The following is a 72,089-nucleotide window of genomic DNA, read 5'->3' as shown; positions in this document are numbered from 1 at the left end:
GAAAAAAAAATCCCGTTTGGGGAGAATAACGTGGTTAAAGTCAATTTTCTTGATTTTCAAGCCAATATATTTTCCTTGCTGTTCAAGTCAAGGGACAGAAAGTTTACTATACAGGGGTTTCGGACAAGGCGGTTCTAATGGTGTACTTTTTGTTTTGATCTGACTCCTTTTTTAGGAGTTAGGGGTTTTTATATTTCTTAACATTGGAGGTGATCGTCTCTTACTAGGTTGCTAGCTACTGCTGCAACCCGGATAAGAGACGACCTGGCTACAACCCACGATTATGACATCATTGATCAATATTTTATATTAATTATAATCTTATTTTAGTTATTAGGAGTTGGAAGTTTGTTCTTTACTGTAACATTCAGTTAACAAATAATTTTTTTGTTAAAAACCCCCAAATATTATTTCATTTTATATAATTATAGATAATAATATAAAAAATGTATTGACAAACACTATTTATGATGAACTATGTCGGTCCTTTATGTAAATACACACAGGAAAAAGCCTACGGCTTTTTCTTCTTTTAAATAGTAAGAGACGAGTCTCAAATAATCAAGTAGCTAGCTAATTCCAAAGGTAGGCAATTTTTTGTTATTCCAATGATCGTTTTTTATTGTAACTAGGTTTCAGCCATCTCTACAGCCATGATACTATTGGAAATTACATAATCCCCATTTATGTTTCAGTTAACATGGGCAAGGTGTCGTTCTTTATTGTATTTCTATTAGTAGAAATTTGGATTGTTCTATTTTGATATTGTTTTTGGTTATTCTTTCTTTTTTTCCACTCGCGTGAGACCATATTTTTTCAAGATTTAAAATTATTAAGCACACAAAATCCCGTGTCGAGTATCTAAAACCTAGCATAAAACAAAACTAATTTTAAAATTTTCAGGTATTTATCTTGTTTGAATTACAAAATTAGTATTATTGGTTAGACACCATAAATATTTTTGCAGTTTAAATAATAAGTTTAGTGATTCTGGACTGAAAACTAAAATAATTGCAATTATAAGACAATAATATGGAGATATGTACTTTACGGGTTACAGGATACAATAATAAATTTGAACTGAGATGAAAAAAAAATTTCTTCCAGGAGACAAAAAGCAAAACTAATTTTAGAATTTTCATGTATTTTTGTTGTTTAAATTAAAAAATTACTATTACTGATTAGGCATCATAAATATTTTTGCAGTTTACATAATAATTTTAGCGATTAAGCCAAAAAAGAAAATTTTGGTTCCAGGAGTTTCGGTTACTATTGAGACAAGTAGCTATTATTACTATAGAGTTCATTACATGGACTGTTTTATTGCTTCAAAATTCAAATATCTTTGAAAAGACTGCAGTATGAAAATACATCAAAAATGCAATTTTTTTGACAAAATTGATTCTACTTTAAAAAGTATTTTATTTTTAAATACAAAAGTGACTAGATGTTGCAATTTCCTTTAAAATGAGCTATTATACAGCTCTCTATGATTTTCCAGTGCCCAGCTAGCTGAGCAGAAAGAAAAAGCGGAAAGAAAAAAATATCCCGTTTGTGGAGAATAACGTGGTAAAAGTCAATTTTCTTGATTTTCAAGCCAATATATTTTCTTTGTTATTCAAGCCAAAGGGAGGTAAGTTTCCTTTATAGAGGATTCGGACAAGGCGGTTCTAATGGTGTACTTTTTGTTTTGATCTGACTCTTTTTTAGGAGTTGGGGGGTTTTATATTTCTTGACATTGGAGGTGATCGTCTCTTACTAGGTTGCTAGCTACCGCTGCAACCCGGATTGCTAGCTACCGCTGCAACCCGGATGTTTCGGTAATCTTTATCGTTATCATACCGTTCCTTGCTCTTTTGTTTGGCTGTCTCAATTTTTGCATGTCTATAATCCTCATCATTAACATAACACTCCTTGCTGTTTTGTCTGGCTCTCTCAATTTTCGCATCTCGATACGCCTTGTCGGTTGAACACCTTTGCTTTTCTCTTTTCAAGATGTTGTCTCTGTTTTTTGTATAGTAATGTTTTTTTAAATTACGTATAACTCTATTAGAAGGCATCTTATTAAAAAACAAGAAATAATATTCTTGTCTAATTGAAACTTTTTAAGACTCGTATCATGTACCCATAACCTAACAAAAAATAAAACTAATTTTTAAATTTTCAGGTATTTTGTTAGTTTGAATTAAAAGATTAAAATTATTGCTCATATATCATAAATATTTTTGCAGTTTACATAATAACCTTAGCGATTCTAAACTGAAAAATGAAATATATTAAAAAATTGAATTTTTTGGTCTGAAAATACATAGTAAATTCCACATCGGGTAGTTAGAACCTAACTAAAAATAAAACTAATTTTAACATTTTCAGGTATTTTTCTAGCTTGAATTGAAATATTCAAACTATTGCTCGGATACCATGGATATTTTGCAGTTTACACAAGCTGCAAAGAACGCATAAGGGCAAAATTAAAAATTATATTCAGAAGTCCAAAAAAATTGCAACAATGCTGGCTGATCTTAGTAAATTTAGAAAAATTTTACGAATTTTTTACCGGGATTACGAAAAATATTCAAAATTAAAGATTAAAATTATCTCTGAAAGAATGGATTTTGTTGAAAAGTCAGCTAGAGATGCTTTCGCAAAACTTCATAGTAATATCCAAAAGAAATGTTGCATGTTTAGTGAAAAGCTTCCAAGGTATGAACCGGCAACTGTGGAACAGTTTATAGATGTAATGGGAAATTTTATAGATCACTGTGAATATATGGAGGCATAATTGTTCTTTGCTTAGTTTCAGCTTTAATTCGATGATCCAGACTATATGTACTAACTACATCCAAAGACTATGACGTCATTGATTAATATTGTATATAAAAAATTAAGTTTTTCGTAAAAAAAATTAATTAAAAAAAAAATTAAGTACAAATAGCGCTAGATCTAGAGATTTCCTTTAAAATGAGCCATTGAACAACTCTCTACGATGTTCCAGTGCCAAGCTATCTGTGGAAAAGAAAGCGGAAAGAAAAAAATATCCCGTTTGGGGAGAATAACGTGGTAAAAGTCAATTTTCTTGATTTTCAAGCCAATATATTTTCTTTGTTATTCAAGCCAAAGGGCGGTAAGTTTCCTTTATAGAGGATTCGGACAAGGCGGTTCTAATGGTGTACTTTTTGTTTTGATCTGACTCTTTTTTAGGAGTTGGGGGGTTTTATATTTCTTAACATTGGAGGTGATCGTCTCTTACTAGGTTGCTAGCTACCGCTGCAACCCGGATGTTTCGGTAATCTTTATCGTTATCATACCGTTCCTTGCTCTTTTGTTTGGCTGTCTCAATTTTTGCATGTCTATAATCCTCATCATTAACATAACACTCCTTGCTGTTTTGTCTGGCTCTCTCAATTTTCGCATCTCGATACGCCTTGTCGGTTGAATACCTTTGCTTTTCTCTTTTCAAGATGTTGTCTCTGTTTTTTGTATAGTAATGTTTTTTTAAATTACGTATAACTCTATTAGAAGGCATCTTATTAAAAAACAAGAAATAATATTCTTGTCTAATTGAAACTTTTTAAGACTCGTATCATGTACCCATAACCTAACAAAAAATAAAACTAATTTTTAAATTTTCAGGTATTTTGTTAGTTTGAATTAAAAGATTAAAATTATTGCTCATATATCATAAATATTTTTGCAGTTTACATAATAACTTTAGCGATTCTAAACTGAAAAATGAAATATATTAAAAAATTGAATTTTTTGGTCTGAAAATACATAGTAAATTCCACATCGGGTAGTTAGAACCTAACTAAAAATAAAACTAATTTTAACATTTTCAGGTATTTTTCTAGCTTGAATTGAAATATTCAAACTATTGCTCGGATACCATGGATATTTTGCAGTTTACACAAGCTGCAAAGAACGCATAAGGGCAAAATTAAAAATTATATTCAGAAGTCCAAAAAAATTGCAACAATGCTGGCTGATCTTAGTAAATTTAGAAAAATTTTACGAATTTTTTACCGGGATTACGAAAAATATTCAAAATTAAAGATTAAAATTATCTCTGAAAGAATGGATTTTGTTGAAAAGTCAGCTAGAGATGCTTTCGCAAAACTTCATAGTAATATCCAAAAGAAATGTTGCATGTTTAGTGAAAAGCTTCCAAGGTATGAACCGGCAACTGTGGAACAGTTTATAGATGTAATGGGAAATTTTATAGATCACTGTGAATATATGGAGGCATAATTGTTCTTTGCTTAGTTTAAGCTTTAATTCGATGATCCAGACTTTATGTACTAACTACATCCAAAGACTATGACGTCATTGATTAATATTGTATATAAAAAATTAAGTTTTTCGTAAAACAAATTAATTAAAAAAAAAATTAAGTACAAATAGCGCTAGATCTAGAGATTTCCTTTAAAATGAGCCATTGAACAACTCTCTACGATGTTCCAGTGCTAAGCTATCTGTGGAAAAGAAAGAAAGAAAAAAATATCCCGTTTGGGGAGAATAACGTGGTAAAAGTCAATTTTCTTGATTTTCAAGCCAATATATTTTCTTTGTTATTCAAGCCAAAGGGCGGTAAGTTTCCTTTATAGAGGATTCGGACAAGGCGGTTCTAATGGTGTACTTTTTGTTTTGATCTGATTATTTTTTTAGGAGTTGTGGGGTTTTATATTTCTTAACATTGGAGGTGATCGTCTCTTACTAGGTTGCTAGCTACCGCTGCAACCCGGATGTTTCGGTAATCTTTATCGTTATCATACCGTTCCTTGCTCTTTTGTTTGGCTGTCTCAATTTTTGCATGTCTATAATCCTCATCATTAACATAACACTCCTTGCTGTTTTGTCTGGCTCTCTCAATTTTCGCATCTCGATACGCCTTGTCGGTTGAATACCTTTGCTTTTCTCTTTTCAAGATGTTGTCTCTGTTTTTTGTATAGTAATGTTTTTTTAAATTACGTATAACTCTATTAGAAGGCATCTTATTACAAAACAAGAAATAATATTCTTGTCTAATTGAAACTTTTTAAGACTCGTATCATATACCCATAACCTAACAAAAAATAAAACTAATTTTTAAATTTTCAGGTATTTTGTTAGTTTGAATTAAAAGATTAAAATTATTGCTCATATATCATAAATATTTTTGCAGTTTACATAATAACTTTAGCGATTCTAAACTGAAAAAAGAAATATATTAAAAAATTGAATTTTTTGGTCTGAAAATACATAGTAAATTCCACATCGGGTAGTTAGAACCTAACTAAAAATAAAACTAATTTTAACATTTTCAGGTATTTTTCTAGCTTGAATTGAAATATTCAAACTATTGCTCGGATACCATGGATATTTTGCAGTTTACACAAGCTGCAAAGAACGCATAAGGGCAAAATTAAAAATTATATTCAGAAGTCCAAAAACATGGCAACAATGCTGGCTGATCTTAGTAAATTTAGAAAAATTTTACGAATTTTTTACCGGGATTACGAAAAATATTCAAAATTAAAGATTAAAATTATCTCTGAAAGAATGGATTTTGTTGAAAAGTCAGCTAGAGATGCTTTCGCAAAACTTCATAGTAATATCCAAAAGAAATGTTGCATGTTTAGTGAAAAGCTTCCAAGGTATGAACCGGCAACTGTGGAACAGTTTATAGATGTAATGGGAAATTTTATAGATCACTGTGAATATATGGAGGCATAATTGTTCTTTACTTAGTTTCAGCTTTAATTCGATGATCCAGACTTTATGTACTAACTACATCCAAAGACTATGACGTCATTGATTAATATTGTATATAAAAAATTAAGTTTTTCATAAAAAAAATTAATTAAAAAAAAAATTAAGTACAAATAGCGCTAGATCTAGAGATTTCCTTTAAAATGAGCCATTGAACAACTCTCTACGATGTTCCAGTGCCAAGCTATCTGTGGAAAAGAAAGAAAGAAAAAAATATCCCGTTTGGGGAGAATAACGTGGTAAAAGTTAATTTTCTTGATTTTCAAGCCAATATATTTTCTTTGTTATTCAAGCCAAAGGGCGGTAAGTTTCCTTTATAGAGGTTTCGGACAAGGCAGTTCTAATGGTGTACTTTTAGTTTTGATCTGACTCTTTTTTTAGGAGTTGGGGGGTTTTATATTTCTTAACATTGGAGGTGATCGTCTCTTACTAGGTTGCTAGCTACCGCTGCAACCCGGATTTCCATAATTCTTGGTTGTAGTTTCAATAATTTTGTTTCTTAAGTATTAAATTTTCATCGTATGTTGGTATATTTTATTATGATTAACCTAACTTCACTTCTTGGGTTGGGTTGGGATAATACTTTAGTACCATATTTTCTGCAGAAAAGAATATCAAACACTTTTAAGCACTCATTCCTCCAACGAAATCTATGTAATAATTCGCTGTGTGTTAACCCCACTCTGCCGCAATTGTGACAGAGGGTAACATCACACACCGGATGCCCGAGGCTATCCTCTGCTAAATGAATCTTTGTTTTCTTAGTATTTCGTAGGTAGCCTACTATTAAATCTTGACGAATTGTAGGCTTAGTCTTAGGGAATGGAAAATTTGAATATATTGACCTTAAATATAATTTTACTAGCCTATACTATAGTTCAGTGGCCTATAAAATATAAAAAAACCTACGGCTTTTTCTTCTTTGAAATAGTAAGAGACGAACCTCAAACAATCAAGTAGCTAACTAATTCCAATGCATACAATTGTTCGTTATTCCAAGAATCGTCTTTTAATGTAATAATTAAGTGGCGTATAAAATTTAGCATAGGGAAGAAGTCGTTCTTTATTATAATTTGCCAAATATTCATTAGAACTAAAAGAACTGTTTAAAACACAGTTAGAAATGCTTTTTTCTTGAGTCGGTGTTCCAGGAATTTGTTCTAAATCATTAGTCTTACAAACACATTTACTAATAACCCTAACAGGCTCGTTTTCGCCATAATTGAAAAACATTGCTTTTCCTTCGCTGTTGATAGGTATGCTTGTATATATATTTTTATTGCTGCTACATAAACTGCAATTGCTCCTTCCAAAATTAATATACGAATTTTCTAAGAAGTACGCCTCCGTATATTCACTCTGTTGTCGAACATTTTCCATTGCATCTATAAACTGTTCCGCAGTTGCCAATCCATACCTTGGAAGCTTTTCATTAAACTGACAACATTTCTTTTGGAAATTACTATGAAGCTTTGCCAAAGAATTTCTAGCCGACTTTTCAACAGCATCCGCTCTTTCAAAAAGAATTTTCATCTGTAATTTTGAATACTCTTCGTGATCCCGATAAAACATGCGTAAAATGTTTCTCAATTTACAAAGATCAGCCTGCATTTTTGCCATCTTCTTGTATTTCTGAATTTAATTTTTCCCTTTGTCCTTATGCGTTCTTCGGTAAAACCTCGCAGAGAATTTATTTTTTTCATTATAGCTTTTGTCACCCCAGTATCTACCCATTATTCTGGTAGCAACTTTTTTCTTATGTTTGTTTCGGTAATCTTTATCATTATCATACCGTTCCTTGCTCTTTTGTCTATCCTGCTCAATTGTTGCTTCTCTGTAATCTTCATCATTACCATACCGTTCCTTGATCTTTTGTTTGGCTGTCTCAATTTTCGCATGTCTATAAACTACAACATTGTGATAACACATCTTGCTGTTTTGTTTTGCTCTCTCAATTATTACTTCTCGATACGCCTGGTCGGTTGAATACCTTTGTTTTGCTCTCTCAATTATTACTTCTCGATACGCCTGGTCGGTTGAATACCTTTGTTTTGCTCTCTCAATTTTTACTTCTCGATGCGCCTGGTCGGTTGAATACCTTTGCTTTTCTCTTTTCAACATACTATCTCTGTTGTTAGAAATACTGCTAACAACACGATTACGATTATGTTTGAAATACTGCAGTGTGAAAAGACATCAAAAATGCAGTTTTTGGTGGAAAAATTTATTCTCTTTTAGAAATAATTTATTTTATTTACTATAGATTTTTAAACCAATTAATTTTCTTTAAAATGAGCCATTGAACAACTCTCTACGATGTTCCAGTGCCAAGCTATCTGTGTAAAAGAAAAAAAGAAAAATATCCCGTTTAGGCAGAATGTTGTAGTAGCTGCCACTTTTCTTGATTTTCAAGCCAATATATTTCCCTTGCTGTTCAAGCCAAGGGACTGAAAGTTTCCTATACAGGGGTTTCGGACAAGGCGGTTCTAATGTTGTACTTTTGAATTTGATCTGACTCCTTTCTTAGGAACTATGGGTTTTTATATTTCTTAACATTGGACGTGATCGTCTCTTACTAGGTTGCTAGCTACCGCTGCAACCCGGATAAGTTACAAAAGATTTTTAACCCCATTAATTTCCTTTAAAATGAACCATTGAACAACTTTCTACGACAAACAAAAAACCGCGAAGAAAGGAAGAAAACGAGGACAATTTCTACGATGTTCCAGTGCCAAGCTATTTGTTCAATTACTAACCTATACTATAATTAAGTGGCGTATAAAATTTAGTATAGGCAAAAGGTCGTTCTTTATTATAAAAAACTGTTTAAAACACAGTTAGAAATACTTTTTTCTTGAGTCGGTGTTCCAGGAATTTGTTCTAAATCATTAGTCTTACAAACACATTTACTAATAACCCTAACAGGCTCGTTTTCGCCATAATTGAAAAACATTGCTTTTCCTTCGCGGTTGATAGGTATGCTTGTATATATATTTTTATTGCTGCTACATAAACTGCAATTGCTCCTTCCAAAATTAATATACGAATTTTCTAAGAAGTACGCCTCCGTATATTCACTGTGTTGTCGAACATATTCCATTGCATCTATAAACTGTTCCGCAGTTGCCAATCCATACCTTGGAAGCTTTTCATTAAACTGACAACATTTCTTTTGGATATTACAATGAAGCTTTGCCAAAGAATTTCTAGCCGACTTTTCAACAGCATCCGCTCTTTCAAAGAGAATTTTAATCTGTAATTTTGAATACTTTTCGTGATCCCGATAAAACATGCGTAAAATGTTTCTCAATTTACAAAGATCAGCCTGCATTTTTGCCATCTTCTTGTATTTCTGAATGTAATTTTTCCCTTTGTCCTTATGCGTTCTTCGGTACAACCTCACAGAGAATTTAATTTTTTCATTATAGCTTTTGTCACCCCAGTATCTACCCATTATTCTGGTAGCAACTTTTTTCTTATGTTTGTTTCGGTAATCTTTATCATTATCATACCGTTCCTTGCTCTTTTGTCTAGCCTGCTCAATTGTTGCTTCTCTGTAATTTTCATCATTACCATACCGTTCCTTGATCTTTTGTTTGGCTGTCTCAATTTTTGCATGTCTATAAACTATATCATTGTGATAACACATCTTGCTGTTTTGTTTTGCTCTCTCAATTATTACTTCTCGATACGCCTGGTCGGTTGAATACCTTTGTTTTGCTCTCTCAATTATTACTTCTCGATACGCCTGGTCGGTTGAATACCTTTGTTTTGCTCTCTGAATTTTTACTTCTCGATGCGCCTGGTCGGTTGAATACCTTTGCTTTTCTCTTTTCAAGATACTATCTCTGTTGTTTGTGTAGTACTGTTTTTTCAAATTGCGTATAGCTTGCTTCGATCTAACCATTATTCTAATCAAGACTGAGAGAATTTACATCTTTGTCGTTCTTAAGTAGTAATTATGACGTCACGGCTTAATGATTTTATTGACGTCATGGCGCAATGATATTATTTCATGACGTCATCGGAAACAACAATATAATTTCGTGTTTTTCTATTCACGTCATAGCTCTAATATAAAGCTATGACGACATTCATTATTTATCTAGTAGGGTTTCAGACAAGGTATTTCTAATGATGTACTTTTGTTTTGATTTGACTCTATTTTTAGGAGTTTTGTTATATTTCTTAGCATGGGACTGATCGTCTCTTACTAGGTTGCTAGCTACTGCTGCAACCCAAATTCACATATATATTTATTTATGAGAGGCAGCCTGGCCGAGTGGTCCAAGACACTGGTGTTAGCCACCAGTATCTTCGGAGGCGTGGGTTCAAATCTTACCGCTGGTATACGATTATGTTTGAAAGACTGCAGTGTGAAAAGACATAAAAAATGCAGTGTTTGGTGGAAAAATTTATTCTCTTTTAGAAATAATTTATTTTAGTTACTATAGATTTTTAACCCAATTAATTTCCTTTAAAATGAGCTATTGGACAACCCTCTACGATGTTCCAGTGCCAAGCTATCTGTGGAAAAGAAAAAAAAAGAAAAAAAGAAAAAAATATCCCGTTTGGGGAGAATAACGTGGTTAAAGTCAATTTTCTTGATTTTCAAGCCAATATATTTCCCTTGCTGTTCAAGCCAAGGGACAGAAAGTTTCCAATACAGGGGTTTCGGACAAGGCGGTTCTAATGGTGTACTTTTTGTTTGGATCTGACTCCTCTTTTATGAACTATGGGTTTTTATATTTCTTAACTTTCGACGTGATTGTCTCTTACTAGGTTGCTAGCTACCGCTGCAACCCGGATGATCTGACTCATTTTTTAGGAACTATGGATTTTTATATTACTTAACATTGGACGAGATCGTCTCTTATTAAGTTGCTAGCTACCGCTGCAACCCGGATGATCGTCTCTTACTAGGTTGCTAGCTACCGCTGCGACCCGGATGTATACTGCTGCAACCCAAATTATGAGAGGCAGCCTGGCCGAGTGGTCCAAGGCACTGGTGTTAGCCACCAGTTGCTTCGGAGGTGTGGGTTCAAATCTTATCGCTGGTATACGATTATGTTTGAAATACTGCAGCGTGAAAAGACATCAAAAATGCAGTTTTTGGTGAAAAAATTTATTCTCTTTTAGAAATAATTTATTTTAGTTACTATAGATTTTTAACCCAATTAATTTCCTTTAAAATGAGCCATTGAACAACTCTCTACGATGTTCCAGCGCCAAGCTATCTGTGGAAAAGAAAAAAAAAAAAAATATGCCGTTTAGGCAAAATGCTGTAGTAGCTGGCACTTTTCTTGATTTTCAAGACAATATATTTTCCTTGCTGTTCAAGCCAAGGGACTGAAAGTTTCCTATACAGGGTTTTCGGACAAGGTGGTTCTAATGTTGTACTTTTGAATTTGATCTGACTCCTTTTTTAGGAACTATGGGTTTTTATATTTCTTAACATTGGACGTGATCGTCTCTTACTAGGTTGCTAGCTACCGCTGCAACCCGGATAAGTTACAAAAGATTTTTAACCCCATTAATTTCCTTTAAAATGAACCATTGAACAACTTTCTACGACAAACAAAAAACCGCGAAGAAAGGAAGAAAACGAGGACAATTTCTACGATGTTCCAGTGCCAAGCTATTTGTTCAATTACTAACCTATACTATACTTAAGTGGCGTATAAAATTTATTATAGGCAAAAGGTCGTTCTTTATTATAAAAAACTGTTTAAAACACAGTTAGAAATGCTTTTTTCTTGAGTCGGTGTTCCAGGAATTTGTTCTAAATCATTAGTCTTACAAACACATTTACTAATAACCCTAACAGGCTCGTTTTCGCCATAATTGAAAAACATTGCTTTTCCTTCGCTGTTGATAGGTATGCTTGTGTATATATTTTTATTGCTGCTACATAAACTGCAATTGCTCCTTCCAAAATTAATATACGAATTTTCTAAGAAGTACGCCTCCGTATATTCACTGTGTTGTCGAACATTTTCCATTGCATCTATAAACTGTTCCGCAGTTGCCAATCCATACCTTGGAAGCTTTTCGTTACACTGACAACATTTCCTTTGGATATTACTATGAAGCTTTGCCAAAGCATTTCTAGCCGACTTTTCAACAGCATCTGCTCTTTCAAAGAGAATTTTAATCTGTAATTTTGAATACTTTTCGTGATCCCGACAAAACATGCGTAAAATGTTTCTCAATTTACAAAGATCAGCCTGCATTTTAGCCATCTTCTTGTATTTCTGAATGTAATTTTTCCCTTTGTCCTTATTCGTTCTTCGGTACAACCTCGCAGAGAATTTAATTTTTTCATTATAGCTTTTGTCACCCCAGTATCTACCCATTATTCTGGTAGCAACTTTTTTCTTATGTTTGTTTCGGTAATCTTTATCATTATCATACCGTTCCTTGCTCTTTTGTCTAGCCTGCTCAATTGTTGCTTCTCTGTAATCTTCGTCATTACCATACCGTTCCTTGATCTTTTGTTTGGCTGTCTCAATTTTTGCATGTCTATAAACTACATCATTGTGATAACACATCTTGCTGTTTTGTTTTGCTCTCTCAATTATTACTTCTCGATACGCCTGGTCGGTTGAATACGTTTGTTTTTCTCTCTCAATTATTACTTCTCGATACGCCTGGTCGGTTGAATACCTTTGTTTTGCTCTCTCAATTTTTACTTCTCGATGCGCCTGGTCGGTTGAATACCTTTGCTTTTCTCTTTTCAAGATACTATCTCTGTTGTTTGTGTAGTACTATTTTTCAAATTGCGTATAGCTTGCTTCGATATAACCATTATTCTAATCAAGACTGAGAGAATTTACATCTTTGTCGTTCTTAAGCAGTAATTATGACGTCTCGGCGTAATGATTTTATTGACGTCATGGCGCAATGATATTATTTCATGACGTCATCAGAAACAACAATATAATTTCGTGTTTTTCTATTCACGTCATAGCTCTAATATAAAGCTATGACGACATTCATTATTTATCTAGTAGGGTTTCAGACAAGGTAGTTCTAATGATGTACTTTTGTTTTGATCCGACTCTATTTTTAGGAGTTTTGTTATATTTCTTAGCATGGGACTGATCGTCTCTTACTAGGTTGCTAGCTACTGCTGCAACCCAAATTCATATATATATTTATCTATGAAAGGCAGCCTGGCCGAGTGGTCCAAGACACTGGTGTTAGCCACCAGTCTCTTCGGAGGCGTGGGTTCAAATCTTACCGCTGGTATACGATTATGTTTGAAAGACTGCAGTGTGAAAAGACATCAAAAATGCAGTTTTTGGTGGAAAAATTTATTCTCTTTTAGAAATAATTTATTTTAGTTACTATAGATTTTTAACCCAATTAATTTCCTTTAAAATGAGCTTTTTTAACAACCCTCTACGATGTTCCAGTGCCAAACTATCTGTGGAAAAGAAAAAAAAAAGAAAAAAGAAAAAAATATCCCGTTTGGGGAGAATAACGTGGTTAAAGTCAATTTTCTTGATTTTCAAGCCAATATATTTCCCTTGCTGTTCAAGCCAAGGGACAGAAAGTTTCCTATACAGGGGTTTCGGACAAGGCGGTTCTAATGGTGTACTTTTTGTTTTGATCTGACTCCTTTGTTAGGAACTATGGGTTTTTATATTTCTTAACATTGGACGTGATCGTCTCTTACTAGGTTGCTAGCTACCGCTGCAACCCGGATCACTAATGAATGTCAAGATAAACTAATGGAGAATAATGTATAAGTGAACATTATTACTACCAAAGATCTTATGGTCATTGAATTAAATAATTGCAAGGATGAAATGTGTATTGAACCTGTATGTGACATCTCAGTAAAAATTGTATATGACTCAGAATGGAATAATGATTATTATTCAAGTGGTTATGAACTAAGAGAAGTGAGTAACTCTAGTATCAAGAGAGAATCTAACGATTTATTTTATGGATCAGATTCAAAAATGTTCAAAGTGGCTCAATAATATTAATAGTGTATAATAATGTATGTAGTGTAGTGTCTTTTATTTTAATTTTTCCCTTTGTCCATATGCGTTCTTCGGTACAACCTCGCAGAGAATTTAATTTTTTCATTATAGCTTTTGTCACCCCAGTATCTACCCATTATTCTGGTAGCAACTTTTTTCTTATGTTCGTTTCGATAATCTATATCGTTATCATACCTTTCCTTGCTCTTTTGTTTGGCTGTCTCAATTTTCCCTTCTCGATACCCCTGATCCGTAACATACCTCTGTTTTGCTCTGTCATATTTCATTATCTTTAATCCTGTATCACAAGACATCTTAGTAGCAATCCTTACGCGTTCTCGAGCTTTATTGCGTTCGGTGGCATTTTTATCTCTTTTAAATAAACTTTTCTGATATTTCAGGATATTAGCTTTATTTTTTGTGTAGTAAAGTTTTTTATTAGTAGAAATTTGGATTGCTCTATTTTGATATTTTTTTTGGTTATTCTTTCTTTTTTTCCACTCGCGTGAGACCATATTTTTTCAATGTTTAAAATTATTAAGTACACAAAATCCCGTGTCGAGTATCTAAAACCTAGCATAAAACAAAACTAATTTTAAAATTTTCAGGTATTTCTCTTGTTTGAATTACAAAATTAGTATTATTGGTTAGACACCATAAATATTTTTGCATTTTACATAATAAGTTTAGCGATTCTGGACTAAACTTATTTGTCCTAAACTTTTGGGAGCGGTGGTCAGCAACCTGCTCGCGGTACCCCTGCTTATACTAATCTAAGCTGACCATTTTGTTCCAATTCGTTGGTTGGTCGGTGGGCTAGTAACCCACCACCGTAAAAACTAATTACTCAAGAAACAGCAACAGATTGCCTCGGATTGACTTCTTCTTCTTCTATGATGACGACTAATGCACGCCCCCGGACTAGATTCTTGAAAACGGCCGATTGTTTTCGTATTGGATATTAGAATGTTAGAACAGTTAATCAAGAAACACAGCCAGGAAAACTCAACAGTGTTATGAGAACCCTTGATAAGTTCCGTATTGACATAGCTGGACTTTCTGAGACCAGGCTTACTGGTTTTGGGACTTTGAAATCTGAGATTTACCACATCTTGTATTCCGGGCTTGAGACTAGAAAAGAAGCAGGTGTCCTAATGGCGCTAAGTAATCGGGCCAAAAAATGCCTAGTGGATTGGGAACCAATTGGTGAGCGGATTCTTCGTGCCCGTTTCGCCACTTTACAGGCCAAATTGACAGTTAATGTAGTGTACACCCCAACAAATTATGCCTGTGATCAAACCAAAGATGACTTTTATCGCGCGGTATTGATTGTTGTTGCAAAAACACGTCATCATGATATTGTGACTGTGTGTGGGGACTTTAATGCTAAAATTGGAGGTGATACGTCTTATGCCCCAACTATCCTCGGTAAACATGGACTGTGTGAAATTAATGACAAGGGTGTTCGACTCTTTGATTTTTGCACGGCTCATGAAAGTATCGTCGCCGCATTAGGGCTTCAACATAATCAGATAAACATGTATAATTGGAAATCGCCGGATGGTGTACCACGAAATGATATAGACCATATCCTAAGTGCGAAGCACAGGCGACGATGTTTAGAGGATGTTAGAACCTTCCGAGGTGCCGACTGTTATTCCGATCACCAACTTGCTGTTGCCAAGTTCAAGCTGAAGCTAAAAACTGTGACAAAGCCCCAGCGGCCAGTGAAAACCTTTAATTTGAGGAAATTGCAGGACCCGAACGTATTGCAAAAGTATACTACAGCTTTGTCAAACAAGTTTTCCCTTCTAAGGGACGAAGTGTTGCTTGATAGTCAGTATGAAAAAATTGCATAAACCGTGAAAAAGGTTGCACAAGAAGTTGTGGGCTACAACAGGAATAAGACAGAGCAGTGGATATCTGAAAGTAGTTGTGATATTATTGATCAAAGATCACAACTCAAAATCCTCGTTGATAAGTATGACCATAGCACGACTTGTTCTAGAGAATATGTAGATAACCTGAAAGAGCAGTACAAGCGTCTCCATAAGCAAGTCAAAGCAGCAACCAGGGATGATAAGAGGATTTATCTCAAAACTATGGCCGAACAGGCTGAGGCAGCCGCTAGACGGGGAGATAGCCGTACTGTGTATGCCATAACGAAGCAGTTGGCGGGTATTTCAAAGGCATCGTCGACCCAAGTTGAAAGCAAAGACGGCATTTTATTAACCCAGACTGATGACATAGTCCGACGCTGGAAAGAGCATTTTAGCGAGGTACTAAATCAGATACCTCCCACAACTACTTTAAATATCCCTGAAGAACCACTGTTCGATCTTGGAATATGTCCTGGATCTCTGATACTTATTGAAGTCAAGGAGGCCCTAAAGACTTTGAAAAACGGAAAGGCTGCAGGCAATGATGGCATACCACCAGAATTACTGAAGTACGGTAGAAGCACCCAAGCCGAACCCATATTTGAACTTCTTTCCCGTGTTAGGGATGAAGAAAAAGTCCCTAGTGAATGGTCGAAGGCAGTAATTGTAAAACTCTTCAAAAAGGGACAAAAGACTAAGTGTGATAATTGGAGAGGTATTGCTTTACAGTCTGTTGGCAGCAAAGTTCTGTGCAAAATAATTCTTAACAGGATTCAAAGTAAAGTGGAGAAAGTTCTGAGAGATGAGCAGCACGGATTCCGCCAGAATAGATCGTGTTGTGACCTGATATTTAGCCTGAGAGTCCTGCTGGATGAATCCAATGAATGGCAAGTTCAGCTACTTATAGTATTTATAGATTTTCTCAAAGCCTTCGACTCGATACATCGCGGAACCATATGGAAGATTTTAGTGCATTATGGAATTCCGACCAAAATTGTAAATATAATTAAAGCGCTATATCATGATATCATGTGCGCAGTACAGACAGAAGGTGGCCTAACGGAGTGGTTTTCTGTTCAGTCAGGTGTAAGGCAGGGCTGCATTCTATCACCATTACTGTTTGCCATAGTGATAGATTTTGTTCTCCGTGGATGCAGTTTTAGTGGCGGTATACAATTAAATCCACTGAGAGAACTCAATGATGGTGATTTTGCTGATGATGTTGCGCTTATTACCCACGACCCAGAAGATATGCAACGCAACATTAATGAACTCAGTCGTATGGCAAATGCTGTCGGACTCTCCATAAATGCTAACAAGACCAAATAAATGTCGAATGCAGTCATACCTGACTTAGCCGAAGGACTTTTGGTTAACATCGAGGAAATTGAGGAAGTGAGAGAGTTCAAGTATCTCGGCAGCATTCTTACGCAAGATGCCAATTCCGAAAGAGAAATACTGTGCCGAATAACATGGGCTGGGTCTGCTTTAAGCTACCTTAGAAATGTTTGGAGAAATAATAAATATTCCCAGAAGTTAAAGCTTAAAATTTATAATAGCAATGTGTTCTCTGTCCTTATGTACGGCTGCGAAACTTGGAGCATCATTGCTCACCTAGAACGGCGACTCCAGGCATTCGACAATAATTGCCTAAGGTCTATTCTAAATATACATTGGACAGAAAGAATACGAAATGATGAAATCTATCGTATGCCAAATCATACCCCCATCCTTGATCTTATTAGAAAGCGGCGATGGATGTATTGGGGGCATATGGTGCGAATGGGGGAAGGAAGGCTGTCGCACGATGCAGGGTGTTGGACAGCCCCCGGTCTTCGCAAATCAGGGAGACCAAAAATGACCCTTGACAGGTCGCTAATGAAGGAGGCGAAGCTGGCGAGGTCCTCGTTGGAGGAGCTATGGTTGAAGGCTCAGGACAGGTCGTCGTGGCGAATCACTGTTGCTGCCTTATGCGCCCCCAGGCGTAGGAGGACCTAAGTCTAAGTAAGATTCTGGACTGAAAACTAAAATAATTGCAATTATGAGACAATAATACGGAGATATGTACTTTACGGGTTACAGACCAAAAAAAGTTTGGTTCCAGGATACAATAATAAATTTGAACTGAGATGAAAAAAATTTTTCTTACAGGAGACAAAAAGCTAAACTAATTTTAGAATTTTCCTGTATTTTTGTTGTTTAAATTAAGAAATTACTATTACTGATTAGGCATCATAAATATTTTTGCAGTTTACATAATAATTTTAGCGATTAAGCCAGAAATGAAAATTTTGGTTCCAGGAGTTTCGGTTACTATTGAGACAAGTAGCTATTATTACTATAGAGTTCATTACCATGGACTGTTTTATTGCTTCAAGATTCAATTATCTTTGAAAAGACTGCAGTATGAAAATACATCAAAAATGCAATTTTTTGACAAAATTGATTCTACTTTAAAAAGTATTTTATTTTTAAATACAAAAGTGACTAGATGTTGCAATTTCCTTTAAAATGAGCTATTATACAGCTCTCTATGATTTTCAGTGCCCGGCTAGCTGAGGAGAAAAATCAAGCGGAAAGAAAAAAATATCCCGTTTGTGGAGAATAACGTGGTAAAAGTCTATTTTCTTCATTTTCAAGCCAATATATTTTCTTTGTTATTCAAGCCAAAGGGCGGTAAGTTTCCTTTATAGAGGATTCGGACAAGGCGGTTCTAATGGTGTACTTTTTGTTTTGATCTGACTCTTTTTTTTAAGAGTTGGGGGGTTTTATATTTCTTAACATTGGAGGTGATCGTCTCTTACTAGGTTGCTAGCTATCGCTGCAACCCGGATGAAGCTTAGTAGACATTGTTGTAAGAAATCGGACTTACTTTAATAATCGAATATTTTTGAATAAACCGCAGTATGAAGAGACATTGAATTGTAGAAAAGCAAACGTTTATTAGAAATCATTGCTAGAAATCAGACTTGCTGTATTAATCATATGTTTGATTAGACTCCAGTATGGAAAAAAACATTTAATTGCTTGAAGAGCAAAAAACTTGTAAATGAAATTTTTTATACACTTTAACAAGGGATTACAGCAAATCAGAAACTTTGAAAGAGAAAGCCAAAGTTTGAAGCTTAGTAGAAATCATTGTTAGAAATCGGAAATGCTGTAAAAATGAAATTTCCTTGGATAGTTTGCAGTGTAATTAAATTTAATGGATTAAAGAGCAAAAAATGGTAATTGCAAAAATATTTGTATATATTTTAAGAATGGATTACAACAATTCAAAACCTTCAAAAAGAAAACCAAAAGTTTGAAGCATAGCAAAAATCGTTGTTAGAAATCGGAATTGCTTTGATAATCAAGTATTTTTGAAAAGACACAGTATTGAAAGATATTACATTGGGGAAAGAAAAAAAAGCTGGTAATTGCAAAAATATTTGTATATATTTTACAAGAGATTACAACAGTTTATAAACCTAAAAAAAAGTTTGGAGCATAGTAGACATTGTTGTTAGAAATTGGACTTGCTTTAATAATCAAATATCTTTGAAAAGACTACAGTATGGAAAGATACCAAATTGTCTGCGGTTAGAAGACAAGTCCACAGCTAACTAAGTCCAATGTATGCAATGGCTTGCTTTTCTAATGATCGTCCGTTAATATAAACTATGGATTTAAAGTTTGTTCTTTAATGTAAACCAAGGGACAGAAAGTTTTATAAACAGGGGTTTCGGACAAGGCGGTTCTAATGGTGTACTTTTTGTTTTGATATGACTCGTCTTTTAGGAACTATGGGTTTTTATATTTCATAACATTGGACGTGATCGTCTCTTACTAGGTTGCTAGCTACCACTGCATCCCGGAAAATTTTCAGGAATTATTCCAGTTTCAGTTAACAAATAAATTTTGATAAAATGAAACCGCATTGACAAACACCATTTATGATAAACTATATTGGTCCTTTATGTAAACTTTACTAACCTATACTACAGTTAAGTGGCCTATAAAATTTAGTATTGGCAAGAGGTCGTTCTTTATTATAAAAACCCTGATTACAAACAGGAAAAAGCCTACGGTTTTTCTTCTTTGGAGTAGTAAGAGACGACTCTCAAAGAATAAGGGAGCTAACTAAGTCCAATGTATGCAATGGTTTGTTCTTCTAATGATCGTCTTTTAATATAATATTTTTAACCTCATTAATTTCCTTTAAAATGAGCCATTGAACAACTCTCTACAATGTTCCAGTGCCAAGCTATCTGTGGAATTACTAACCTATACTATAATTGAGTGGCGTATAAAATTTAGTATAGGCATGAGGTCGTTCTTTATTATACTACCGCTGCAACCCGGATTCCAGTGCCATGCTATCTGTTGAATTACTAACCTATACTATAATTAAGTGGCGTATAGAATTTAGTATAGGTAAGAGGTCGTTCTTTATTATATTTAAAAAGTATTTTATTTTTAATTACAAAAGTGACTATATGTTGCAATTTCCTTTAAAATGAGCTATTATACACTTCTCTATGATTTTCCAGTGCCCAGCTATTTGAGGAGGAAAAACAAGCGAAAAAGAAAAAATATCCCGTTTGTGGAGAATAACGTGGTTAAAGTCAATTTTCTTGATTTTCAAGCCAATATATTTTCTTAGTTATTCAAGCCAAAGAGTGATAAGTTTCCTTAATAGGGGTTTTATACAAGGTGGTTCTAATGGTGTAATTTTTGTTTTGATCTGACTCTTTTCTCAGGAGTTAGGGGTTTTTATATTTCTTAACATTGGACGTGATCGTCTCTTACTAGGTTGCTAGCTACCGCTGCAACCCGGAAAGTGGCGTATAAAATTTAGTATAGGCAAGAGATCGTTCTTTATTATATTCTAGTCTAAATTAAAAGATTAAAACTATTGTTCAGACACCATAAAGATTTTTGCAGTTTATAACTTTAGAGATTCTGAACTAAAAACGAAAATAAAATAAAAATTAATTTTTTCAATTTTTACGTCACGTGACTCATTAAGTCATATATGGTTATTAGTACACAATAGGTTTTAGATATTACGTCATGTCACTTATTACGTCATATATGGTTATTAGTAGATAATCGGTAAAATATTCGTTCTTTATTATAATAGAGTTCGTTCTTTATTATAACAAGGGACAGAAAGTTTCCTATACAGGGGTTTCGGACAAGGCGGTTCTAATGGTGTACTTTTTGTTTTGATCTGACTCCTTTGTTAGGAACTATGGGTTTTTATATTTCTTAACATTGGACGTGATCGTCTCTTACTAAGTTGCTAGCTACCGCTGCAACCCGGATACCATACCGTTCCTTGCTCTTCTGTTTGACTGTCTCAATTTTCCCTTCTCGATACCCCTGATCCGTAAGATACCTCTGTTTTGCTCTGTCATATTTCATTTTCTTAAATCCTGGATCACAAGACATCTTAGTAGCAATCCTCACGCGTGCTCGAGCTTTATTGCGTTCGGTGGCATTTTTATCTCTTTTAAATAAACTTTTCTTATATTTCAGGATGTTAGCTTTATTTTTTGTGTAGTAAAATTTTCTATTAGTAGAAATTTGGATTGCTCTATTTTGATATTTTGTTTGGTTATTCTTTCTTTTTTTTCCTTTCAAGCGAGACCATATTTTTTCAAGGTTTAAAATTATTAAGTACACAATACCCCGTGTCGAGTAGCTAAAACCTAGCATAAAACAAAACTAATTTTAAAATTTTCAGGTATTTCTCTTGTTTGAATAAAAAAATTTGTATTATTGGTTGGAAACCATAAATATTTTTGCAGTTTACATAATAAGTTTAGCGATTCTTAACTGAAAACTAAAATAATTGGAATTATAAGACAACAATATGGAGATACATGCTTAATGGGTTACAAACCAAAAAAGTTTGGTTCCAGGATACAAAAATAACTTTTAACTGAGATAAAAAAAAATTTTGGTTCCAGGAGACAAAAAGCGAAACTAATTTTAAAATTTTCATGTATTTTTGTAGTTTGAATTAAAAAATTACTATTACTGATTAGGCATCATGAATATTTTTACAGTTTACATAATAACTTTAGCGATTAAGCCAAAAAAAAAATTTGGTTCCAGGAGTTTTGGTTGCTATTGAGACAAGTACATATTATTACTATAGAGTTCATTACCATGAACTGTTTGATTGCTTCAAAATTCAAATATCTTTGAAAAGACTGCAGTATGAAATACATCAAAAATGCAATTTTTTTGACAAAATTGATTCTATTTTAAAAAGTATTTTATTTTTAATTACAAAACGCACTAGATGTAGCAATTTCATTTAAAATGAGCTATTATACAGCTCTCTATGATTTTCCAGTGCCCAGCTAGCTGAGGAGAAAAAAAAAGTGGAAAGAAAAAAATATCCCGTTTGTGGAGAATAACGTGGTTAAAGTCAATTTTCTTGATTTTCAAGCCAATATATTTTCTTTGTTATTCAAGCCAAAGGGCAGTAAGTTTCTTTGTTAAGGGTTTCGGAAAATGCGGTTCTAATGGTGTACTTTTTGTTTTGATCTGACTCTTTTTTTAGGAGTTAGGGGGTTTTATATTTCTTAACATTGGACGTGATCGTCTCTTACTAGGTTGCTAGCTACCGCTGCAACCCGGATAAAAAATTAAGTTTTCCGTAAAAAATAATTAATTAAAAAAAAAAATTAATTAGAAATAGCACTAGATCTAGAGATTTCCTTTAAAATGAGCCATTGAACAACTCTCTACAATGTCCCAGTGCCAAGCTATCTGTGGAAAAGAAGAAGAAGAAGAAGAAGGAAAAAAATATCCCGTTTGTGGGATATTTTCTTGGCCGAGTGGTCCAAGGCGCTGGTGTTAGTCACCAGTCTCTTCGGAGGTGTGGGTTCAAATCCTACCACTGGTATACGATTATGACGTCATTGATTAATCTTTAATATGAAATATGCAATTTTTCGTTAAAAACCGATTATATTTTAAAAATACATTTTTTTACGTACAAAAAGTTTTTAACGCCATTAATTTCCTTTAAAATGAGCAATTGAACAACTCTCTACGATGTTCCAGTGCCAAGCTATATGTGGAAAAGAAGAAGAAAGAAAAAAATATCCCCTTTGTGGAGAATAACGAGGTTAAAGTCAATTTTCTTGATTTTCAAGCCAATATATTTTCTTTGTTATTCAAGCCAAAGGGCGGTAAGTTTCCCTTTTAGGAATATCGGACAAGGCGATTCTAATGGTGTACTTTTTGTTTTGATCTGACCCTTTTTTAGGAGTTATGGGTTTTTATATTTCTTAACATTGGACGTCATCGTCTCTTACTAGGTTGCTAGCTACCGCTGCAACCCAGATATCATTACAAACAGGAAAAAGCCTACGGCTTTTTCTTCTTTGAAATAGTAAGAGACGAACCTCAAGTAACTACCCCTGGAACCACCATTTATCAGTTACTATGGGTGAGAGATCGTTCTTTACTGTACAGTGTGAAAAGACATCAAAAATGAATTTGAATATACGAATTTTCTAAGAAGTACGCCTCTGTATATTCACTGTGTTGTCAAACATTTTCCATTGCCTCTATAAACTGTTCCGCAGTTGCCATTAACCTTGGAAGCTTTTCATTAAACTGACAACATTTCTTTTGAATATTGCTATGAAGCTTTGCCATAGCATTTCTAGCCGACTTTTCAACAGCATCCGCTCTTTCAAAGAGAATTTTAATCTGTAATTTTGAATACTGTTCGTGATCCCGATAAAACATGCGTAAAATGTTTCTCAATTTACAAAGATCAACCTGCATTTTTGCCATCTTCTTGTATTTCTGAATGTAATTTTTCCCTTTGTCCTTATACCTTCTTCGGTACAACCTCGCAGAGAATTTAATTTTTTCATTATAGCTTTTGTCACCCCAGTATCTACCCATTATTCTGGTAGCAACTTTTTTCTTATGTTCGTTTCGATAATCTATATCGTTATCATACCGTTCCTTGCTCTTTTGTTTGGCTGTCTCAATTTTCCCTTCTCGATACCCCTGATCCGTAAAATACCTCTGTTTTCCTCTGTCATATTTCATTTTCTTAAATCCTGGATCACAAGACATCTTAGTAGCAATCCTTACGCGTTCTCGAGCTTTATTGCGTTCGGTGGCATTTTTATCTCTTTTAAATAAACTTTTCTGATATTTCAGGATGTTAGATTTATTTTTTATGTAGTAAAGTTTTCTACTAGTAGAAATTTGGATTGCTCTATTTTGATATTTTTTTTTTGTTATTCTTTATTTTTTTCCACTCTCGTGCGACAATATTCTTTCAATTTTTAAAATTATTAAGTACACAATACCCCGTGTCAAGTATCTAAAACCTATCATAAAACAAAACTAATTTTAAAATTTTCAGGTATTTATATTGTTTGAATTACAAAATTAGTATTATTGGTTAGACACCATAAATATTTTTGCAGTTTACATAATAAGTTTAGCGATTCTGGACTTAAAACTAAAATAATTGCAATGATGAGACAATAATATGGAAATATGTACTTTACGGGTTACAAACCAAAAAAAGTTTGGTTCCAGGATACAATAATAAATTTGAACTGAGATGAAAAAAAAATTTCTTCCAGGAGACAAAAAGCAAAACTAATTTTAGAATTTTAATGTATTTTTGTTGTTTAAATTAAAAAAATACTATTAATGATTAGGCATCATAAATATTTTTTCAGTTTACATAATAATTTTAAAAATTAATCCAAAAAACAAAATTTTGGTTCCAGGAGTTTCGGTTACTATTGAGACAAGTAGCTATTAATGCTATAGAGCTCATTACCATGGAATGTATTATTGCTTCAAAATTCAAATATCTTTGAAAAGACTGAAGCATGAAATTACATCAATAATGCAATTTTTTTGACAAAATTGATTCTACTTTAAAAAGTATTTTATTTTTAAATACAAAAGTGACTAGATGTTGCAATTTCCATTAAAATGAGCTATTATACAGCTCTCTATAATTTTCCAGTGCCCAGCTAGCTGAGGAGAAAAATCAAGCGGAAAGAAAAAAATATCCCGTTTGTGGAGAATAACGTGGTAAAAGTCTATTTTCTTGATTTTCAAGCCAATATATTTTCTTTGTTATTCAAGCCAAAGGGCGGTAAGTTTCCTTTATAGAGGATTCGGACAAGGCGGTTCTAATGGTGTACTTTTTGTTTTGATCTGACTCTTTTTTTAGGAGTTGGGGGGTTTTATATTTCTTAACATTGGAGGTTTTTGTCTCTTACTAGGTTGCTAGCTACCGCTGCAACCCGGAAAAAACCTTAACTATAATTAAGTAGCGTATAAAATTTTGTATAGGCAAGAGGTCGTTCTTTATTATAATACTTTATAGGAAAGAGATTGAAAATACTGCTGAGATCCTCTGATTTTTGATTGAACAGAAAACAAAGTCGCTTCCATCTCTCCATCACGGGAATGAAGCCTGTCTATAAATTGACGAGCATTTTGATTTGGTTTCACAGTCCGCAACATATGACCAACGCTATTACACATGTAAGAGAATTCTTGCAATTGGAAGCTGTGAAAAAGAAACTGTTTGTCAAGACGAAACTTAGTATGTCTGCTAAGAAGCCTTGATTTAAAATATTCTGCATTCCTAATCCGAAATGGTCTTGCCTTGTCACGCAAGCCATATTTGCCTTTCGGGAAAAGATTTTGAAACACTTTTAGATCAAGTTCTTCCTGAAATAAGTCTTCGCTCTCACCTTTTAGTTTCTTGATTTGAAATTGGTCAGTACCAAGATCTTTCATTTGCTTAAAATCTTCAATGAAGTCTTTTGGAACCGCTGAATTGAGAGGCTGGACAGAAAAATGTTCAACCAATGTAGATTTTGCGCTTTCTGTCAGTTTCTGAAGGATTGCAGCTTCCGGTATTTCAGGTAAATTATCAACACCAACCGCTTTTTCAGCAAGACGGACTTCAAGTATTTTTTTTAAATCTTCTAGGGTGTATGCATGTATTGTTTTATAGAGACTGTTGTTCTCTCTTAACCACAACAGTGCTTCATGGACTTTTCTCAGATCTATTAGTGCAGTCCAAACATTCTTGTTGTAAGTAGGCTGACCATTGACAATGACTACAAAACTATCAATGTTAAGAAGTTTTTCAGGCTGAATATCTGCATTTGCTTGCACATCAACAGGTAGATATACTATTCTCCCCTTAAGAGCGTCAACAAGTTCTGTTCTAGGTCTCTTCAATGCAGTTACTTGCCCTAATCTGACGATCGTAAGACAAGGCATTACAAATCGAGTCATTGCCTGTTCAAAATTATTTAAACACTTTATACATTCCGGTGTACAGTCTATATGAAGGTTATTTAATACTGATCGGACATTCTCCTGACTTTTCAACATTTTCCCAGCACAGTAATCACAGACAAAGAATGAATCTATGACATACTCTTTACAACATGTACATTGAATTAGTTATTCTCTGTCATCTTTGGGTATGTCCTGTTGTAGGTGTTCAAAAATCGTGGCCATCATTACATCAAAACCTTTCTTATTTGAAAGGGATCTTAGACTCTTCAATTGGTATTTTGTCTTTATCTGCTCACAACTGTCACAATGCATTGTGGGGTATACATCCCTAATGTTAGCTACCTTATCAAGGCTCTCACCAAATAATTTTATTATTGTATTTTCATCCACAGAAACTCTAATATTGCTATCACCGTAAATGAAGTCTTGACTATTATTACGACAGAGTCTACTTGACACTTCTTCTATGTAATGACTTAGTTCCTTGTACGAGCCCTCGACTTTTAGTAGATTAATCTGTTGCATAATCTTACATTTTGATACTGCCTTATATACGCTATTAATGAAACAGTTCAAGACAGGAAAATGTGGAGCTAGTGCCCTTAGAGAACGCAAATACTGACATCCTCATCGACACCCTTTGACCCGCACCTCATTTGGGCTGATGCGAGGGCTACTAACGAATGCCCATGCTTTCTTGTGTCCCTGTAATTGATTTCACAATAATCCAAGCCGCCAAGGTAGAAATTAACCACTTTGTCAGTTGAAAATTTTAATGCTATATTATTTTCAAGGATATCAAAAAGAATTTGAAATAATTCAATATCCGTCGGATAGAGCTTGCAGATATCAGGGTGACATTGCCAAGTAACCTGCTGCCCAATTTTTGGTTTTGAATGTTTACTCAGATTGTTATAGGTGACTTCAGCCATCATAATTTCCTTGTCAGATCTAGATTCAGAGCATTCTTCAATAGTTGTCTCGTACTTTTCAGGACAGTTTGTTCTACTACACAGAGAATTTTTTGCCAAATATTCAGTAGAACTAAAAGAACTGTTTAAAACACAGTTAGAAATGCTTTTTTCTTGAGTCGGTGTTCCAGGAATTTGTTCTAAATCATAAGTCTTACAAACACATTTACTAATAACCCTAACAGGCTTGTTTTCGCCATAATTGAAAAACATTGCTTTTCCTTCGCTGTTGATAGGTATGCTTGTATATATGTTTTTATTGCTGCTACATAAACTGCAATTGCTCCTTCCAAAATTAATATACGAATTTTCAAAGAAGTACGCCTCTGTATATTCACTGTGTTGTCGAACATTTTCCATTGCATCTGTAAACTGTTCCGCAGTTGCCAATCCATACCTTGGAAGCTTTTCATTAAACTGACAACATTTCTTTTGGATATTACTATGAAGCTTTGCCAAGGAATTTCTAGCCGACTTTTCAACAGCATCCGCTCTTTCAAAGAGAATTTTAATCTGTAATTTTGAATACTTTTCGTGATCCTGGTAAAACATGCGTAAAATATTTCTCAATTTACGAAGATCAGCCTGCATTTTTGCCATCTTCTTGTATTTCTGAATGTAATTTTTCCCTTTGTCCTTATGCGTTCTTCGGTACAACCTCGCAGAGAATTTAATTTTTTCATTATAGCTTTTGTCACCCCAGTATCTACCCATTATTCTGGTAGCAACTTTTTTCTTATGTTTGTTTCGGTAATCTTCATCATTATCATACCGTTCCCTGCTCTTTTGTCTAGCCTGCTCAATTGTTGCTTCTCTATAAAGTTTATCATTGTGATAACGCTCCTTGATCTTTTGTCTAGCCTGCTCAATTCTTGCTTCTCTATAAAGTTTATCATTGTGATAACGCTCCTTGATCTTTTGTTTAGCCTGCTCAATTCTTGCTTCTCCGTAATGTTCATCATTACCATACCGTTCCTTGATCTTTTGTTTGGCTGTCTCAATTTTTGCATGTCTATAATCTTCATCATTGTGATAACACATCTTGCTGTTTTCTTTTGCTCTCTCAATTATTACTTCGCGATACGCCTGGTCGGTTGAATACCTTTGTTTTGCTCTCTCAATTATTACTTCTCGATACACCTGGTCGGTTGAATACCGTTGCTTTTTTCTTTTCAAGTTACTATCTCTGTTGTTTGTGTAGTACTCTTTCTTCAACTTGCGTATAGCCTGCTTTGATCTAACCATTATTCTAATCAAGAATGAGAGAATTTTCAGTTTTGACTTTCCTTATATACTAATTATGACGTCACTCTATTCACGTCATAGCTCTAATATAAAACTATGATGACGTTCATTATTTATCTAGTAGGGTTTCAGACAAGGTATTTCTAATGATGTACTTTTGTTTTGATCTGACTCTATTTTTAGGAGTTTTGGGTTTTTATATTTCTTAGCATTGGACTGATCGTCTATTACTAGGTTGCTAGCTACTGCTGCAACCCAAATTCACATATATATTTATTTATGAGAGGCAGCCTGGCCGAGTGGTCCAAGGCACTGGTGTTAGCCACCAGTCTCTTCAGAGGCGTGGGTTCAATTCTTACCGCTGGTATACGATTATGTTTGAAAGACTGCAGTGTGAAAAGACATCAAAATGCAGTTTTTGGAGTGGTCCAAGGCACTCGTGTTACCCACCAGTCTCTTCGGAGGCGTGGGTTCAAATCTTACCGCTGGTATACGATTATGTTTGAAAGACTACAGTGTGAAAAGACATCAAAAATGCAGTTTTTGGTGGAAAAATTTATTCTCTTTTAGAAATAATTAATTTTAGTTACTATAGATTTTTAACCCAATTAATTTCCTTTAAAATGAGCTATTGAACAACCCTCTACGATGTTCCAGTGCCAAGCTATCTCTGGATACAAAAAAAGAAAAAAAGAAAAAAAGAAAAAAATATCCCGTTTGTGGAGAATAACGTGGTTCAAGTCAATTTTCTTGATTTTCAAGACAATATATTTCCCTTGCTGTTCAAGCCAAGGGACAGAAAGTTTCCTATACAGGGGTTTCAGACAAGGCGGTTCTAATGGTGTACTTTTTGTTTTGATCTGACTCCTTTGTTAGGAACTATGGGCTTTTATATTTCTTAACATTGGACGTGATCGTCTTTTTATCAACACCAACCGCTTTTTCAGCAAGACGGACTTCAAGTATTTTTTTTAAATCTTCTAGGGTGTATGCATGTATTGTTTTATAGAGACTGTTGTTCTCTCTTAACCACAACAGTGCTTCATGGACTTTTCTCAGATCTATTAGTGCAGTCCAAACATTCTTGTTGTAAGTAGGCTGACCATTGACAATGACTACAAAACTATCAATGTTAAGAAGTTTTTCAGGCTGAATATCTGCATTTGCTTGCACATCAACAGGTAGATATACTATTCTCCCCTTAAGAGCGTCAACAAGTTCTGTTCTAGGTCTCTTCAATGCAGTTACTTGCCCTAATCTGACGATCGTAAGACAAGGCATTACAAATCGAATCATTGCCATTTCAAAATTATTTAAACACTTTATACATTCCGGTGTACAGTCTATATGAAGGTTATTTAATACTGATCGGACATTCTCCTGACTTTTCAACATTTTCCCAGCACAGTAATCACAGACAAAGAATGAATCTATGACATCCTCTTTCCAACCTGTACATTGAATTAGTTGTTCTCTGTCATCTTTGGGTATGTCCTGTTGTAGGTGTTCTAAAATCGTGGCCATCATTACATCAAAACCTTTCTTATTTGAAAGGGATCTTAGACTCTTCAATTGGTATTTTGTCTTTATCTGCTCACAACTGTCACAATGCATTGTGGGGTATACATCCCTAATGTTAGCTACCTTATCAAGGCTCTCACCAAATAATTTTATTATTGTATTTTCATCCACAGAAACTCTAATATTGCTATCACCGTAAATGAAGTCTTGACTATTATTACGACAGAGTCTACTTGACACTTCTTCTATGTAATGACTTAGTTCCTTGTACGAGCCCTCGACTTTTAGTAGATTAATCTGTTGTATAATCTTACATTTTGATACTGCCTTATATACGCTATTAATGAAACAGTTCAAGACAGGAAAATGTGGAGCTAGTGCCCTTAGAGAACGCAAATAGCTCTGACATCCCTCATTTGGGCTACAGTATAACGAATGCCCATGCTTTCTTGTGTCCCTGTAATTGATTTCACAATAATCCAAGCCGCCAAGGTAGAAATTAACCACTTTGTCAGTTGAAAATTTTAATGCTATATTATTTTCAAGGATATCAAAAAGAATTTGACATAATTCAATATCCGTCGGATAGAGCTTGCAGATATCAGGGTGACATTGCCAAGTAACCTGCTGCCCAATTTTTGGTTTTGAATGTTTACTCAGATTGTTATAGGTGACTTCAGCCATCATAATTTCCTTGTCAGATCTAGATTCAGAGCATTCTTCAATAGTTGTCTCGTACTTTTCAGGACAGTTTGTTCTACTACACAGAGAATTTTTTGCCAAATATTCAGTAGAACTAAAAGAACTGTTTAAAACACAGTTAGAAATGCTTTTTTCTTGAGTCGGTGTTGCAGGAATTTGTTCTAAATCATTAGTCTTACAAACACATTTACTAATAACCCTAACAGGCTTGTTTTCGCCATAATTGAAAAACATTGCTTTTCCTTCGCTGTTGATAGGTATGCTTGTATATATGTTTTTATTGCTGCTACATAAACTGCAATTGCTCCTTCCAAAATTAATATACGAATTTTCAAAGAAGTACGCCTCCGTATATTCACTGTGTTGTCGAACATTTTCCATTGCATCTGTAAACTGTTCCGCAGTTGCCAATCCATACCTTGGAAGCTTTTCATTAAACTGACAACATTTCTTTTGGATATTACTATGAAGCTTTGCCAAGGAATTTCTAGCCGACTTTTCAACAGCATCCGCTCTTTCAAAGAGAATTTTAATCTGTAATTTTGAATACTTTTCGTGATCCTGGTAAAACATGCGTAAAATATTTCTCAATTTATGAAGATCAGCCTGCATTTTTGCCATCTTCTTGTATTTCTGAATGTAATTTTTCCCTTTGTCCTTATGCGTTCTTCGGTACAACCTCGCAGAGAATTTAATTTTTTCATTATAGCTTTTGTCACCCCAGTATCTACCCATTATTCTGGTAGCAACTTTTTTCTTATGTTTGTTTCGGTAATCTTCATCATTATCATACCGTTCCCTGCTCTTTTGTCTAGCCTGCTCAATTGTTGCTTCTCTATAAAGTTTATCATTGTGATAACGCTCCTTGATCTTTTGTCTAGCCTGCTCAATTCTTGCTTCTCTATAAAGTTAATCATTGTGATAACGCTCCTTGATCTTTTGTTTAGCCTGCTCAATTCTTGCTTCTCTGTAATGTTCATCATTACCATACCGTTCCTTGATCTTTTGTTTGGCTGTCTCAATTTTTGCATGTCTATAATCTTCATCATTGTGATAACACATCTTGCTGTTTTCTTTTGCTCTCTCAATTATTACTTCGCGATACGCCTGGTCGGTTGAATACCTTTGTTTTGCTCTCTCAATTATTACTTCTCGATACACCTGGTCGGTTGAATACCTTTGCTTTTTTCTTTTCAAGTTACTATCTCTGTTGTTTGTGTAGTACTCTTTCTTCAACTTGCGTATAGCCTGCTTTGATCTAACCATTATTCTAATCAAGAATGAGAGAATTTTCAGTTTTGACTTTCCTTATATACTAATTATGACGTCACTCTATTCACGTCATAGCTCTAATATAAAACTATGATGACGTTCATTATTTATCTAGTAGGGTTTCAGACAAGGTATTTCTAATGATGTACTTTTGTTTTGATCTGACTCTATTTTTAGGAGTTTTGGGTTTTTATATTTCTTAGCATTGGACTGATCGTCTATTACTAGGTTGCTAGCTACTGCTGCAACCCAAATTCACATATATATTTATTTATGAGAGGCAGCCTGGCCGAGTGGTCCAAGGCACTGGTGTTAGCCACCAGTCTCTTCAGAGGCGTGGGTTCAATTCTTACCGCTGGTATACGATTATGTTTGAAAGACTGCAGTGTGAAAAGACATCAAAATGCAGTTTTTGGAGTGGTCCAAGGCACTCGTGTTACCCACCAGTCTCTTCGGAGGCGTGGGTTCAAATCTTACCGCTGGTATACGATTATGTTTGAAAGACTACAGTGTGAAAAGACATCAAAAATGCAGTTTTTGGTGGAAAAATTTATTCTCTTTTAGAAATAATTAATTTTAGTTACTATAGATTTTTAACCCAATTAATTTCCTTTAAAATGAGCTATTGAACAACCCTCTACGATGTTCCAGTGCCAAGCTATCTCTGGATACAAAAAAAGAAAAAAAGAAAAAAAGAAAAATTATCCCGTTTGTGGAGAATAACGTGGTTCAAGTCAATTTTCTTGATTTTCAAGACAATATATTTCCCTTGCTGTTCAAGCCAAGGGACAGAAAGTTTCCTATACAGGGGTTTCAGACAAGGTGGTTCTAATGGTGTACTTTTTGTTTTGATCTGACTCTTTTTTTAGGAACTATGGGGTTTTATATTTCTTAACATTGGAGGTGATCGTCTCTTACTAGGTTGCTAGCTACCGCTGCAACCCGGATTTCCCTTCTCGATACCCCTGATCCGTAACATACCTCTGTTTTGCTCTGTCATATTTTATTTTCTTAAATCCTGGATCACAAGACATCTTAGTAGCAATCCTTACGTGTTCTCGAGCTTTATTGCGTTCGGTGGCATTTTTATCTCTTTTAAATAAACTTTTCTGATATTTCAGGATGTTAGCTTTATTTTTTATGTAGTAAAGTTTTCTATTAGTAGAATTTTGGATTACTCTATTTTGATATTTTTTTTGGTTATTCTTTCTTTTTTTCCATTCGCGTGAGACCATATTTTTTCAATGTTTAAAATTATTAAGTACACAAAATCCCGTGTCGAGTATCTAAAACCTAGCATAAAACAAAACTAATTTTAAAATTTTCAGGCATTTCTCTTGTTTGAATTAAAAAATTAGTATTATTGGTTAGACACCATAAATATTTTTGCATTTTACATAATAAGTTTAGCGATTCTGAACTGAAAACTAAAATAATTGCAATTATGAGACAATAATATGGAGATATGTACTTTACGGGTTACAAACCAAAAAAAGTTTGGTTCCAGGATACAATAATAAATTTGAACTGAGATGAAAAAAAATTTACTTCCAGGAGACAAAAAGCAAAACTAATTTTAGAATTTTCATGTATTTTTGTTGTTTAAATTAAAAAATTACTATTACTGATTAGGCATCATAAATATTTTTGCAGTTTACATAATAATTTTAGCGATTAAGCCAAAAAAGAAAATTTTGGTTCCAGGAGTTTCGGTTACTATTGAGACAAGTAGCTATTTATTACTATAGAGTTCATTACCATGAACTGTTTTATTGCTTCAAAATTCAAATATCTTTGAAAAGACTGCAGTATGAAAATACATCAAAATGCAATTTTTTTGACAAAATTGATTCTACTTTAAAAAGTATTTTATTTTTAAATACAAAAGTGACTAGATGTTGCAATTTCCTTTAAATGAGCTATTATACAGCTCTCTATGATTTTCCAGTGCCCAGCTAGCTGAGGAGAAAAATCAAGCGGAAAGAAAAAAATATCCCGTTTGTGGAGAATAACGTGGTAAAAGTCTATTATCTTGATTTTCAAGCCAATATATTTTCTTTGATATTCAAGCCAAAGGGCGGTAAGTTTCATTTATAGAGGATTCGGACAAGGCGGTTCTAATGGTGTACTTTTTGTTTTGATCTGACTCTTTTTTTAGGAGTTGGGGGGTTTTATATTTCTTAACATTGGAGGTGATCGTCTCTTACTAGGTTGCTAGCTACCGCTGCAACCCGGAAATTTCAACTTGCGTATAGCTTGCTTGATTGAAACCATTATGTAACCATTAGTTGAATGTTTATGTCACGTATCAAGTATCAAGAACCTAACAAAAAATTAAACTAAATTTTAAATTTTCAGTTATTTTTCTAGTCTAAATTAAAAGATTAAAACTATTTTTCAGACACCATAAATATTTTTGCAGTTTATAACTTTAGCGATTCTGAACTAAAAACGAAAATAAAATAAAAATTTTTTTTAATTTTTACGTCACGTCGGTAATTAATTCATATATGGTTATTAGTACACAATAGGTTTTAGATATTACGTCATGTCACTTATTACGTCATATATGGTTATTAGTAGATAATCGGTAAAATGTTCGTTCTTTATTATTATTACGACAGAGTCTACTTGACACTTCTTCTATATAATGAATTAGTTCCTTGTACGAGCCCTCGACTTTTAGTAGATTCATATGTTGTATAATCTTACATTTTGATACTGCCTTATATACGCTATTAATGAAACAGTTCAAGACAGGAAAATGTGGAGCTAGTGCCCTTAGAGAACGCAAATAGCTCTGACATCCTTCATTTGGGCTACAGTATAACGAATACCCATGCTTTCTTGTGTCCCTGTAATTGATTTCACAATAATCCAAGCCGCCAAGGTAGAAATTAACCATTTTGTCAGTTGAAAATTTTAATGCTATATTATTTTAGCATTTATACTATGTATCAAGTTACATAGTACTTTATGTAACTACCCCTGGAACCACCATATATTAGTTACTAGGGGCGAGAGATCGTTCTTTACTGTACTTAAATGTATTGACCTTAAATATAACTGTAGTAGCTTATACTATAGTTAAGTGGCCTATAAAATTTAGTATAGGCAAAAGGTCATTCTTTATTATAATTAAGTGGCGTATAAAATTTAGTATAGGTAAGAGGTCATTCTTTATTATAATTTTTAACCCCATTAATTTCCTGCAAAATGAGCCATTGAACAACTCTCTACAATGTTCCAGTGCCATGGTATCTGTTGAATTACTAACCTATACTATAATTAAGTGGCGTATAAAATTTAGTATAGGTAAGAGGTCGTTCTTTATTATAATACTAACCTTTACTATAATTTAGTGGCGTATAAAATTTAGTATAGGCAAGAGGTCGTTCTTTATTATAATCCTTTAGTGTAAAAACCTTTTTGAAATGCCATGAACTGTTTGATTTATGTATCATATTGTTAATTTTACAACTTTAATTAATGACGTCATAGTCTAAGTGGCTAACACGATCAGCCGATAATCAAAAGGTTGGTGGTTCAAATCTAGTCGGGGTCGTTTTCTTTTAATTTTTAATTCAGCTATAAATAAAACAAAATTATTAATATATAAATAAATATAATTAAGTTGAGTATCTAATACATTATAGGCAAGAGATCGTTCTTTATTATAATTTAGCCACCCGTATCTTTCGAAGTGTGGGTTCAAATCCCAACGCTGCCAGTATTTCATACCAAAGCAAACAAAGTACTTGTTTTAGTCTTAAATTTATAATCTTACTTTAGTTACTACGGGCTGAAGTTCGTTCTTTACTGTAATGATCTGACTCCTTTGTTAGGAACTATGGGTTTTTATATTTCTTAACATTGGACGTGATCGTCTCTTACTAGGTTGCTAGCTACCGCTGCAACCAATTACAAACAGGAAAAAGCCTACGGCTTTTTCTTCTTTGGAGTCGTAAGAGACAACTCTCAAAAAATCAGGCAGCTAACTAAGTCCAATGTATCCAATTGTTTGTTCTTCTAATGATCGTCTTTTAATGTAAACCCGTATTGCTACGAACTGTATGATTTGATACTGGGTAATCATTTTTGTCACTATACGTGATATACACATAGTTATCCAAGGCAGCTTGGCCGAGAGGTCTAAGGCGTTTGTTTTAGCCACCCGTATCTTTCGAAGTGTGGGTTCAAATCCCAAAGCTGCCAGTATTTCATACCAAAGCAAACAAAGTACTTGTTTTAGTCTTAAATTTATAATCTTATTTTAGTTACTATGGCCTGAAGTTCGTTCTTTACTGTAAAATTTTTAACTCTATAATCTTCGAAAATTAGAAGCTCTAAACCTTTTATAATTTATAATGAACCACATCGATCCTTTATGTAATTAGAAATAATTTATTTTAGTTACAAAAAGTTTTTAACCCAATTAATTTCCTTTAAAATGAGCTATTGAACAACCCTCTACGATGTTCCAGTGCCAAGCTATCTGTGGAAAAGAAAAAAAAAAGAGAGAAAAAAATATCCCGTTTGGGGAGAATAACGTGGTTAAAGTAAATTTTCTTGATTTTCAAGCCAATATATTTCCCTTGCTGTTCAATCCAAGGGACTGAAAGTTTCCTTTACAGGGGTTTTGGACAAGGTGGTTCTAATGGTGTACTTTTTGTTTTGATCTGACTCCTTTTTTAGGAGCTATGGGTTTTTATATTTCTTAACATTGGAAGTGATCGTCTGTTACTAGGTTGCTAGCTACTGCTGCAACCCGTAAAAATATCCCGTTTAGGCAGAATGTTGTAGTAGCTGCCACTTTTCTTGATTTTCAAGCCAATATATTTCCCTTGCTGTTCAAGCCAAATGACAGAAAGTTTTCTATACAGTGGTTTTGGACAAGGCGGTTCTAATGGTGTATTTTTTGTTTTGATCTGACTCCTTTTTTAGGAACTATGGGTTTTTACATTTCTTAACATTGCACGTGATCGTCTCTTACTAGGTTGCTAGCTACCGCTGCAACCCGGATAATTCAGCCATCTCTACAGCCATGATACTATTGGAAATTACATAATCCCTATTTATGTTTCAGTTAACATGGGCAAGGTGTCGTTCTTTATTGTACCTATTTTAAAAATAAATTGTTTTAAGTACAAAAAATTTTTAACGCCATTAATTTCCTTTAAAATGAGCCATTGAACAACTCTCTACGATATTCCAGTGCCAAGCTATCTGTGGAAAAGAAGAAGAAGAAGAACGAAAAAAATATCCCGTGTGTGGAGAATAACGTGGTTAAAGTCAATTTTCTTGATTTTCAAGCCAATATATTTTCTTTGTTATTCAAGCCAAAGTGTGGTAAGTTATTTTATAGGGGTTTTGGACAAGGCGGTTCTAATGGTGTACTTTTTGCTTTGATCTGACTCTTTTTTTAGGAGTTAGGGGTTTTTATATTTCTTAACATTGGACGTGATCGTCTCTTACTAGGTTGCTAGCTACCGCTGTAACCCGGATACATCGAGATACTGTGAAATTACAAACAGGAAAAGCCTATGGCTTTTTCTTAATTGGAATAGTAAGAGACAATCTGGGTAATAACTATGATAATGACGTCATTGATCAATCTTGATCATGAAATTATATCTGATGAAACTTATATATTCTGCATTTACGATGAACCATATCGATCCTTTTATGTACTTTTAGCTACCCCTGGAGCCACCGTATATCAGTTACTGTTTACGAGAGATCGTTCTTTACTGTATACTAGCCTATACCATAGTTAAGTGGCCTATAAAATTTATTATAGGCAAGAGATCGTTCTTTATTATAATTTTAACCCAATTAATTTCCTTTAAAATGAGCCATTAAACAACTATCTACGATGTTCCAGTGCCAAGCTATCTCTGGATACAAAAGAAAAAAAAAGAGAAAAAAATATCCCATTTAGGCAGAATGTTGTAGTAGCTGCCACTTTTCTTGATTTTCAAGCCAATATATTTCCCTTGCTGTTCAAGCCAAGGGACAGATAGTTTACTATATAGGGCTTTCGGACAAGGCGGTTCTAATGGTGTACTTTTTGTTTTGATCTGACTCCTTTTGTAGGAACTATGGGTTTTTATATTTCTTAACATTGGACGTGATCGTCTCTTACTAGGTTGCTAGCTACCTCTGCAACCCGGATATAGTTAAGTTGTCTATGCAATTTAGTAGAGGCAAAAGTTGGTTCTTTATTATAAATTTTTGTTTTGATCTGACTCCTTTGTTAGGAACTATGGGTTTTTATATTTCTTAACATTGGACGTGATCGTCTCTTACTAGGTTGATAGCTACCGCTGCAACCCGGATTATGATGAACTCTATCGGTGCTTTATGTAAACTTTACTAACCTATATTATAGTTAAGTGGCCAATAAAATATAGCATAGGCAAGAGGTCGTTCTTTATTATAATGTACAAAGTGATTCTATTTTTAAATTTTGTTTTTTAATTAAAAATAACAATAGAACTTTAAGTTTTCGTTTGAATGAGCCCTCTCACGACATTCTAGGACTAAGGGGTCTATACCATCACCCCTGGGAAAAAAACAAACAAACAAATAAACACGCACCCGTGATCTTTCTTTTGGAACAAAATACAAAATTCCTCTGCAGTAAGGTTTTTTGATATGCAGAACCTAAACATGTGATTTTCATTAGGATTCTATAACTTTTAGGGGATGTTTACCTTTTTTCGAAAACAAGGCAAATTTCCTCAGGCTTGTAACTTTTGACGGGTAAACCTAAACTTGATGAGACCTATATATTTAAAATTAGCATACACATCCAATTCATTTGATGTATCTAAGGGCATCCAAATTCCGTTTTTTAGAGTTTCGGTTACTATTGAAACGAGTCGATCTTACTATACAGTTTGTTACCGCGAACTGTTTGATACTACATCACCCTCACCGGCTTGACTAATAATACCGCTGCATAATCCTAATAATCCATGATACCAATGAAATTTACATAGACCCTATTCATAATTAACCAGACCGATTCCTTATATAAAATACCGCTGCAACCCGGATTATGATGAACTCTATCGATGCTTTATGTAAACTTTACTAACCTATATTATAGTCAAGTGGCCAATAAAATATAGCATAGGCAAGAGGTCGTTCTTTATTATAAAACTGTTTGATTCTATAGTGTAATTCTCCACAAACGGCATCTTTTTTTCTTTCCGCTTTTTTTTACTCCTAAGTTAGCTGGGCACTGGAAAATCATAGAGAGTAGTTTCAAGGAGCATCCTCCATTGAAATTACTAGAGGACACGAAAAATTTAATTGTTCCTCAATCGTATGGGATAATTTTTCACACATTTTTATCACGTCTTAGACATCATAAACTGAATGGTATATTTATATTACCAGTTGCCACTAGCATAGTGGAGTAAGGACTTCCCTTTGGTTGCGAAGGATTTGAGTTCAAGACTCTCTGTGGCAACGGTCGATCTTAAATGATATTTTACTCATAATTAGTTCATCATTAATTGTACCATGAGTTGTATCCTTCACCAATATATTTATTGGTGTCTTTTGTAATCTTTTGTAAGTCCAATGCATACAATAACTTTTTATTCCAATGATCGTCTTTTAATGTAACATATCAGTTACTATGGGAGAGAGATCGTTCTTTACTGTGAATGATTCTACTTTAAAAACTATTTTATTTTTAATTACAAAAAGCACTAGATGTAGCAATTTCCTTTAAAATGAGCTATTATACAGCTCTCTATGATTTTCTCAGTGCCCAGCTAGCTGAGGAAAAAGAAAAAGCTTTCAGTTAACATGGGCTAGGTGTCGTTCTTTATTGTATTTAAAAAGAGCCATTGAACAACTCTCTACGATGTACCAGTACCATGCTATCTGTTGAATTACTAACCTATACTACAATTAAGTGGCGTGTAAAATTTAGTATAGGCAAGAGTTCGTTCTTTATTATAAACGAACCTCAAAAAATCAAGTAGCTAATTAGTTCCAATGTAAACAATGGTTTGATATTCCAATGATAGCCTTTTAATATATTTTCAACGCATTGTAAACAGTAATCTTTGAATACTGTAAGCATCATCTATATAATGGTTCCTTATAACACTTCAGTTACTATGGACTGAAGATCGTTCTTTAATGTAAAATAATTAATAAGCATAATTTTAGTTCCTATGAGCTAGCGTTCGTTCTTTATTATAATGTTTTGATCTGAATATTTTTTCAGAAGTTATGAAAAAACTCCAGGTTACTTTAGTTTTTGCTATGGGGCGTAATCGTCTCTTACTAGGTTGCTAGCTACCGCTGCAACCCGGATCAAATCTATTCTTTGTTAGATGTGAAATTACAAACAGTAAAAAGCCTATGGCTATTTCTTAATTGGAATAGTAAGAAACGACCTGGCTACAAACTATGATTATGACATCATTGATCAATCTTTAACATGAAATGTTCTTTACTGTAATGGTTTGTTCTTTACTAGATTTCAGCCATCTCTACAGCCGTGATAGGGATGGACATTACATAATCCCTATTTATGTTTCAGTTAACATGGGCTAGGTGTCGTTCTTTATTGTATGACAAACGCCATTTATGATGAGCTATATTCGTCCTTTATGTAACTACACCTGGAACCACCATATATCAGTTAGTATGGGAGAGAGATCGTTCTTTACTGTATAACATTGGACGTGATCGTCTCTTACTAGGTTGCTAGCTACCGCTGCAACCCGGATTATTTCTTAACATTGGACGTGATCGTCTCTTACTAGGTTGCTAGCTACCGCTGCAACCCGGATTGCTAGCTACCGCTGCAACCCGGATACTAACTTACATCCAAAGACTATGACGTCATTGATCAATATTGTATATAAAAAATTAAGTTTTTCGTAAAAAATTAATAAAAAAAAAAATTAACTACAAATAGCGCTAGATCTAGAGATTTTCTTTAAAATGAGCCATTGAACAACTCTCTACGATGTTCCAGTGCCAAGCTATCTGTGGAAAAGAAAGAAAAGAAAAAAATATCCCGTTTGTGGAGAATAACGTGGTTAAAGTCAATTTTCTTGATTTTCAAGCCAATATATTTTCTTTGTTATCCAAGCCAAAGGGCGGTAAGTTTCCTTTATAGGGGTTTCAGACAAGGCGGTTCTAATGGTGTACATTTTGTTTTGATCTGACTCTCTTTTTAGGAGTTAAGGGTTTTTATATTTCTTAACATTGGACGTGATCGTCTCTTACTAGGTTGCTAGCTACCGCTGCAACCCGGAAAGAAATTTGGATTGCTCTATTTTGATATTGTTTTTGGTTATTCTTTCTTTTTTTCCACTCGCGTGAGACAATATTTTTTCAAGGTTTAAAATTATTAAGTACACAATACCCCGTGTCGAGTATCTGAAACCTAGCATAAAAAAAACTAATTTTTAAATTTTCAGGTATTTATCTTGTTTGAATTACAAATTAGTATTATTGGTTAGACACCATAAATATTTTTGCAGTTTACATAATAAGTTTAGCGATTCTGGGCTGAAAACTAAAATAATTGCAATTATAAGACAATAATATAGAGATACGTACTTTACGGGTTACAAACCAAAAAAAGTTTAGTTCCAGGATACAATAATAACTTTGAACTGAGATGAAAAAAAAATTTCTACCAGGAGACAAAAAGTAAAACTAATTATATAATTTTCATGTATTTTTGTTGTTTAAATTAAGAAATTACTATTACTGATTAGGCATCATAAATATTTTTGCAGTTTACATAATAATTTTAGCGATTAAGCCAAAAAAGAAAATTTTTGTTCCAGGAGTTTCGGTTACTATTGAGACAAGTAGCTATTATTACTAAAGAGTTCATTACCATGAACTGTTTGATTGCTTCAAAATTCAAATATCTTTGAAAAGACTGCAGTAAGAAAATACATCAAAAATGCAATTTTTTTGACAAAATTGATTCTACTTTAAAAAGTATTTTATTTTTAATTACAAAAGTGACTAGATGTTGCAATTGGCTTTAAAATGAGCTATTATACAGCTCTCTATGATTTTCCAGTGCCCAGCTAGCTGAGCAGGAAAAAAAGCGGAAAGAAAAAAATATCCCGTTTGTGGAGAATAACGTGGTAAAAGTCAATTTGCTTGATTTTCAAGCCAATATATTTTCTTTGTTATTCAAGCCAAAGGGGGGTAAGTTTCCTTTATAGAGGATTCAGACAAGGCGGTTCTAATGGTGTACTTTTTGTTTTGATCTGACTCTTTTTTTAGGAGTTGGGGGGTTTTATATTTCTTAATATTGGAGGTGATCGTCTCTTACTAGGTTGCTAGCTACCGCTGCAACCCGGATTAAAATTGGACGTGATCGTCTCTTACTAGGTTGCTAGCTACCGCTGCAAACCGGATTACTATGGGCTAAAGTTCGTTCTTTACTGTAAATCATAAGAGACGATTTTCAAACAGTCAGGCAGGTAACTAAGTCTAATGTTTGCCATGGTTTGTTCTTTAGTAGGTTTCAACCATCTCTGCAGCCATGATACTGATGAAAATTATATAATCCCTATTTACTTTTCAGTTAACATGGGCTAGATGTCGTTCTTTACTATAAATGAAGCAAAAGGAAAACCAAAATAATTTTTAAATTTTTAGGTTTTTTTCTGGTTAGAATAAAAAAATGGAAATTATTGTTCAGACACCGTAAATATTTTTGCACTTTGCAGCTAAATAAAATTATTTTGTTTAAGATTTTCAGGAATTATTCTAGTTTCAGTTGACAAATAAGATTTTTTTTTCAAGGAATCGAGCAGCTAACGAAGTCCAATATATACAATGGTATGTTCTTCGAATGATCTCTTATAATTAGGTTCCTAGCTACCGCTGAAAACCTGAACTATTAAAACAACATTTTATCTTTATAATTACAGAAGGAACTAGATGCAGCAAGTTTTAATATTGAGACGAGTCGCTCTTACTATACAACATACAGTTCGTTATCGTGAACTGTTTGCTTTGATGTATCTATTGGTATCAAAATTTCGTTCTTTAGAGTTTCGGTTATTATTGAGACAAGTAGTTATTATTACTATAGAGTTCATTACCATGAACTGTTTGATTGCTTCCAAATTCAAATATCTTTGAAAAGACTGCAGTATGAAAATACATCAAAAATGCAATTTTTTTTACAAAATTGATTCTACTTTAAAAACTATTTTATTTTTAATTAAAAGTATGATAAAAGTGTCATGTGTATCATATTGTTAATTTTAAAACTTTAATTAATGACGTCATAGTACAAGTGGCAAGCACGATCGGCCTTTAACCAAACGGTTGGTGGTTCAAAGCCACCTGGGATCATTTTATTTAATTAATAATTTAGGTATCAGTAAAATCATATCATTACTATATCGTTAACTAGTATAGGCTTATTTAGTATAGGAAAATGTTCGTTCTTTATTATAAAACATTGGACGTGATCGTCTCTTACTCGGTTGCCAGCTACCGCTGCAGCCCGGACGCTAGCTATCGCTGCAACCCGGATACTGTGAATCAGTTACCACTTGGGTTTTCTTTTATGCTATATCATTACAAACAGGAAAAAGCCTACGGCTTTTTCTTCTTTGAAATAGTAAGAGACGAACCTCAAGTAACTACCCCTGGAACCACCATTTATCAGTTACTATGGATGAGAGATCGTTCTTTACTGTAAATCTTTAGGAACACAATTAAAATTTCTTAATGTAATAAAAATAATTTGTTTTAATTACAAGAAGTTTTTAACCCCATTAATTTTCTTTAAAATGAGCAATTGAACAACTCTCTACGATGTTCCAGTGCCAAGCTATCTGTTGAATTACTAACCTAAACTATAATTAAGTGGCGTATAAAATGTAGTATAGGCAGGAAGTCGTTCTTTATTATATACTAACCTATACTATAGTTAAGTGGCCTATATAATTTAGTATCGGCAAGAGGTCGTTCTTTATTATAAAATTAATATACGAATTTTCAAAGAAGTACGCCTCCGTATATTCACTGCGTTGTCAAACATTTTCCATTGCATCTGTAAACTGTTCCGCAGTTGCAAATCCATACCTTGGAAGCTTTTCATTAAACTGACAACATTTCTTTTGGATATTACTATGAAGCTTTGCCAAGGAATTTCTAGCCGACTTTTCAACAGCATCCGCTCTTTCAAAGAGAATTTTAATCTGTAATTTTGAATACTTTTCGTGATCCTGGTAAAACATGCGTAAAATGTTTCTCAATTTACGAAGATCAGCCTGCATTTTTGCCATCTTCTTGTATTTCTGAATGTAATTTTTCCCTTTGTCCTTATGCGTTCTTCGGTACAACCTCGCAGAGAATTTAATTTTTTCATTATAGCTTTTGTCACCCCAGTATCTACCCATTATTCTGGTAGCAACTTTTTTCTTATGTTTGTTTCGGTAATCTTCATCATTATCATACCGTTCCCTGCTCTTTTGTCTAGCCTGCTCAATTCTTGCTTCTCTGTAATGTTCATCATTACCATACCGTTCCTTGATCTTTTGTTTGGCTGTCTCAATTTTTGCATGTCTATAATCTTCATCATTGTGATAACGTTCCCTGCTCTTTTGTCTAGCCTGCTCAATTGTTGCTTCTCTATAAAGTTTATCATTGTGATAACGCTCCTTGATCTTTTGTTTAGCCTGCACAATTCTTGCTTCTCTGTAATGTTCATCATTACCATACCGTTCCTTGATCTTTTGTTTGGCTGTCTCAATTTTTGCATGTCTATAATCTTCATCATTGTGATAACACATCTTGCTGTTTTCTTTTGCTCTCTCAATTATTACTTCTCGATACGCCTGGTCGGTTGAATACCTTTGCTTTTTTCTTTTCAAGTTACTATCTCTGTTGTTTGTGTAGTACTCTTTCTTCAACTTGCGTATAGCCTGCTTTGATCTAACCATTATTCTAATCAAGAATGAGAGAATTTTCAGTTTTGACTTTCCTTATATACTAATTATGACGTCACTCTATTCACGTCATAACTCTAATATAAAACTATGATGACGTTCATTATTTATCTAGTAGGGTTTCAGACAAGGTATTTCTAATGATGTACTTTTGTTTTGATCTGACTCTATTTTTAGGAGTTTTGGGTTTTTATATTTCTTAGCATTGGACTGATCGTCTCTTACTAGGTTGCTAGCTACTGCTGCAACCCAAATTCACATATATATTTATTTATGAGAGGCAGCCTGGCCGAGTGGTCCAAGGCACTGGTGTTAGCCACCAGTCTCTTCAGAGGCTTGGGTTCAATTCTTACTGCTGGTATACGATTATGTTTGAAAGACTGCAGTGTGAAAAGACATCAAAATGCAGTTTTTGGTGGAAAAATTTATTCTCTTTTAGAAATAATTTATTTGAGTTACTATAGATTTTTAACCCAATTAATTTCCTTTAAAATGAGCTATTGAACAACCCTCTACGATGTTCCAGTGCCAAGCTATCTCTGGATACAAAAGAAAAAAAAAAGAAAAAAAGAAAAAAATATCCCGTTTAGGCAGAATGTTGTAGTAACTGCCACTTTTCTTGATTTTCAAGCCAATATATTTCCCTTGCTGTTCAAGCCAAGGGACAGAAATTTTACTATGCAGGGGTTTCGGACAAGGCGGTTCTAATGGTGTACTTTTTGTTTTGATCTGACTCTTTTTTTAAGAACTATGGGTTTTTATATTTCTTAACATTGAACGTGATCGTCTCTTACTAGGTTGCTAGCTACCGCTGCAACCCGGATTATAAAATCCTACATAGGCCGATCAGTTGAGTCCACGTAAATAATAGATTAAGTCATAATTTGTATATAAATTAATTCATACCTGTGAGATGGGACGCTTGTAAACCACTTGGCTGGCTCACCAAGTTTTTTTTTCTGCTTTCGCAATTACGAATAATGCACTTGGTAACCATTTCTCAGTGATTGACGATAACAGACTAATCCGCTAAGGCAGAAACAAGTGGGAGGAGCTTTTTGTTCGCACCGAGACCGAAGACCAGAAATTATCTGTGATAACCTTACTGTCTATAAACTGTGGTTTGAATGAAAAGATTAAAATTATTGCTCAGATATCATAAATATGCTTGCAGTTTACATAATAACTTTAGTGATTCTAAACTGAAAAATAAAATATATTAAAAAATGGAATTTTTGGTCTGAAAATACATAGTCAATCCCACATCGGGTAGTTAGAACCGAACCAAAAATAAAACTAATTTTAACATTTTAAGGTATTTTTCTAGCTTGAATTGAAATATTCAAACTATTGCTCGGATAGCATGGATATTTTTGCAGTTTACACAAGCTGCAAAGAACGCACAGGCTGATCTTTGTAAATTGAGAAAAATTTTACGAATGTTTTACCGGGATTACGAAAAATATTCAAAATTAAAGATTAGAATTATCTCTGAAGGAATAGATTTTGTTGAAAAGTCAGCTAGAGATGCTTTCGCAAAACTTCATAGTAATATCCAAAAGAAATGTTGCATGTTTAGTGAAAAGCTTCCAAGGTATAGACCTGGCAACTGTGGAGCAGTTTACAGATGTAATGGGAAATCTTATACATCACTGTGAATATACGGAGGCATAATTGTCCTTTACTTAGTTTCAGCTTAAATTCGATGATCGAGCCTTTATGTAACTTTGAAAAGACTGCAGTATGAAAATACATCAAAAATGCAATTTTTTTGACAAAATTGATTCTACTTTAAAAAGTATTTTATTTTTAATTACAAAAGTGACTAGATGTTGCAATTGCCTTTAAAATGAGCTATTATACAATTCTCTATGATTTTCCAGTGCCCACCTAGCTGAGCAGGAAAAAAAGCGGAAAGAAAAAAATATCCCGTTTGTGGAGAATAACGTGGTAAAAGTCTATTTTCTTGATTTTCAAGCCAATATATTTTCTTTGTTATTCAAGCCAAAGGGCGGTAAGTTTCCTTTATAGAGGATTCGGACAAGGCGGTTCTAATGGTGTTCTTTTTGTTTTGATCTGACTCTTTTTTTAGGAGTTGGGGGGTTTTATATTTCTTAACATTGGAGGTGATCGTCTCTTACTAGGTTGCTATCTACCGCTGCAACCCGGAAAATAGAGAAATACCTGAAATTTTTAAAATAGTTTTGTTGTAGGTTCAATTTCATCAACAAAAGTTTCATTCCATCTCTTACTTCAAAGTTATAACTATCTCCTGGAATCAAACTGTATTTGGCTCAACTTCTAAAGTGCGTATCTTTTGTAGAAAAGAAATTCAATTTTTTATTATAGTTTTCAGTTCAGAATCATTAAGGTTATTTTGTAAACTGCAAAAATTTTTATGGTGTCCGAGCACTACTTTTTATTTTTTATTTCAAACTAGAAAAATATCTGAAAATTTTAAAATTAGTTTTATTTTTTGTTAGGAATTTGCAACTCGATACGGTACTTAAGCTTGTAATGTCATATTATAGTAAGAAATACTAAGACATTTGAAAAAAATATGACAGAAGCTTTAGTTGCAGTTGTTATTGATAATGGATCAGGTATTTGTAAAGCAGGATTTTCAGGAGATGATGCCCCAAAAGCTATGTTTCCTGCTGTGATTGGACGTCCAAAACATACGGGAGTGATGATTAATTCAGGCAGCCAGGATGCTTATGTAGGCGATGACGCTCAAGCAAAAAGGGGAATTTTGAGACTTAAGTATCCTGTAGAGCATGGAATTGTCACAGATTGGGACGATATGGAAAAGATTTGGCATCATACCTTCTACAATGAACTTCGCGTTGCCCCGGAAGAGCACCCAGTTTTACTCACAGAGGCTCCTCTTAACCCAAAAGCCAACAGAGAAAAAATGACTGAAATCATGTTCGAAAATTTTAACACCCCTGCTATGTATGTTGCCATCCAAGCTGTTCTATCCCTCTACGCATCTGGTAGAACCACTGGTATTGTTCTTGACTCTGGCGATGGTGTCTCACATACTGTACCCATCTACGAAGGTTATGCCCTTCCACATGCAATCATGAGATTGGACCTTGCTGGTCGAGATTTGACAGAATATTTGATGAAAATTTTAACTGAGCGAGGATATTCCTTTACCACCACTGCCGAAAGAGAAATCGTTCGTGATATCAAAGAAAACCTTTGCTATGTCGCTTTGGACTTCGAACAGGAGATGGCAACTTCCGCCAGCTCAGCATCTCTTGAACAAAACTATGAGCTGCCTGATGGTCAGGTCATCAATATAGGTAATGAGAGATTCAGATGCCCAGAAGTCTTATTCCAGCCATCTTTTCTCGGTATGGAGTCTGATGGGATTCACGAAACAACGTACAAAAGTATCATGAAATGCGACGTTGACATAAGAAAGGATCTCTATGGCAGCATCGTTTTGTCTGGTGGTTCTACCATGTTCCCTAGGATTGCTGACAGAATGCAAAAGGAAATTACTACCATTGCACCATCCACCATGAAGATCAAAGTCATTGCCCCTCCTGAGCGTAAATACACCGTATGGATCGGTGGATCTATCTTAGCTTCCCTCTCAACATTTCAACAGATGTGGATTTCTAAGCAGGAATACGATGAGTCTGGACAATCCATTGTTCACAGAAAATGCTTTTAACTTGCTTATGCAAATAGTAAACATGGCAAAAAATGTGATTTTTGTTAAACTTATTCTGTTGAAAGATGAAACCATCATCATTTTATGTTTAACCTTGCTTAGACAATGGAATAAGACTGACTTAGATAGATAGTGGTTACCATTCCTTAGTCATCTAGGAAAGACAGATTTTTCTCGCTTTCCAGTTTTTTTCAAAATATCCGGGTGTCAGCAAGTAACTAGCAACCTAGTAAGAGACGACCATGCCCATAGTTAAAAAAAATTGCCCATTATTCCTAAAACTACAATCACATCATAAAGCTTAGTACGCTATTAGAATATTATTCTCCAATACTCCTATTTAAGAAACTAACTGCCCCTTGGCTTGAAAAACAAGGAAAATATATCAGTTCAAAAATCAAGAAAAGTAGCTGAACCAAGGTATTCCGCATCGAAAGCAGGTTTGTTTTTCCGTTTTTTTCTCCCCATTCAAGCCAAGGGACGGTAAGTTTGCTATATGGCTGTTTCGGACAAGGCGGTTCTAACGGTGTACTTCTTGTTCTGATCTGAATCTCTTTTCGGGAATTATGAGTTACTTTAGTTTTTAATATGGGGCTTGGTCGTCTTTAACTAGGTTGCTAGCTACAGCTGCAACCCGGATTTCATATAACATACTTATAGAAGCAACTTTCCAAAGATGCGCTTTTTAAGTTATATTGTCAATAGATTATTTCATTTAACATTGGCATGTGGTTCTTTGCTGTATTTTTTTTCAAGGAATCGAGCAGCTAACTAAGTCCAATAAATGCAATGATATGTTCTTTGAATGATCGTCTTTTAATTAGGTTGCTAACTATTCAAGCCAAAGGGCGGTAAGTTTCCTTTATAGAGGTTTTGGACAAGGCGGTTCTAATGGTGTACTTTTTATTTTGAGAACTGTTTGAACAGTCTTAATGAACTATATCGAGCTTTTATGTAATGACGTCAGTTACAACTGGGGTTCTTTCTATGCTATATGATTACAAACCAGAAAAAACTATGGCTTTTTCATCTCTGAAATAGTAAGATACTAACCTCAAATAATCAAGTAGCTAACTTAGTCCATTGTATGCAATGGTTTGCTATTCCAATGATCGTCTTTTCATGTAATGTCTTTTTATATTTCTTAACATTGGACGTGATTATCCCTTACTAGGTTGCTAGCTACCGCTGCAACCCGGATTCTTTGAAACAGAAAGAGATGAACCTCAAACAATCAAGAAAATAACTAACTCGTATGTATACAATGATTTGTTATTCCAATGATCGTGTTTTAATGTAACCATATACCAGTTACTATGGGCGAGAGATCGTTCTTTACTGTAATAAGATGTTCCAGTGCCAAGCTATCTGTGGAATTACTAACCTGTACTATAATTTAGTGGCGTATAAAATTTAGTATAGGCAAGAGGTCGTTCTTTATTATATTTTAACTTAATTAATTTCCTTTAAAATGAGCCATTGAACAACTCTCTACGATGTTCCAGTGCCAAGCTATCTCTGGAAAAGAAAAAAGAAAGAAAAAAATATGCCGTTTAGGCAGAATGTTCTAGTAGCTGCCACTTTTCTTGATTTTCAAGCCATTATATTTCCCTTGCTGTTCAAGACAAGGAACAGAAAGTTTCCTATACAGGGGATTCGGACAAGGCAGTTATAAAGGTGTACTTTTTGTTTTGATCTGACTCCTTTTTTAGGAGTTATGGGTTTTTATATTTCTTAACATTGGACGTGATCGTCTTTTACTAGGTTGTTAGCTACCGCTGCAACCCGGATTATTTGGAATATTATGAGACGAACCTCAAAGAATCATGCAGCTAACTAAGTCAAATATATGCAATGTTTGGTGTTCTAATGATCGTCTTTTAATATAAAATATAACAAACAGGAAAAAGCCTACGGCTTTTTCTTCTTTGGAATAGTAAGAGACGATCCTCAAATAATCAGACACCTAACTAGGTTTATAATTTGTTCTTTAACATAAACTTCATTAATCGGATATTTCAATATATCCTATGTGGTCTAGAGGTTGGGATGGCTCTCACCCAGTTGGCTTGAGTTCAATTTCCGTATGGGAAATTTTTACTTATGATGATTTCTTAAGGGTCATAATTAAAATATCTTAATGTAATAAAAATAATTTGGTTTAATTACAAAAGGTTTTTAACCCCATTAATTTCCTTTAAAATGAGCCATTGAACAACTCTACTGTTACTTATTCCAATGCATACAATACTTTTTTTATTCCAATGATCGTCTTTCAATGTAACTATTTAATTTTTTACTATGGGGCGTGATCATCTCTTACTATGTTGCTAGCTACCGCCTCAACCCGGATAGGTTGCAAGCTAATATTGCAACCCGTATTCCAGTTACTATGGGCTATAGCTCGTCCTTTAATGTAATTATAATGAACCACGTGAATCCTTTATGTAACTAACTAAGTCCAATGTATGCAGTGGTACGTTATTACAATGATCTTCTTTTAATGTAATCTCTTACTAGGTTGCTAGCTACCGCTGCAACCCGGAGGAACAACTCTCTACGATGTTCCAGTGCCAATCTATCTGTGGAATTACAAACCTATACTATAATTAAGTGGCGTATAAAATTTAGTATAGGCAAGAAGTCGTTCTTTATTATAATTTTTAACCACATTAATTTTCTTTAAAATGAGCCATTAAACAACTCTCTGCGATGTTCCAGTGCCAAGCTATCTGTGACATTACTAACCTATATTATAATTAAGTGACGTATAAAATTTAGCATAGGCAAGAGGTCGTTCTTTATTATATCTTTTATTGGGAAATTTTAATATATTGACCTTAAATATAACTGTACTAGACTATACTATACGTAAGTGGCCTATAAAAATTTAGTATATAGGCAAGAGGTTGTTCTTTATTATATCTTTGTCAGATCTAGTTTCAGCGCATTTTTCAATAGTTGTCTTGTACTTTTCAGGACAGCTTGTTCTACAACACAGAGTATTTTTTACCAAAGATTCAGTAGAACTAAAAGAACTGTTTAAAACACAGTTAGAAATACTTTTTTCTTGAGGATGTGTTCTAGGAATTTGTTCTTAATCATTAGTCTTACAAAGACATATACTAATAACACCAACAGGTTCGTTTTCGCCATAATTGAAAAACATTGCTTTTCCTTCGCTGTTGATAGGTATATCAACTATCTATATCTATTACTGCTACATAAACTGCAATTACTCCTTCCAAAATTAATAGACGAATTTTCTAAGAAGTACGCCTCCGTATATTAACTGTGTTGTCAAATATTTTCCATTGCATCTATAAACTGATCCAATGTTGCCAGTCCATACCTTAGAAGCTTTGACAACATTTCTTTTGGATATTACTATGAAGTTTGCCCAGAGCATTTCGAGCCGACTTTTCAACAGTATCCGCTCTTTCAAAGAGAATTTTAATCTGTAATTTTGAATACTTTTCGTGATCCTGGTTTTTGTGTGGTACTGTTTTTTTTTTTAATTACGTATAACTCACTTAGAAGGCATCTTATTACTATTTTAATTATCCTATTATAATTTTCTCGTATCAAGTACCAATAACCTACCAAATATAGAACAAATTTTTAAATTAAGTATTTTGTTCGTTTGAATGAAAAGATTAAAATTATTGCTCAGATATCATAAATATTTTTGCAGTTTACATATAACTTTAGCGATTCTAAAGTAAGACATTCTATAAAAGCTTTTTATTCATTCTTTATTATAATCTTTTAATGTATTTTGAAAATAAGGCAAATTTTCCGGCTCGTAACTTTTGATGGACCTTCAATTCAATTCAATTTATTTATAACCTGTCAAAACAAAAAAGGGCGCTGATCCCCTAAATAACAGATTACAGAAGGGGAGAAAAGAGAAAAGAGAAGAAAACTTATACACTGAACAAAAATAAGTAGTTTTTACAATCCTAATAGTCATAGATATAACCACAAATCATATATCATACTCACAAGATAATCAAGACATAAATCAAAAGACATAAAAAATCATAACACAATCATAAAAATCATAAGAATAAAGAGGACCAATCATGATTTAGTTTAATGGCTGAAGATTTAAAATCTTTTACTCTTTTATCAATAATTGTCTTTGGAAAAATGAGCTTCCTTCTACAACTAAAAAAAGAGTTACTGGGACAAGAAAGAGTTACTAGTGCAAGGGGGCATATGTAAAAGGAATTTAGCAAATTTAAAATAAATGATGAAACTTGATGAAACATATATCTAAAATCAGCATAAGAAGCCAATTCTTTTGATTTATCTTTTGATATTAAAATTCTGTTCTTTAGAGTTTCGGTTACTATTGAGACGAGTAGCTCTTACTATGCAGTTCGTTACCACGAACTGTTTGATTATATTTTTTAGTATTGGACGTGATTGTTTCTTACTAGGTTGCTGGCTACCGCTGCAACCCGGATACCACTGCAACCATGATATGTCATATAGTGACTCAGTATTTCAGTGCATATGGGCTAGAGGTGGTTCTTTATTGTAATGTTTGGATCTACTTCGTCTTATTAATTTCTTTTTTCAACTTATTCTATCTCCATAAGCGCCGCAAATGTCAAAAATCCACTAGTTTTGCTAATATTTTGACGTAGATTACTATAATCATTCCCATGATCTAAGTGTATAAGAGTTTTTCCTTCCCATTTAGTAGCATGTTCTTTGTACTCCTGATGTCAAAATCATCTGTAGATATGCTTCTGGCTTTTGATGAAGAATTCAGGATCAGTGTATCAACGACTCATAAATCAATCTTCCATGAGTTTAAGAGTAATATTTTTCAGCAGTTACTAAGTAGATATTCTTGATAGCTTTTGAAACAAGTATAGTAAGATTATTTCCTTCTGGAAGATATTCTGGATGAAAAAAAGGAGCATGTGTATTTCTTTCAAAATCCCCAATGCAATTCTTCCTTTATGTGCCTTAACTTAATGTAATATAAGAAATGAATAGACGTAGACTGTTCTACCCTTTTAACTATAAGTAACTGTAATTACAGGCGTTTACAACAATGAGAGTTACTCAGCTGTGTTAAGCTCTGGCCAAACATTGATTTAGGATAGATGCTCAAAGATAGTAGTTGATAATATTTTAAATTATAAAAAAAAACATCTTATATCCCACATTTATTATTGTGAAGCTTCATTTCACTAGAACTATACATATTGCTCATTATTCTTTCTTTTTTTTCTTCTTCTTTTGTATCAAACAATAAATAGGAAATTCGGTCCTTGCTTTTCTGGTTTACCAAATATATACATCGCCTCCTACCTTGAAGTCGGAACACAAAATATTAAAATAATATTATTTCATTGATAGCACCTCTTATTGGAATTACTGAAAAAGTAATGGAAAATCTTATACATCACTGTGAATATATGGAGGCATAATTGTCCTTTAATTAGTTTCAGCTTAAATTCGATGATCGAGCCTTTATGTACTGACTTTCATCCAACGACTATGACGTCTTTGATCAATATTGTATATAAAAAATTAAGTTTTTCGTAAAAAATGATTAATTTTTTTTTAAAAATTAAGTACGAATGGCACTAGATCTAGAGATTTCCTTTAAAATGAGCCATTAAACAACTCTGCGATGCTCCAGTGCCAAGCTATCTGTGGAAGAGAAAGACAGAAAAGAAATATGCCGTTTGTGGAGAATAACTTGGTTAAAGTAAATTTTCTTGATTTTCAAGCCAATATATTTTCTTTGTTAGTCAAGCCAAAGGGCAGTAAATTTCCTATATAGGGGTTTCAGACAAGGCAGTTCTAATGGTGTACTTTTTGTTTTGATCTGACTCTTTTTTTAGGAGCTAGGGGTTTTTATATTTCTTAAAATTGGACGTGATCGTCTCTTACTAGGTTGCTAGCTACCGCTGCAACCCGGATTGATAGCTACCGCTGCATCCCGGATTGTACTATATCATTACAAAGAGGAAAATGCCTACGGCTTTTTCTTCTTTGAAATAGTAAGAGACGAACCTCAAGTAACTACCCCTGGAACCACCATATATCAGTTACTATGGATGAGAGATCGTTCTTTACTGTAAATTATAATTTATAATGATGTATAATATAAATACTGTAATCTTAACTATAGTGAAGTTGCGTATGCAAGTTAGTATAGGGAAGAGTTCGATCTTTATTATAATGCATTTTTAGTCTAACGATTTATTTGTTGTCGACTCCAAAGTCCGAATTCGGCCCTTTGTGGGCTTTTGATAGCAATTTTTTTGGAAATAAATATCTTATCTCCTACCGCTGCAACCCGGATAACTAAATCAAATATATGTAATGGGTTTTTATTCCAATGGTCGTCTTTTAATGGAAAATTTTAATATATTGGCCTTAAATATAACTGTACTAGCCTACACTATAGTTAAGTGGCCTATAAAATTTAGTAGAGGCAAGAGGTCGTTGTTTATTATAAAAACTCAAAGAATCAGGCAGCTAACTAAGTCCAATATAAGCAATTGTTTGTTCTTCTAATGATCATCTTTTAATTTGAAGTTTCTTACTAGGTTGCTAGCTACCACTTAAACCCGGATTGTGTAATAGGTTGCTAACTACCGCTGCAACCTAGATATTCTTATTTCTGCTACTATGGGCTAAGGTTCGTTCTTTCATGTAAAACTAGCAAAACATTTTTTAAGTCTGATGAAGATTTAACTAATGTGTCAAAAGTAAGGTTGCAAGTCGACGATTTTGTTTTGGCCTTATTATAATTGGTATGGTGAAATAATAATATGCATATGGCTCTTAAATCATACTTCTTAATGGTTCCATATGGTTTAGTGCCTAGGATAGTTAACTTTCACTTAACAGGCCAGGGTTCGATTCCCGGTGTGGGAAAATTTTTAACTCTATAATCTTCGAACATTCGAACCTTTTATAATTAGAATGATGCATAATATAAATACTGTAATCTTAACTATAGTGAAGTTGCCTATGCAAGTTAGTATAGGGAAGAGCTCGATCTTTATTATAACCACTCAAACCCGGATTATGTAATAGGTTGCTAGCTACCGCTGCAACCTAGATATTCTTATTTCTGCTCCTATGGGCTAAGGTTCGTTCTTTCATGTAAAACTAGCAAAACATTTTTTAAGCCTGATGAAGATTTAACTAATGTGTCAAAAGTAAGGTTGCAAGTCGACGATTTTGTTTTGGCCTTATTATAATTGGTATGGTGAAATAATAATACGCATATGGCTCTTAAATCATACTTCTTTATGGTTCAATATGGTCTAGTGGCTAGGATAGTTAACTTTCACTTAACAGGCTCGGGTTCGATTCCCGGTGTGGGAAAATTTTTAACTCTATAATCTTCGAACATTTGAACCTTTTATAATTTATGATGATGCATAATATAAATACTGTAATCTTAACTATAGTGAAGTTGCGTATGCAAGTTAGTATAGGGAAGAGTTCGATCTTTATTATAATTTCGTAAAACAAAATTAATTTAAAAAAAAAATTAAGTACAAATAGCGCTAGATCTAGAGATTTCCTTTAAAATGAGCCATTGAACAACTCTCTACGATGTTCCAGTGCCAAGCTATCTGTGGAAAAGAAAGAAAGAAAAAAATATCCCGTTTGCGGAGAATAACGTGGTTAAAGTCAATTTTCTTGATTATCAAGCCAATATATTTTCTTTGTTATTCAAGCCGCAGGGCGGTAAGTTTCCTTTATAGGGTTTTCGGACAAGGCGGTTCTAATAGTGTACTTTTTGTTTTGATCTGACTCTGTTTTTAGGAGTTAGGGGTTATTATATTTCTTAACATTGGACGTGATCGTCTCTTACTAGGTTGCTAGCTACCGCTGCAACCCGGATTAAAATTAATTATAATCTTATTTTAGTTACTATGGGCAGGAAGTTTGTTCTTTACTGTAATAACGTTCCCTGCTCTTTTGTCTAGCCTGCTCAATTGTTGCTTCTCTATAAAGTTTATCATTGTGATAACGCTCCTTGATCTTTTGTTTAGCCTGCTCAATTCTTGCTTCTCTGTAATGTTCATCATTACCATACCGTTCCTTGATCTTTTGTTTGGCTGTCTCAATTTTTGCATGTCTATAATCTTCATCATTGTGATAACACATATTGCTGTTTTCTATTGCTCTCTCAATTATTACTTCTTGATACGCCTGGTCGGTTGAATACCTTTGTTTTGCTCTCTCAATTATTACTTCTCGATACACCTGGTCGGTTGAATACCTTTGCTTTTTTTTTTTCAAGTTACTATATCTGTTGTTTGTGTAGTACTCTTTCTTCAACTTGCGTATAGCCTTCTTTGATCTAACCATTATTCTAATCAAGAATGAAAGAATTTTCAGTTTTGACTTTCCTTATATGCTAATTATGACGTCACTCTATTCACGTCATAGCTCTAATATAAAACTATGATGACGTTCATTATTTATCTAGTAGGGTTTTAGACAAGGTATTTCTAATGATATACTTTTGTTTTGATCTGACTCTATTTTTAGGAGTTTTGGGTTTTTATATTTCTTAGCATTGGACTGATCGTCTATTACTAGGTTGCTAGCTACTGCTGCAACCCAAATTCACATATATATTTATTTATGAGAGGCAGCCTGGCCGAGTGGTCCAAGGCACTGGTGTTAGCCACCAGTCTCTTCAGAGGCGTGGGTTCAATTCTTACCGCTGGTATACGATTATGTTTGAAAGACTGCAGTGTGAAAAGACATCAAAATGCAGTTTTTGGTGGAAAAATTTATTCTCTTTTAGAAATAATTTATTTTAGTTACTATAGATTTTTAACCCAATTAATTTCCTTTAAAATGAGCTATTGAACAACCCTCTACGATGTTCCAGTGCCAAGCTATCTCTGGATACAAAAAAAGAAAAAAAAAAAAAAAAAATATCCCGTTTAGGCAGAATATTGTAGTAGCTGCCACTTTTCTTGATTTTCAAGCCAATATATTTCCCTTGCTGTTCAAGCCAAGGGACAGAAATTTTACTATGAAGGGGTTTCGGACAAGGCGGTTCTAATGGTGTACTTTTTGTTTTGATCTGACTCTTTTTTTAAGAACTATGGGTTTTTATATTTCTTAACATTGGACGTGATCGTCTCTTACTAGGTTGCTAGCTACCGCTGCAACCCGGATGGTGGAAAAATTTATTCTCTTTTAGAAATAATTTATTTTAGTTTCTATAGATTTTTAACCCAATTAATTTCCTTTAAAATGAGCTATTGAACAACCCTCTACGATGTTCCAGTGCCAAGCTATCTCTGGATACAAAAAAAGAAAAAAAAGAAAAAAAAAAAGAAAAAAATATCCCGTTTAGGCAGAATGTTGTAGTAGCTGCCACTTTTCTTGATTTTCAAGCCAATATATTTCCCTTGCTGTTCAAGCCAAGGGACAGAAATTTTACTATGCAGGGGTTTCGGACAAGGCGGTTCTAATGGTGTACTTTTTGTTTTGATCTGACTCTTTTTTTAAGAACTATGGGTTTTTATATTTCTTAACATTGGACGTGATCGTCTCTTACTAGGTTGCTAGCTACCGCTGCAACCCGGATAATTAGCTAATTTGACAAGACATACGTTACTAAGGGCAAGAGTTCGTTCTTTACTATAAACTTCTCGATACGCCTGGTCGGTTGAATACCTCTGCTTTTATCAATTCAAGATGCTATCTCTGTTTTTTTTGTGTAGTACTGTTTTTTAACTTGCGTTTAGCTTGCTTCGATTTAACCATTATGTAACCATGAATGAAACCATTGTTTCTTTGTGACCTTTTATATAATAATCATGACGTCATGGCGTAATGATATTATTTCATGACGTCTTCAGAAATAACAACATAATGTCGTGTTTTTCTATTCACGTCATAGCTCTAATAAAACCATGACGACATTCATTATTTATCTAGTAGGGTTTCAGACAAGGTAGTTCTAATGATGTACTTTTGTTTTGATCTGACTCTATTTTTAGGAGTTTTGTTATATTTCTTATCATTGGACTGATCGTCTCTTACTAGATTGCTAGCTACTGCTGCAATCCAGATTCACATATATAGTTATTTATGAGAGGCAGCCTGGCCGAGTGGTCCAAGGCACTGGTGTTAGCCACCAGTCTCTTCGGAGGCGTGGGTTCAAATCTTACCGCTGGTATACGATTATGTTTGAAAGACTGCAGTGTGAAAAGACATCAAAAATGCAGTTTTTGGTGGAAAAATTTATTCTCTTTTAGAAATAATTTATTTTAGTTACAAAAGGTTTTTAACCCAATTAATTTCCTTTAAAATGAGCTATTGAACAACCCTCTACGATGTTCCAGTGCCAAGCTATCTGTGGAAAAGAAAAAAGAAAGAAAAAAATATCCCGTTTAGGCAGAATGTTGTAGTAGCTGCCACTTTTCTGGATTTTCAAGCCAATATATTTCCCTTGTTGTTCAAGCCAAGGGACAGAAAGTTTCCTATACAGGGGTTTCGGACAAGGCGGTTATAATGGTGTACTTTTTGTTTTGATCTGACTCCTTTGTTAGGAGCTATGGGTTTTTATATTTCTTAACATTGGACGTGATCGTCTCTTACTAGGTTGCTAGCAACCGCTGCAACCCGGAAAATTTTTTGTTCCAATGATCGTCTTTTAATGTAACATATCAGTTACTCTGGGAGAGAGATCGTTCTTTACTGTAACAAAAAAGAAAATTTTGGTTCCAGGAGACAAAAAACAAAACTAATTCAAAAATTGTCAGGTATTGCTCTAGTTTGAATAAAAAAATTAGTATTATTGGTTAGACATGATAAATGTTTTTGCAGTTTACATAATAACTAAATAGATTCTGAACTCAAAACTAAAGTAAAAAAAAAATGAATATTTCTCATTGGAAATATAAGACAACAATACAGAGATACGGAATTTACGGATTAAGCCAAAAAAATTTGAACTAAGATGATATAAAGTTAATGGTGTATAAAATGGTATAGCGAGTCAATTGAAACAAAAGGAAAACCAAACTAATTTTTAAATTTTCAGGTTTTTTTCTGGTTTGAATTAAAAAATGGAAATTATTGTTCAGACACCGTAAATAGTTTTGCACTTTGCAGCTAAATAAAATTATATTTTTTTTAAATTTTCAGGAATTATTCTAGTTTCAGTTGACAAATAAGATTTTTTTCTTCAAGGAATCGAGCAGCTAACTAAGTTTAATATATACAATGGTATTTTTTTCGAATGATCTGTTTTAATTAGGTTCCTAACTACCGCTGCAAACCGGAACTATTAAAACATATTTTATCTTTAATTACAGAAGAAACTGGATGTAGCAAGTTTTACCATTGAGACGAGTCGCTCTTAATATACAACATATAATTCGTTATCACGAACTGTTTGCTTTGATGTATCTATTGGTACCAAAATTTAGTTCTTGAGAGTTTCGGTTACTATTGAGACAATCAAAATTTTGTTCTTTAGAGTGTCGGTTACTATTGAGAAAAGTAGCTATAATTACTATAGATTTCATTACCATGAACTGTTTGATTGCTTCAAAATTCAAATATCTTTGAAATGACTGCAGTATGAAAATAGCATCAAAAATTCAATTTTTTTGACAAAATTGATTCTACTTTAAAAAGTATTTTATTTTTAATTACAAAAGTGACTAGATGTTGCAATTTCCTTTAAAATGAGCTATTATACAGTTCTCTATGATTTTCCAGTGCCCAGCTAGTCTAGGAGGAAAATCAAGCGGAAAGAAAAAAATATCCCGTTTAGGCAGAATGTTGTAGTAGCTGCCATTTTTCTTGATTTTCAAGCCAATATATTTTGTTTGTTATTCAAGCCAAGGGACAGAAAGTTAACTATAGGGAAAGTTCAGACAAGGTGGTTCTAATGGTGTAATTTTTGTTTTTTGTAATTTCCTATGCAAGGGTTTTGGACAAGGTGGTTCTAATGCTGTACTTTTTGTTTTGATCTGATTTAGGAACTATGAGTTTTTGTATTGCGTAACATCGGACGTTATCGTCTCTTACTAGGTTACTAGCTACCGCTGCAACCCAGACTAGGTTGCTAGCTACCGCAGCAACCCAGATAATTGACAAACACCATTTATGATGAGCTATATTCGTCCTCTATGTAACTACACCTGGAACCATCATATATCAGTTAGTATGGGAGAGAGATCATTCTTTACTGTAATTTTTTGACAAAATTGATTCTACTTTAAAAAGAATTTTATTTTTAATTACAAAGGCACTAGATGTTGCAATTTCCTTTAAAATGAGCTATTATACAGCTCTCTATGATTTTCCAGTGCCCAGCTAGCTGAGGAGGAAAATCAAGCGGAAAGAAAAAAAATATCCCGTTTGTGGAGAATATCGTGGTAAAAGTCAATTTTCTTGATTTTCAAGTCAATATATTTTCTTTGTTATTCAAGCCAAAGGGCGGTAAGTTTCCTTTATAGAGGATTCGGACAAGGCAGTTCTAATGGTGTACTTTTTGTTTTGATTTGACTCTTTTTTTAGGAGTTGGGGGGTTTTATATTTCTTAAAATTGGAAGTGATCGTCTCTTACTAGGTTGCTAGCTACCACTGCAACCCGGATATGGGTTTTGATATTTCTTAACATTGGACGTGATCGTCTCTTACTAGGTTGCTAGCTACCGCTGTAACCCGGATAGGCAAGAGGTCGTTCTTTATTATAATATTTTTAAGTACAAAAGGTTTCTATATACAGTAATTTCCTTTAAAATGAGCCATTAGGCAGCTTTTTATTATGAACACGAACTGTTTCATTTAATATTTCAGTTATTATGGGTTACAATTCGTTCCTTATTGTAAATTTTTATATTTCTTAACATTGGCCGTGATAGTTTCTTACTAGGTTGCTAGCTACCGCTGCAACCCGGATGTAACGTATAAAATTTAGTATAGGCAAGAGGTCGTTCTTTAATGATCATTTTAATGATCATTTTGTAATGTAACTTTAATATGAAATATGCAGTTTTTTGTAAGAAAAACTGATTCTTTTTTAAAAATAATTTGTTTTAATTACAAAAGGTTTTTAACCCCATTAATTTCCTTTAAAATGAGCCATTGAACAACTCTCTACGATGTTTATATTTAGTAGGACGTGATCGTCTCTTACTAGGTTGCTAGCTACCGCTGCAACCCGGATAGGAAAGAGTTCGTTCTTTATTATAACAACCCATATTCTATGCTATATGATTACAAACAGGAAAAAGCCTACGGCTTTTTCTTCTTTGAAATAGTAAGAGACGAACCTCAAACAATCAAGTAGCTAACTAAGTCCAAAGTCTGCGATGGTTTGTAATTGCAATGATCATCCCTTAATTTAAACTCCGGGTTACAGCTGCCACTGCAACCCGGTTACCGCTGCAATCTGGATAGTTTGCAGCTACCCCTAGAACCACCATATATTAGTTACTATGGGCGAGAGATCGTTCTTTACTGTAACAGCGAATTGAGTGCAATGTATGCAATGGTTCGTTCTTCTTATGATCGTCTTTAAATATAATTCCAGTGCAAAGCTATCTGTGGAAAAGAAAGAAAAAAAAATATCCCGTTTAGGCAGAATGTTGTAGTAGCTGCCACTTTTCTTGATTTTCAAGCCAGTATATTTCCCTTGCTGTTCAAGCCAAGGGACAGTATGTTTACTATACAGGGGTTTCGGACAAGGCGGTTCTAATGGTGTACTTTTTGTTTTGATCTGACTGCTTTGTTAGGAACTATGGGTTTTTATATTTCTTAACATTGGACGTGATCGTCTCTTACTAGGGTGCTAGCTACCGCTGCAACCCGGATGCTAGCTACCGCTGCAACCCGGATGCTACTGCTACAAACCGGACTACCACTACATCGAGATACTGTGAAATTACAAACAGGAAAAAGCCTATGGCTTTTTCTTAATTGGAATAGTAAGCGACAATCTGGGTAATACCTATGATAATGACGTCATTGATCAATCTTGATCATGAAATTATATCTGATGAAACTTACATATTCTGCATTTACGATGAACCATATCGATCCTTTTATGTACTTGTAGCTACCCCTGGAGCCACCGTATATTAGTTACTATTGGCGAGAGATCGTTCTTTACTATAATCTTAACATTGGACGTGATAGTCTCTTACTAGGTTGCTAGCTACCGCTGCAACCCGGATTTAGCTATCTCTACATTTTAATTATCGTTTCTTTTCTATATTTGACGTGATCGTCTCTTACTAGGTTGCTAGCTACAGCTGCAACCCAGATATCTTATCTAAAAGTTATACTAACTCTATCTTATGCTATATTATCTAATATGTGTTACATCATCCTCTGTATAATGATTCTTTTTATACTTCAGTTGCTATTGGCTACAGTTCGTTCTTTAATGTAAAACACGCACGAAATGATGAATGGCGTCATAATAGTGGGTTACAACTATAAATGATGTTATAGTAAACTTTATGGTGACCTCAGTTACAACTGGAGTTGGTTCTATTCTATATGATTACAAACAGGAAAAAGCCTACGGCTTTTTCTTCTATGAAATAGTAAGAGACGAACCTCAAACAATCAAGTAGCTAACTAAGTCCAATGTATGCAATGTTTTTTTTATTCCAATAATCGTTTTTTAATGTTATGTTGCTTCAGTTACTATTAGATAGACTTTGGTCCTTATTGTAATATGTAAAAAAATCAAATATCTTTGAAAAAACTGCAGCCTGAAAAGACATCAAAAATGCAGTTTTTGGTGGAAAAATTTATTCTTTTTTAGAAATAATTTATTTTAGTTACTAAAGATTTTTAATCCAATTAATTTCCTTGAAAATGAGCTATTGAACAATTCTCTACGATGTTCCAGTGCCAAGCTATCTGTGGAAAAGAAGAAAAAAGAAAAAAAAATATGCCGTTTGTGGAGAATAACGTGGTTAAAGTCAATTTTCTTGATTTTCAAGCCAATATATTTCCCTTGCTGTTTATGCCAAATGACAGAAATTTTCTTATACAGGGGTTTCGGACAAGGCGGTTCTAATGGTGTACTTTTTGTTTTGATCTGACTCCTTGTTAGGAACTATGGGTTTTTATATTTCTTAACATTGGACGTGATCGTCTCTTACTAGGTTGCTAGCTACCGCTGCAACCCGGATTTGATCTGACCCTAGTTTTAAGAGCTATTGGATATTTAATTTTTTACAATGGGAAGTGATCGCCTCTTACTAGGTTGATAGCTACCGCTGCAACCTGGAAAACCATGAGCACTTAAGTTATCATGGACAAGCGTTCGTTGTTTACTATAAAACTTCTCAAAAGATACTTGTTTTATATTTAATTTCAGTTACTAAATGCCGTGGTTTGTTCTTTACCAGATTTCAAATATCTCTTTATCCACAACACTGACAAACCCATTTATATCACTTTACACAACCATAGGCTTCTTATCGTTCTTTACTATAGAACCATGATACCGATGAAACTTACATAATCCCAATTTATAGAGCTATATCGATCCTTCATGTAAGGTTCGATTCCCCGTTGGGGAGAACTTTTAATGTGTTGAATTAAAATCACTATCCTTTAAATTTCAAATTTAAAAAAGAAACTTGTTTATTTATTTACATCCTAGCTAAAATAATGGAGATAATATGAATGAACCACAGGGTTCAGTTTCTTTGGGCTTGAGTTCGTTTTTTAACTATAAATACAAACAGGAAAAATCCTACGGCTTTTTCTTCCTTTAAATAGTAAGAGACGAAACTCAAACAATCAAGTAGGTAAATCCAATGTACGGAATGGTTTGCTATTTCAGTGATCGTCTTTTAATGTAATAATTAAAAAAAATTAAGTAGAAAAGGCGCTAGATTTAGAAATTTCCTTTAAAATGAGCTATTGAACAACTATCTACGATGTTCCAGTGCCAAGCTATCTCTGGATACAAAGAAAAAAAAATATCCCTTTTAGGCAGAATGTTGTAGTAGCTGCCACTTTTCTTGATTTGCAAGCCAATATATTTCCCTTGCTGTTCAAGCCTAGAAACAGAAAGTTTACTATACAGGGGTTTCGGACAAGGCGGTTCTAATGGTGTACTTTTTGTTTTGATCTGACTCCTTTTTTAGGAACTATGGGTTTTTATATTTCTTAACATTGGACGTGATCGTCTCTTACTAGGTTGCTAGCTACCGCTGCAACCCGGATTTGTTGAAAAGTCAACTAGAGATGCTTTCGTAAAACTTCATAGCAATATCCAAAAGAAATGTTGCATGTTTAGTGGAAAACTTCCAAGGTATGGACCGGCAACTGTGGAACAGTTTACAGATGTAATGGGAAATCTTATACATCATTGTGAATATATGGAGGCATAATTGTCCTTGACTTAGTTTCAGCTTAAATTCGATGATCGAGCCTTTATGTAATACTAACTACATCCAACGACTATGACGTCATTGATCAATATTGTATATAAAAAATTAAGTTTTTCGTAAAAAATAATTAATTAAAAAAAAATTAAGAACAAATAGCACTAGATCTAGGGATGTCCTTTAAAATGAGCCATTGAACAACTCTCTACGATGTTCCAGTGCCAAGCTATCTGAGGAAAAGAAGAAAGAAAGAAAAAAATATCCCGTTTGTGGAGAATAACGTGGTTGAAGTCAATTTTCTTGATTTTCAAGCCAATATATTTTCTTTGTTATTCAAGCCAAAGGGCGGTAAGTTTCCTTTATAGGGGTTTCGGACAAGGCGGTTCTAATGGTGTACTTTTTGTTTTGATCTGACTCTTTTTTTAGGAGTTAGGGATGTTTATATTCTTAACATTGGACGTGATCGTCTCTTACTAGGTTACTAGCTACCGCTGCAACCCGGATACCGCTGCAACCCGGATTAGTATGATGAAATAATAATATGCATATTGTTCTTAAATCATACTATTTTATAGTTCCATATGGTCTAGCGGATAGGATAGCTGGCTTTGTCTAAGAGGCCCGGGTTCAATTCCCGGTATAGGAAAATTTTTAACTCTATAATTTTCGAACATTATAATTTACATTATAATTTCGAACCTTTTATAATTTATAATGAACCACATCGATCTTTTATGTAATTATTTTTATGTTGGCATTCTCTGTGATTGCAATCGTCGCTACGAGATCTCACTCTCGCATATCCACCATCATAAGAGTTGAATTTTTTGGGTACTCCAAAGAAATTTAATTCCTTACTCTCATTATGTACTTGTAGCTACCCCTGGAGCCACCGTATATCAGTTACTATTGGCGAGAGATCGTTCTTTACTGTAACTCTTTCTATGTTGCTAGCTACCGCTGCGACCCGGATGTAGCTACCCCTGGAGCCACCGTATATCAGTTAGTATTGGCGAGAGATCGTTCTTTACTGTAACATCAAAAATGCAATTTTTTTGACAAAATTGATTCTACTTTAAAAAGTATTTTATTTTTAAATACAAAAGTGACTAGATGTTGCAATTTCCTTTAAAATGAGCTATTATACAGCTCTCTATGATTTTCCAGTGCCCAGCTATCTGAGGAGAAAAATCAAGCGGAAAGAAAAAAATATCCCGTTTGTGGAGAATAACGTGGTAAAAGTCTATTTTCTTGATTTTCAAGCTAATATATTTTCTTTGTTATTCAAGCCAAAGGGCGGTAAGTTTCCTTTATAGAGGATTCGGTCAAGGCGGTTCTAATGGTGTACTTTTTGTTTTGATCTGACTCTTTTTTTAGGAGTTGGGGGGTTTTATATTTCTTAACATTGGAGGTGATCGTCTCTTACTAGGTTGCTAGCTACCGCTGCAACCCGGATCATAGTCCAAGTGGCAAGTACGATCGGCCTTTAACCGAAAGGATGGTGGTTCAAGCCAACCGGGATCATTTTCTTTAATTTTTCATTCGGCTATCAATAAAATCATATCATTACTATATCATTAATTAGTATAGGTTTATTTAATATAGGAAAGAGATCGTTCTTTATTATAATGGAGGTGATCGTCTCTTACTAGGTTGCTAGCTACCGCTGCAACCCAGATTGCTAGCTACCGCTGCAACCCGGATTATTATTGGTTAGACACCATAAATATTTTTGCAGTTTACATAATAAGTTTAGCGATTCTGGACTGAAAACTAAAATAATTGCAATTATGAGACAATAATATGGAGATATGTACTTTACGGGTTACAAACCAAAAAAAGTTTGGTTCCAGGATACAATAATAAATTTGAACTGAGATGAAAAAAATTTTTCTTCCAGGAGACAAAAAGCAAAACTAATTTTAGAATTTTCATGTATTTTTGTTGTTTAAATTAAAAAATTACTATTACTGATTAGGCATCATAAATATTTTTGCAGTTTACATAATAATTTTAGCGATTAAGCCAAAAAAGAAAATTTTGGTTCCAGGAGTTTCGGTTACTATTGAGACAAGTAGCTATTATTGCTATAGAGTTCATTACCATGAACTGTTTTATTGCTTCAAAATTCAAATATCTTTGAAAAGACTGCAGTATGAAAATACATCAAAAATGCTATTTTTTTGACAAAATTGATTCTACTTTAAAAATTATTTTATTTTTAATTTCAAAAGTGACTAGATGTTGCAATTGCCTTTAAAATGAGCTATTATACAACTCTCTATGATTTTCCAGTGCCCAGCTAGCTGAGCAGGAAAAAAAAGCAGAAAGAAAAAAATATCCCGTTTGTGGAGAATAACGTGGTAAAAGTCTATTTTCTTGATTTTCAAGCCAATATAAATTTCTTTGTTATTCAAGCCAAAGGGCGGTAAGTTTCCTTTATAGAGGATTCGGACAAGGCGGTTCTAATGGTGTACTTTTTGTTTTGATCTGACTCTTTTTTTAGGAGTTGGGGGGTTTTATATTTCTTAACATTGGAAGTGATCGTCTCTTACTAGGTTGCTAGCTACCGCTGCAACCCGGATATTCAAATGATCGTCCTTTAATGTAATTTCATGCTATATTATTACAAAGAGGAAAAAACCTACGGCTTTTTCTTCTTTGAAATAGTAAGAGACGAGCCTAAAGCAATCAAGTAGCTAACTAAGTCCAATGTATGCAGTGGTATGTTATTCCAATGATCGTCTTTTAATGTAAACAGCCATGATACTGATGGGAATTACATAAACCCTATTTATGTTTCAGTTAACATGGGCTAGGTGTCGTTCTTTATTGTAATTATCTCTTTTAAATAAACTTTTCTGATATTTCAGGATGTTAGCTTTATTTTTTGTGTAGTAAAGTTTTCTATAAGTAGAAATTTGGATTGTTCTATTTTGATATTGTTTTTGGTTATTCTTTCTTTTTTTCCACTCGCGTGAGACAATATTTTTTCAAGGTTTAAAATTATTAAGCACACAAAATCCCGTGTCGAGTATCTAAAACCTAGCATAAAACAAAACTAATTTTAAAATTTTCAGGTATTTATCTTGTTTGAATTACAAAATTAGTATTATTGGTTAGACACCATAAATATTTTTGCAGTTTACATAATAAGTTTAGTGATTCTGGACTGAAAACTAAAATAATTGCAATTATGAGACAATAATATGGAGATATGTACTTTACGGGTTACAAACCAAAAAAAGCTTGGTTCCAGGATACAATAATAAATTTGAACTGAGATGAAAAAAAAATTTCTTCCAGGAGACAAAAAGCAAAACTAATTTTAGAATTTTCATGTATTTTTGTTGTTTAAATTAAAAAATTACTATTACTGATTAGGCATCATAAATATTTTTGCAGTTTACATAATAATTTTAGCGATTAAGCCAAAAAAGAAAATTTTGGTTCCAGGAGTTTCGGTTACTATTGAGACAAGTAGCTATTATTACTATAGAGTTCATTACATGGACTGTTTTATTGCTTCAAAATTCAAATATCTTTGAAAAGACTGCAGTATGAAAATACATCAAAAATGCAATTTTTTTGACAAAATTGATTCTACTTTAAAAAGTATTTTATTTTTAAATACAAAACTGACTAGATGTTGCAATTTCCTTTAAAATGAGCTATTATACAGCTCTCTATGATTTTCCAGTGCCCAGCTAGCTGAGCAGAAAAAAAAGCGGAAAGAAAAAAATATCCCGTTTGTGGAGAATAACGTGGTAAAAGTCTATTTTCTTGATTTTCAAGCCAATATATTTTCTTTGTTATTCAAGCCAAAGGGCGATAAGTTTCCTTTATAGAGGATTCGGACAAGGCGGTTCTAATGGTGTACTTTTTGTTTTGATCTGACTCTTTTTTTAGGAGTTGGGGGGTTTTATATTTCTTGACATTGGAGGTGATCGTCTCTTACTAGGTTGCTAGCTACCGCTGCAACCCGGATGATCTAACCATTATGTATTCATGAATGAGACCATTTACAGTTTTGACGTTTCTTATATAGTAATTATGACGTCACTGCATTAAAAATACAGTTTTTATTAGAAAAATTTATTCTCTTTTAGAAATAATTTATTTTAGTTACTATAGATTTTTAACCCAATTAATTTCCTTTAAAATGAGCTATTGAACAACCCTCTACGATGTTCCAGTGCCAAGCTATCTCTGGATACAAAAAAGAAAAAAAAAGAAAAAAATATCTCGTTTGGGGAGAATAACGTGGTTAAAGTCAATTTTCTCGATTTTCAAGCCAATATATTTCCCTTGCTGTTCAAGCCAAGGGACAGAAAGTTTCCTATACAGGGGTTTCGGACAAGGCGGTTCTAATGGTGTACTTTATGTTTTGATCTGACTTCTTTGTTAGGAACTATGGGTTTTTATATTTCTTAACATTGGACGTGATCGTCTCTTACTAGGTTGCTAGCTACCGCTGCAACCCGGATGTTTCGGTAATCTTCATCATTATCATACCGTTCCCTGCTCTTTTGTCTAGCCTGCTCAATTGTTGCTTCTCTATAAAGTTTATCATTGTGATAACGCTCCTTGATCTTTTGTCTAGCCTGCTCAATTCTTGCTTCTCTGTAATGTTCATCATTACCATACCGTTCCTTGATCTTTTGTTTGGCTGTCTCAATTTTTGCATGTCTATAATCTTCATCATTGTGATAACGTTCCCTGCTCTTTTGTCTAGCCTGATCAATTTTTGCTTCTCTATAAAGTTTATAATTGTGATAACGCTACTTTATCTTTTGTCTATCCTGCTCAATTATTGCTTATCTTTAATGTTAATCATTAACATACAGTTCCTTGATCTTTTGTTTGGCTTTCTCAATTTTTGCATGTCTATAATCTTCATCATTGTGATAACACATCTTGCTGTTTTCTTTTGCTCTCTCAATTATTACTTCTCGATACGCCTCGTCGGTTGAATACCTTTGTTTTGCTCTCTCAATTTTTACTTCTCGGTACGCCTGGTCGGTTGAATACCTTTGCTTTTCTCTTTTCAAGATACTAGCTCTGTTGTTTGTGTAGTACTCTTTCTTCAAATTGCGTATAGCTTGCTTCGATCTAACCATTATTCTAATCAAGAATGAGAGAATTTTCAGTTTTGACTTTCCTTATATACTAATTATGACGTTACTCTATTCAAGTCATAGCTCTAATATAAAACTATGATGACGTTCATTATTTATCTAGTAGGGTTTCAGACAAGGTATTTCTAATGATGTACTTTTGTTTTGATCTGACTCTATTTTTAGGAGTTTTGGGTTTTTATATTTCTTAGCATTGGACTGATCGTCTATTACTAGGTTGCTAGCTACTGCTGCAACCCAAATTCACATATATATTTATTTATGAGAGGCAGCCTGGCCGAGTGGTCCAAGGCACTGGTGTTAGCCACCAGTCTCTTCAGAGGCGTGGGTTCAATTCTTACCGCTGGTATACGATTATGTTTGAAAGACTGCAGTGTGAAAAGACATCAAAAATGCAGTTTTTGGTGGAAAAATTTGTTCTCTTTTAGAAATAATTTATTTTAGTTACTATAGATTTTTAACCCAATTAATTTCCTTTAAAATGCGCTATTGAACAACCCTTTACGATGTTCCAGTGCCAAGCTATCTGTGGAAAAGAAAAAAGAAAAAAAAAGAAAAAAAAAGAAAAAAATATCCCGTTTAGGCAGAATGTTGTAGTAGCTGCCACTTTTCTTGATTTTCAAGCCAATATATTTCCCTTGCTGTTTAAGCCAAGGGACAGAAATTTTACTATGCAGGGGTTTCGGACAAGGCGGTTCTAATGGTGTACTTTTTGTTTTGATCTGACTCTTTTTCTAAGAACTATGGGTTTTTATATTTCTTAACATTGGACGTGATCGTCTCTTACTAGGTTGCTAGCTACCGCTGCAACCCAGATGCTTTCTCAATTATTACTTCTCGATACGCCTGGTCGGTTCAATACCTTTGTTTTGCTCTCTCAATTATTACTTCTCGATACACCTGGTCGGTTGAATACCTTTGCTTTTTTCTTTTCAAGTTACTATCTCTGTTGTTTGTGTAGTACTCTTTTTTCAACTTGCGTATAGCCTGCTTTGATCTAACCATTATTCTAATCAAGAATGAGAGAATTTTCAGTTTTGACTTCCCTTATATACTAATTATGACATCACGGCGTATGACGTTATGTATTCATGAATGAGACCATTTACAGTTTTGACGTTTCTTATATAGTAATTATGACGTCACTGCATCAAAAATACAGTTTTTATTGGAAAAATTTATTCTCTTTTAGAAATAATTTATTTTAGTTACTATAGATTTTTAACCCAATTAATTTCCTTTAAAATGAGCTATTGAACAACCCTCTACGATGTTCCAGTGCCAAGCTATCTCTGGATACAAAAAAAGAAAAAAAAATATCCCGTTTGGGGAGACTAACGTGGTTAAAGTCAATTTTCTTGATTTTCAAGCTAATATATTTCCCTTGCTGTTCAAGCCAAGGGACAGAAAGTTTCCTATACAGGGTTTTGGACAAGGCAGTTCTAATGGTGTACTTTTTGTTTTGATCTGACTCCTTTTTTAGGAGCTATGGGTTTTTATATTTCTTAACATTGGACGTGATCGTCTCTTACTAGGTTGCTAGCTACCGCTGCAACCCGGATAACTGGTATACGATTATGTTTGAAAGACTGCAGTGTGAAAAGACATCAAAAATGCAATTTTTTGTGGACAAAATTGATTCTACTTTTAGAAAGTATTTTATTTTTAATTACTATAGATGTGACTAGATGTTGCAATTGCCTTTAAAATGAGCTATTGATACAACTCTCTATGATTTTCCAGTGCCCAGCTAGCTGAGCAGAAGAAAAAAGCGGAAAGAAAAAAATATCCCGTTTGTGGAGAATAACGTGGTAAAAGTCTATTTTCTTGATTTTCAAGCCAATATAAATTTCCTTTGTTGTTCAAGCCAAAGGGACGGTAAGTTTCCTTTATAGAGGATTCGGACAAGGCGGTTCTAATGGTGTACTTTTTGTTTTGATCTGACTCTTTTGTTAGGAGTTCGGGGTTTTTATATTTCTTAACATTGGAGGTGATCGTCTCTTACTAGGTTGCTAGCTACCGCTGCAACCCGGATATATCACAATGAATCGTCCTTTAATGTAATGTTAATGCTATAATCTGATTACAAACAGGAAAAAACCTACGGCTTTTTCTTCTTTGAAATAGTAAGAGACGAGCCTAAAGCAATCAAGTAGCTAACTAAGTCCAATGGTATGCAGTGGTATGTTATTCCAATGATCGTCTTTTATTGTAACTAGGTCAACACAGCCATGATACTGATGGGAATTAC

General features: G+C 33.9%; 3 protein-coding genes across 4 annotated transcripts; all 3 read left to right on the top strand.

The window, feature by feature from the left end:
- The first annotated feature begins 14,758 nt into the window (after positions 1-14,758).
- On the top strand, positions 14,759-15,601 carry LOC148955798 (protein CFDP2-like). Its single transcript, XM_089107911.1, has one exon. The coding sequence runs from the start codon at positions 14,759-14,761 to the stop codon at positions 15,599-15,601; it is 843 nt and encodes a 280-aa protein (XP_088964037.1).
- Positions 15,602-15,844: 243 nt separating this feature from the next.
- LOC148955797 (uncharacterized) lies at positions 15,845-40,195 on the top strand. The gene is made up of 2 exons (XM_089107910.1): positions 15,845-16,240; positions 40,151-40,195. The coding sequence occupies exons 1-2, from the start codon at positions 15,845-15,847 to the stop codon at positions 40,193-40,195; spliced, it is 441 nt and encodes a 146-aa protein (XP_088964036.1).
- Positions 40,196-43,342: 3,147 nt separating this feature from the next.
- On the top strand, positions 43,343-48,306 carry LOC148955796 (actin, cytoplasmic A3a-like). 2 transcript variants are annotated; one of them, XM_089104310.1, is made up of 2 exons: positions 43,343-43,352; positions 47,186-48,306. In XM_089104310.1, exons 1-2 carry the CDS (start codon positions 43,343-43,345, stop codon positions 48,304-48,306), a joined length of 1,131 nt encoding a protein of 376 aa, XP_088960436.1. The 2 variants fall into 2 exon arrangements, with proteins under 2 accessions (XP_088960436.1, XP_088960444.1); XM_089104318.1 differs by lacking the exon at positions 43,343-43,352 and having other exon boundaries at positions 47,179-48,306.
- The last annotated feature ends 23,783 nt before the right edge of the window (positions 48,307-72,089 follow it).

This window comes from Artemia sp. Qi Xiang Cuo, chromosome 2 (assembly GCF_049724085.1).
Source record: "Artemia sp. Qi Xiang Cuo chromosome 2, ASM4972408v1, whole genome shotgun sequence".
NCBI classification, from domain to species: domain Eukaryota; kingdom Metazoa; phylum Arthropoda; class Branchiopoda; order Anostraca; family Artemiidae; genus Artemia; species Artemia sp. Qi Xiang Cuo.
This window is presented reverse-complemented; position numbering and strand designations above follow the sequence as displayed.

What these genes read in the sequence shown, in the direction of transcription:
- LOC148955798 (XM_089107911.1), top strand. Translation starts at nt 14,759, where the DNA reads ATGAGAACCCTTGATAAGTTCCGTATTGACATAGCTGGACTTTCTGAG.
- LOC148955797 (XM_089107910.1), top strand. Translation starts at nt 15,845, where the DNA reads ATGGCCGAACAGGCTGAGGCAGCCGCTAGACGGGGAGATAGCCGTACT. An exon ending in TATTTGAACTTCTTTCCCGT is followed by an intron (nt 16,241 to 40,150) that starts GTTAGGGATGAA and finishes GTTCTTTACTAG; the next exon opens with ATTTCAGCCATCTCTACAGC.